Source organism: Amblyomma mixtum, chromosome 4 (genome assembly GCF_055824585.1).
Source record: "Amblyomma mixtum isolate Tamu chromosome 4, ASM5582458v1, whole genome shotgun sequence".
NCBI lineage: Eukaryota > Metazoa > Arthropoda > Arachnida > Ixodida > Ixodidae > Amblyomma > Amblyomma mixtum.
The window spans coordinates 136929874-137001962 of record NC_143015.1 but is presented as its reverse complement, the minus strand read 5'-3'; the positions used below and the strand labels follow the sequence as shown (position 1 = coordinate 137001962).

The window sequence follows — 72089 nt, the reverse complement described above, 5'->3', positions numbered from 1 at the left end:
TCGCTTACCATAGAAGACCTTACCATGCCTCCAGAATACGTGCGTCGCATGCCCCCTAACTTGATCTAAAAGGGAAATGTAGTAGTCACAGACGAAACCTCTAGGAAGAAAATTGGCCGTTGAAAAAAAAACAAAGTACAATGAAGAGTATAATCATTTTTTATCTTGACTGCCAATGCTGGTGACCTGCTGGCAATATAACTTATATTCACTCACGGCTTCTTGCTGCGCACACAAATACAAAGTGAGCTTTTATATCAAATTTTGATCACTCTGGTAAATAAATCAATATATATAGCACACACGGGCACTCGCACAGTGCTGGACTGGAATTCTACACAGTTCTAACACGCCCTACTCCCGCAAGTGCTTTTGTATTGTGTGCCTAATATGCATGCAAACATCCGTGCAGCGATTGCAAGCTAAGCAAGAACCACATGCTACATTGCAATTAAAGGTGGATTTGGAGCAACAGAATCGGTGCGTGGAATCATTACTACGCGTAAGAGCGACGTAGAAAATACCGATCTTGCGAAAACAAGTGGCGCATAGATTTAAAGATGTTTTCTCGTTCGGCATTACTGTGTTCGTTTGCAGTTTATGTAGGACTATAAACTCTTGTGCTGTTTCGCTGCTGCATTGTAGGGTTTTGACGCGACTGACGGAAATAAGTTTTTTTTTTAGCCACAGAAATAGATAGTTGGTTGCACTCGCCGTTTGTTGATATCACAGATGGGCCACAACATTTTTTATTTATTTATTTTTCCCTAAAATACTCCTGGGAAGGGATTTTACATGACAGATGGGCGGCTTCAAAGTGGATGTTCAATTGCTGTTCTTAAAATTGTCGTGCTGGAATGGTGTGAAGCTTCTTCAGGTTGAGCGTTCCAGTCTTTCTCCATATGCAAAAAAAGAAAGTAGTAAAGATGGGACGATCTGGGTGCATGCGGGGGGGGGGGGGGGGGAAATGATTTTGAATTGCTGGGTCAGGGATGACGGTGAGCGGGGCATATGACGTTGTTAGCAATTGGAACATAATAGAGGTGATGATAAAGAATAAGTCTCGCTTTTTTACGTTTTGTTGCAGTTGGGGAAGGTTTGCATTAGATTTTAGGACAGTGACGCCAGTGTAAGAAGAATAGTCGCGAAAAATAAAACGAGCTTCTTGGTTGTGGACAGCAAAAATGGGAACTGCAAAAATGAGATGCCTTCGAAACATTCAGCAAAATCATTTTCTACTAGGATCGCGGAGCATATTCAATTGTTAAATATCGAACAATGTCGCTAGGTTCGGTCTCGCATCTGAGCCATGCGGGGTGCTAGACGCGGACTACCACTGTTGATCGATGATGCTTAAGTGAGCCACTGCGCACACGACTGCTGCGGAATAAATTTCTGGAGCTAAATCCTAAAATAGCACTGAGCAAAAGTGTTCTGCAGATTAAGCCATTGTTTAGTTACATCCTTTACACGCTTCTTCGACACGTTTGAGGTCACACAACCTGAACAGCATGCTGCGAAGGCTGCATGTATTTTTTGCCTTAGAAAGTTAGTCGTAATACCTAGCTGAAGTTTCGAGACAATTAACAATGCACCTGGGTAGATCAGGCTTTACCGGCTGAGGAGAATTTTAACTTGGGATTGTTATATTTATTTTGATTAGAAAAAGCAACAAAGGAAGTCTCAAAATTCAAGTACACAAGGTCAGTTCGAGAAGAGCATGGCTCCGGTAGGCGTCCTGCTTGTCGCCGTGTTCGCAATTTTTTTCTCTAGCGTATGCAGGATGGTGGTCCCCGCAACAATATGGCGCAGCATCAATTTTTTTTTTCTGGGAGCATTACCCACGTTTCTGGCGCAACGGTGGGATAATCGTAACTAATGGCGATAAATTCCCCCTTTCAGGTAACTTTATGAAACAGGTTCAAACGGAGAAACACGGCATTAAAACATTAACGTTCAGCAGAAGAAAATTATAGTCGAGGGGTGGGCGATTAAAATAATGGAATTTCGTAAAACCGCACAAGTGTGAAAAAGTTTGCATGCCAATATAACGTCACATAAAGGAGCTGAAAGGCTCTAATGTCTCGGTTCTTAGGAACCTTAACGTTGCTGCGCACCGAGGAACTATCCTTTTTTATGTAAAGTGGATCTCATCTGCACTATAATCTCGACTGTGAAAAATGATTTCTTGGATGGAAGCTACAGCGTGCATGTAGAGCTTCTTAGTTTTGCGTAAAGTCGGCTTTTCATCCATATTTTCATGCCCACAAAGATTTTTAGACGCATGTAGTACGCTAGATTCGCAATCCGTGAAGTATTTATGCTTTCCCTCATAACTTGCATGCTTGGGCGAGCAATGTGGCGGACCTAAGCGCAACTCTGGAACCTGTATGAAGCCTATAGCGGAATTGTATTAACCTAGTTAGAAGTGGCAGTGTGGAGGAGTTTGATAGTGTCTATTGTATGGATGCGCATCAACCAGGTTTTTCAGGGAAGGTGATCACAAATTTTTAGAAATAAAGTTTCTGACGTATAGAGAAGCTTTTTGCTGCATAGTAATACCAGCGTCGGCGGATGCCAAAGTATCGGTGAAACATGTTAACTAGTAATGTGAATAACTGAATCCTAATAGTCAACGTTTTTAACTATGACCAAGAGGCACCTGATTGCAATTAGAGATTCGTAGGCGGCCGTTAGTAAAAGCTATATCAGTTTTTAGAACTTCGAAAACGCGGTTACCCCAGCCGCTGTGGCACGACAAAATTTGGCTACATCGTGCCAAAATACATTCGCTTTCTAAAAGCATGCACCAGACTTTTTTCTGTGGTGTTACGTCTCAAGCAGTGCACAATAAACAATTATGTTCTTAAAGGCCCCTTTCGGCTGCACTGATGTTGCGGCCGTTATCTGCTGCTCACATCTTGCACATTTCGTCGAGCATCGTGGCTTTGGTAAAATCATTAAGGGCAGCAGTGCTCTGAGGTTTGTTTTATTTTAACAGTATCAAAAGACTGGAGTGAGAAAACGAAAGATGAAACTGGCTTAACGTTTGCTACAGAGTGCAACGCCTCCATGCAGCCAGTGAAGGCAACAGTGATGGCATTGTAGTAAAGAATCCTTCTGACCTTTGCATTTCGTTATTCATGAGTGGACAAAGGTAGGCGCTGGTGTAGGGTTCAAGAAAAGGTGATCAGCGCAGTTACATCTAAATCTGTAAAGCCGCAGTATTTCGCAAAGCTCTTCGTTTGCAAATCAAGCGCGAACGGAGCTGTTTTTTTTTATTTCTTCTCTCCTCTGTTTTGCAAGAGGTCCGCTAGGCGGCGTGCAGGTCATACACTGCAGCAGCGAATCTAATACGCAGCGCCATAGACGCAAGCGTACTCATCAAAATATCCCTAAAAACCTACAGGGGTCCGACGCCTCCGGTCTATTTCTTTGGATCGCAGATGCTCAGGGCAGCCTTCTCCTGCATGAACGAAATTGACTAAATGCTTGAACATCGAATGCGCAGTTATAGCCTGATAGCGAAAACAATGCTATTAACCGTTCCCATACAGCGGACAGGGCGGAACGTGCTCCGGCTACATTGCTTTGTGGATGTCGCTGATCGTCGCGAAGCCTCGTCCGCAAACAAGAAAACTAACATTTCTGAGTGCCCCCCAGAGAATCTATTGATCTAAAGTATTGTGCCATTCTGGAAATTTAAAATACTCACGAGACAAAGTTGTTCAATACAATACCAACTTTAAATTATAGCAATTTCAATTCAGATTCAAAGCTTATTCGTACACCCCAGAAAATAATATACTTATTTATTTATTTATTTATTTATTGTACACCTCAAATGCCCCTGAATAGGGGTATTACATGAGGGGAAACAATACAAAAAATGAATCGGAAATGAATGACATGGGGTTTAAAACAGAACATTTTCACTGGCTTTTTTAAAATGGATGGCGCTGGTGTGGAGTGCGGCGTCGGCAGGCAGGCCATTCCAGTCTACTGCAGTCTGGGAAAAGAAGGAATGAAGGTGCGCAGTGGTGCGTGCGCGGGGGGGATAAACGGCTTTGCTGTGACTGGTGCGAGGAGACACGTGATGAGCTGGTTTTAGATCTGAAAGGGATGAATGATAAAACTTGTGGAAAAGGATTAGTCGGCAGATTTTGCGTCGCAGCTCGAGGTCAGGCAGGTTAGCTCTTGACTTCATGGCAGTCACACTAGAATGATAAGAGTAGTCTGAATGGATGAATCTATCTGCACGGTTTTGCACTGATTCAAGTGCTTTCGTTAGATAAGAAATGTGAGGGTCCCAAACTGCGCATGCATATTCCAGCTTGGGACGAACCAACGTTATGTAGGCGAGAGTTTTAATAGACGAAGAAGCTACTGACAAATTACGTCGTAAGTAAGACAGGACACGATTAGCTTCATTAGTAATGGCAGTGATATGGGTGGACCAAGAAAGATCATGCGATATGTCAATTCCCAGGTACTTACATGTTGATGTCGGAGAAATAACGGAACGGCAAAGTACGTAGCAAGGAGTTGGGTAAGTGCGTCGCCGATGAAAAGAAATTAACGAAGTTTTTTTTTTCACATTCAAGGACATTAACCATGTTTTGCACCAAGTTTCTATGTGTGAAAGGTCAGTTTGGAGGGCATGAGCATCGGCTTGATGGTTAATAGGACGGTAAATAATGCAATCGTCGACAAATAGGCGAATGGAAGATGAGATGTTTGAAGCAATGTCATTTATATATATTAGAAAGAGTAGAGGACCAAGGACAGTACCCTGAGGCACACCTGAAAGTACGGGAGACCTGGAAGAGGCGGTATTGTTAACATACGCAAACTGCTGGCGGTTACTTAAGAAATCACATATCCATTCATATATGTGCATATCAAGGTTAAGACACGAAAGTTTTAAAAATAGCCGTTTGTGAGGAACCTTGTCAAAAGCCTTTTCAAAGTCTAAAAATATGGCCTCAAAGGGAATGCTATTATCGAGGCTAGAACTAAGATCATCAATGAATAATGCTAGCTGAGTGTCACAAGAGCGACCCTTACGAAACCCATGTTGGTTGGGATGAAAGAAATTATTAGATAATAGAAAGTTTACGACATGCGAGAGAATTACGTGTTCCATTAGTTTAGAACAAACGCAAGTGAGAGATATAGGACGATAATTACTGGGTGACGTGAAGGGCCTTTTTTTGGGACTGGAATGACCTTGCCTACCTTCCAATCCTGTGGAACAGTGCTTGAAGAAAGGGACTGTTGGAAGATATCAGCTAGAATGATACTTGAGATGTGCTTGGTATTAACTAATATACCTGGCATCGTGTCACGCAGCACTACAATACGGTTACGGATTGAACTGACATTTATTCTGTTATTCTTACCCACCACTGGTTGCAAGCCATGGTTGGATATTGCTAACGTACTCATTTATATCTACGATCGATATAATGATTACACTCAGCCAAAACAAAAGCTGTGGATGGGACACATTTTTTTTTAGCTGAGCTCAGCTTATTTTCCTTAAATGCCCCTTCCTAAGGCATCACACGGGGGGGGGGGGGGGGGGGGGGTTGTATTCTGTATAGTATATGCTTTATCCTCAAGTGAGTTATTTTAGTGGCTCATAAAATCTTGATGGGCAGCTGATGTTTCTGACAGTGTACTGATTCATTCAGTAATTTTAGTTGATTGTATAATAAGGAGCAGCACAAAAGCACCACTAGGAGCCATCGATGGTAAAAGTAGGTTACGTTATGGGAAGACAACACCGCTAATTACAACTTTTATGTACCGCAGCACTATTGTGAAAAGACTTAGCTGCTCTACGGAAGGGCAAAAGTCAGTTACAGCTTTGAACATGAAAAAAGTTGAGCGGACAGTGGAAGGTGAACACAATAGCTGTCTGTAAAGAACACAGGTATCAAATGACGCAGAACGCGCCTGATACCAAAGAAAAATCAGGAAAAGTTGTCGCACGGTGCTGAGGCGCTTTCCGAGTCATAAATCTCGGTTTTGTATTGTTTTCACCAGCCAACTGTTGCAGGACATTCGGACATACGTCATCTTCTAGGAACTTCTGTGAGAAAGTCTTCGCACCTACGTAAAATAGTCGTTGCAGCAGGCAACTGTTCCCGTATTGTAAAATGACTACAGTGAGAGCACGGGCAGCGAACGTTAAAAGCTAAAAAATAAACGTATTCCAATTGATCGGGAAGCCTCGGATGCCAATGGGCACAATTGTATGGAAATAAAGTAAGCATGGTGTCGCTGTCAAGAATGTTTTCCACGGGTTTGCGACAAGAGCAATTCCGATCACTGCAGTTCGCTGACCTAGAAAGCACTTTTGCGCAGCTTATGCCTATTGTCATTCACAAATATGTTTCTCCTTATACACGTAGTCCAACCCCCTCCTACCTACTACTGCGAAATAAGATCTTTCTTCTGGTTTTCGCAAACGAATTATGCCTGTATTTTTTTCCTTCACCTTTTGCTTATGTTTTTAAATGTAATTTTTCAGCCAATTTTTTATAATCTATTTCTGGCAGTGTTCTTCAATGTACTGTTGTTCGAAATCCGCTCATGTGTAGGCTGTACGTTACCTGAAGAAGGCTACTAGTCGGCGAGTCAAAAACTTCCCTATATTTTTCAAAAACCCTTTTCTAGTCGACATCACAATGAGCTGAAAAGCAGAAATCATAATTGCATATTAGCGTTATAATTTCCGGGTCGACTTCCTGTATTCTTTTGGATACCACACTGCAGAAAAACACGAACCTATCAATAGCTGCCGAAAACGTTGTCCCAAGTTGACGTAACAAAAAAAAAATCTGCAATGAACGGAAAATTACCAATACAGAAACATGAGATGCAACTCTGACAGGTTCACTGCGAGCAGGAACTTACCTGCTTTTGGTAATAAATAAATGATTTATAATGTGAACATTCAGAAAGCCAATACGAATACGCTGATACATATATACTATTAGTGCGTACCAAAATGTTCCCATTGAGGCTATAGCGCCCGGCGACGCTATAAAGCGCCGGCGCTGAAATGGCGTTAGAGCGTGCGCTAGAAAAAAATAAAGATGAACAGCGCGTGGGGCAGTTCGGAACTAGAAGCCTGCCACGCTGGTCGTCTCTCTCTGGTGCTCCGCTGCGACCCCGCAAAATCCTCAACAGTGGTGACCTGGCGAACCGTGCCTTCTATCTCAGCGGCGTTCCAGCATCGCGTACTGGCAGCACCCAAGTTTCGACCCGCCGCTCCCGGCGTTCCGGCCTGCAGGCGTCGGCGGGTGGTTCGCCCAACTGGAGGCTGCGATGTACCTGAACGGCATCACCATCCAGCCGTTCAAACAAGCAGTCCTTTGCGACATCCTCCCGCCCGACCTCCTGCGTCGGCTCACCTACTCTGCTTTCGGCGGCCGGCCATACGATGAGCTGCGTGCGGCCGTCTTGGCGGAATTCGGCGCCTAGTACGTTCCGCCGCCGCTCTACGACGCAGCGGGCCCATTTTCGCCGCCGCCAGCCTCTGGCCCTGCACCGGCCTCGCTAGCGCCTACGCAGCCTTCATCAGAACACGGCCCGCCTCACCAGCCACTCGCCGCATCGCCGCCACTCCCGTCCAGCGTCTCCAGCCCGGCTGTCTCTCTCGACGCCACACCAGCACTGTAAAAAAAAATCCGTCAAAATGACGGTAAATATCTTGGCAGCTCTATTTCCAAGCATCTAACCGTCAAAATGACAGCCGGCCGTCATTTCCAAATGACGGTGTTTTTGATCATTTTGACGTTCTGCTTGTCAACTAGGAATACAACTGAGCCGTCAAAATGACGGCCTCATGTCTTTTCATATTACAGTATGGCGTCATTTAAACGGTTCGCTGTCAATGACGGCATGGCGTCTATTCATTATAGTGTTTTTGTCAACCTGAAATGCATTTATGTCGTCAGTATGACAGCCGGAGGTCTTTTCATGTAAAGTGTGGAATCAATTCGGAATAACAGACACCAAATTTAAGTTTCGAATCTTGTTGCAAACGATGTGTTACACATTAGAATGCATAGATCAACGCATGGCGATCCGTGCATAACCACAATTTACAAGTTAATTTCTTGATGTCTTTCGGTTTCACCAGCCAAGCAATACATGCGACATGTATTTGGATTATTCCACGTGAGGCATGAATCAAACTACACTATAATGGCTGACACATAGTGTTTATTCACGAAGATATGAGAACAAATGACGTATCAGCAATTATATTTTTTTTCATGCCTCACGCGACCTAAACAACTTCTACACATCACAGCAACCAATTGGCTCATGCAACCAAAATAGTACCAAGAAACTGGATTATCTGTAGCGGTTGCAGCTAAATACCATGTGGTGATCCATTTGTTCTAATGTGTTACGCATTATTTTAAAGATGAAAACACACAAGCAGAAATTTGTCTATACTTCAAATTTTTCTTTGTCAATCTCGAGCACACACAGATTAATACGACAGCCTGGTGTGTTTTCTGCACAGTCAACCTATAATTCTGTACAGTTACGGTCCATATTTGTGTGTATTGCTACAGGCCTAAGCAAGGTCGAGCTGATGGTCATCATTCTTGACACGATCTCAACTGTTGTTTCTGTCCGTTGTTTGAACTTTCTCTTAAGGGTACCCAGAATACTGGAAGTCTACAAGATCGCTTGTATCTTTTGTTAGTTCCTGAAGCTAAAGTTGTTTGAATTATGCAATATCTTATGAAAGATGCTGCAAAAATTGATATCCTTTGAAGGTATTTATTGCTCATAAGTGCTTTGTTACTTGCCGCAATACAAAAATAGGCGTCAAAACTTGCAGCTCCTGTATCACATTAGGTGCTTCCCCCAATAACATCCATGGACCATGGCATCTGAAAAACAGAAAATAACATATATCCAGGTTAGATACAATGATGATACACAAAGAATATGTACAAAATTGTACAATATGAGGCAATGAGAAAAGGGCCACACCAAGACAAAAAATGACAAGGAACAAATTTGTTGCCATCATTGAATACTTGTAAATGAAATCAAAACATAATTCTCTTTTCTATAAAAGGGAGATAACACATCTGTCCAACTTCCATTTATGAACTGTGTTGTGTTTCAACTGGCATGCACAACAATGAATTTTAACCTGACTCTTTAACCTGGCGTGCAAGGCATGGGCTTTGTCAAGTTGCGACGACAGCCCACCACTGTAATATATCGCACCTGGTGGAAAATTTTTACTGTAGTTCGAAAGGTGCACTGTCTTGTTCCCTTATTGCATCACCCTTTTGTAAATGTAACCATTCAGGCTATATACACGACGTTACCTTTACATTTACCACTTGAAAGCAACATAGTTATTGTACTTTAATTTGTCAAAGAGAGGTACACATCACATTTCCTCAAGGCAAAGCTTTGATCAGCAGGCAACGGCACATAAACTAATCTAGGCAGTCTTGGGAAGGCCGGTCTGGAAGTGGAAGGTATCAGAAGCATTCCTTTCAACTGGACAACTCTGGCGGATCAGTGCATCATTCTGGAGGAAAGCACTTGTGACCATCACAAGGTGTACAACACATGTACTGATAGAGTTACGCATTACTTGCTTCAAGCCTGAGTGAGCAGCATAGATGACCCAAGATATTTTGAATTACATAAACAATTATACCAGGTGTTTTCTGCAATGTCCTGAAAACCGTGGCACAGGACTAGAAGAAGCCACACACTTTTGGCGGACTTACAAATGATTCATTTTCGGCTCATCCACATACTTGAAGCCATTTTTTATCGCTCAAGCGCCCATGCAAATGACAAAAATCAAGTTCGATCATCTTTCCATCCCCGGCAAAAAGCGGCACTCTTTCTTTGTGCTAAGGATAAATGGCTCGCTTATGCAGGACCACTCATTCTTTTTGATTAAAAATGCTTCAACCAGTCCTCGCTCGCGCAAGGACTTCCACCTGCTAGTAATGTTCGTGCGGTGAAACAGAGGCAAACATTTGCTACAGTCCCTCACATACAATGCCAGGTTGCTCCCTGTGCTCACATGCAATGTGTTTCCTGAGGCATTCATTCAGGCATTGCCCAGCCTGCTCGATGTATACTTTCCCACAGCACATGGGGTTGAATACACAACTACCACCGCACACTTTGTGAACCTTGTTTGGTGGTTGGTGTTGCATGCTCGTTCTCTGCACAGCCAGAGATGCGGGTGAAAAGACCAGATAGCTCATGAGGGGCTGAAAACACCATGTTGACACCAAATTTTTCGGATGCTCTTTTCAGCCCATGGGAAATTTTATCGAAGAACAGGATCACCTGAGTGTTTCTTGTCCCACACTTCCATAAAATTTCCCATGGGTTGAAAGAGTGTCCGATAATTTTGGTATCAAGTTTGTGTTTTCAGCCTGCAAGACCAACCACCAATTGGAGTTCATAATGTGTGTAATGAGGGTTGTGTATTAAATCCATATGTCCAGTGGGAAAGTATACATCAGGCAGACTCGGCAATGCCCGAATGAACGTCGCAGAGAACACGGCACGAAGTTGGAAGCAGGCACCGGCAGCAACCTTGCTTTGCATGTGAAGGACTGTAGCAAATGCTCGCCTGTTTCACAGCACGAACATTATTAGCAGGGGTAAGTCCAGGCATTAGCAAGAACAGCTTGAAACACTTCTAACAAATTATAAAAAAGAATAAGTGGTTCTCTGTCCTTGTCACAGAAAAAGAGTGGCGCTTTTTATCAGGAGTAGAATGACAACTGGGCTTGAGTGTTTCATTTGCATATGCGCTTGCAAAAATAAATCAGCTGTAAGTTTGGCGGTAGTGTGTGTACCTTCTCATCGGCCTGTGTCTCAGTTTTCGCTGTTTTTTTTGTTAGAACACGAAATAACATGTAACAAATTTGATAAACATTGTAAGCGATGATGCACGATATGAATAGTGCCAGCTTGTTGTGCTAAGGGCTGCCAAGTTATAAGATTACTCACAAGTGCATAAACCAGAAATCCCTGAAAGAAAAGATTTCAGTCCCGCACCTTGTATTGCAGCACCCTATATGAGACCACAAAGCCAAGGAAGCTGACCAGAGGTCAGCTAAGCTTCTTCGTTCAAAGAAGTACTCGATTTTAAGTCATGCATATTATTTGAATAAATTTTTTACTGGTCCTGAAATTCCAACCAACCTTTATAGAAAGGGTCTTTCTAATTATTTCACACTCATTTACCTCTGCAAACGTTCCATAGTGAGAGGGCTGCCGGGTGGATACCAGATGTTGAAACCAAGAAAGGCTCCAAGAAGGAGTCCCACTGCCTTGTCCAGACTGGTTTTGGAAATGCACTCCTCCCTGTCAACTGCAAGGGCAAGTAGGTGGATGTCGCCCACACCTGAGCCTGCATGGGAACAAAATTACTAGCACGTAATACTATTAAAAGTTTTGTTGTGTAATTTCAAGACTAACACAAACTACGCATACGGCAAGCTTTAAGCCATAGGAAAGACAGAGATTATACTCGGTTCACCCTTAAGGTTATAGGACAGCGAAGGCTCTTGGTCTGGCCTGATCTTTTGTTTTCGAATATTTATTCCTAGCAAGGTGCTCGTTCTAGAAAATCGGGGTCCGCTTGCACGAAGCTATCACAGCTTGCTGCAGGTGCACCGGACTTCGGAGTTATCACGCCAAACTACGACCAGTGCAGCAGGAACATACAACAACCAGCGGGCCGCCCGCCGCCGCCTCGCAATGGCTGCAGCGTTAGGAGCCGGGGCGAGTACAGCCGACCGAAGAGCTGCAGAACAGTTCCGGACAGATGAAATAGGCGCGGCAGAGCGCGCACGTAAACGATACAGGTGTGCTCGAGATGTCCCGGCAAAAAACGAAGGGAAAGGCGAACGCACCTACTACAGGTAGAACCAATACGGCAGCGAACACGCGGGATCATCGCGATGCGGGTCAAACGAGCCCCTGCGGCTGTTCTAAAAACTGGATGCAGGCCACGTCTTGAGCAAGATGATGAGTGCGTGCTACACTTTTGGAACAGTAAGAGTTTTAAAAACAGTGAGGCCGATTTAATTCGAAAGCCGAATACGCACCGAAGGAGCACTATGGGGTGATAGCTGTCACGCCACATCTTGCCAGCCGCGCGACAGCGTTGTTTAAAACAGTCACAAGCGCGCGATCGGCTCGCATCGCAACGGGCTCGCGTGTTCCCTCCACCTGTGTGTAGAAACATACAAGGCCACCTTTCGCGTTAGGAAGGAGCGGGCTCACAAGGAACGCACAGAAGAAAGTTTGCAGAGATGGTAACGCTTGTGTAGGAAAGCGGGCGAGCACAGCGCGAGACGAATCCACGACGTGCTCACGCACGACGGCCACCGCGGTGTGCACGCCGCGACGGCTCGAACGAGACTCTCCGAGCTTGTGTCATACACGTACCGAAAGGAAAATGTAAGCAAATATAGTAAACATGCAGTACACCTACCGTAATCAGGCGCACTTGGCTTGAGACAGCAGCCGCTTCCATGAATCCAAGCCTCGCCGTCTTCTCACCAACGCGGAAAAACAAAATGGCGCGAGGACACGAAAAAAAACAAGGCCCGCAACATGGCCCGCAAACACCGACCACGCCAAGATCGCACGAGGAGGAGGCCAAAAAAGCTTCGCACGTAGCAGAGTCCGCGCCGCACCAAACCCGACCGCATCGCGATAGGTCATCGGTCGTATGACGTTTGCAAAGAAGAGCTAATCAGAAGGCCGAGAATTTTGTTTATTTTTTGCGCTCCTCATTGCGCTGCCCTCTCCCCCTGATTCACGGCGAAGACACCATCTTTTCCGAATGACGCCGAGGACCCGTCAAAACTGACGAAACGATGACCGTCAAAGTGACGGCTAGTTTTTACAGTGAGGTGGGATCCGCACGAGCTCCGCCTCGCGCCCTGCTCCCACTACTATCCGACCCGCGTCTCTGGCTCTGCCTCCTTGCGCTTCAGTGGCGTTGTCGCCAGAGCCTCCTGCAGCCAAGGACGACTCTGCGGCAGCAGCCGTGCCGAGGCTTCCGGCATCTCCATCTACCTCGTCACTACCGCCAGCAGCTCTGCAGGCCTCTGGTGTGAGGTTGAAGCCGCCACCGCAGCATATGCCACATACCAGCCCCCCTACCCCGGCGGCCACACCACCTGCCCAAGAGGCCCCACCCCAAGCCCTCAGTACGGTCAACCGCTTCTCGGATTCTGACCCTGGCAGCTCGACACCGCAGCAGCCAGCGTCTGCTTTGGTGCCTGACTTGAACCACCTTCGGCACCGAATGGTCGAGCTACCCACACCGAGTAGTGCGGCAGTTGTCCATCCAAAAGCTGTGTCTTTTGCTGCCAGCCAGACATCTGATGTAGCAGTCTCAGCTGCACGGCCTGTCCCTGCAACAACCTTTTTGCAGCCACCTAGAGCCGACCATGCTCACACGCGCATCATCCCTGACCAACCGCTCCGGATTGTCGATCCTGCTTCACCCAAGCACCTGACATTGAGCCCTGCAACTTCCTCCGCCATCGTCACGGCTCTCACTTTTGTGTCGACGGTCACACCTGTGCGAAATACTGTTACAGCTGCTGCTGTCGCAGCACAGCTGCGGTCAGTCCACGGAGCCGTTTCGCCCATTCCAGCGCTTGTGATGACGTACTCGGCGCGCCACATTCCCACCGACACCAGCTCCAACGTCCCAACACCGACGACACTTGTGTCCGCGGGCAGCACCACAGTCGGTGACGGCCCGACCTTGGCCTTCCCTGCCCCCATGTCCTTTGACAACTCGGCACACAGCATCATTCGTCCGTTGCGCAGCAGCCAGGCTCGTCCACCTGAGCCCGCGCACTCCACCCGACGGGTCTTCCCGGCACCTGATATGAACTTACCTGGACTCTCCATCTCTGGCCACTCCATCTCTGCCCCGTCGGCGCGCAAATTTCGCCGTTCCGTCTAGGCGGGGGCCCCAAAAGCGCCCGGCGACGCTATAAAGCGCCGGCGCTGAGACGGCGTTAGAGCGCGCGATAGAAAAAAATAAAGATGAACAGCGCGTGCTCGGGGTTGCACACCCGGCACGGGCAGTTCGGAACTAGAAGCCTACCACGCTGGTCGTCACTCTCTGGTGCTCCGCTGCGACCCCGCAAAATCTTCAACAAGGCCTAGAAGTGAAATATGGCCAGTAGTACAATAAGGGCAGAGAAGGCGAAATAATACGTCTCTATTAATCTCTACCTCCGGCTTGGTGACGTGAGGACCACTTAACCTGCCAGCGTAATCCGACTTTAATTCTCGTATGTGTGGAGAAGCCGAGCCGGTAAACTGAGCCAGTTCACCAACGGAAAAGCGTGGTTTTGGGTTAGGATTTTTCACAGAACTGTACTATAGCGGCGAAATTATTTCGACATGCATGTTCTCGGAAACAATTTCATTCCAGCTCTAGCTCGCAACAGAGTCGCGTGGTATTCTTGCCAATTTATAGAGCATGCGTGTGCCTCCAAACATAGACACATTTCAGGCTACTTGATTACTTGGCTGCTCCAAAATAAGGCATTTTCTGCGCTCTTGATAGGGATAATGTGTGCTTTCTTTGAATGAGAGTCGGCACTCTTAGCGGATGGTCCTTCTATGCTGCCATAAGAAAGTTTTGTTGAGCGCCAATAGGGGATGCCACGGTATAGTGTCGCAGGGCGAGACACGAGACAATGATTCCCTGAAGTCGTGGAATGAGCTGGAGACCGTAGGAAAGCGGCACAGTGGTGTGAACCACTTCGGAAGTGCTGTTTGACAGCTCTGTTTAGTTGAGAGAGAAATATTTTGTCGCTTGTCGTTCTGGAGGCCGCCTGGCCTCCGTTTCTATAAGCAAGTGTCAGGATGGGCATGACAAAAGGGGTGCGGATTTTAGTACGGCCCACGGCTCCGCTGCAGTATGTCCGACACCATTGCCTTCTAGGTTTTGAAATACATTTACTCTTACTAGCTAAACATTCGAGCTAGCTTTGTGATCAGAGAACACCGCGCACTGGTTGGTTGGGATGAAAGAAATTATTAGATAATAGAAAGTTTATGACATGCGAGTGAATTACATGTTCCATTAGTTTAGAACAAACGCAAGTGAGAGATATAGGACGATAATTACTGGGTGACTGTGAAGGGAATTTTTTGGGGACTGTAATGACCTTGCCTACCTTCCAATCCAGTGGAACAGTGCTTGAAGAATGGGACTGTTGGAAGATATGAGCTAGAATGATACTTGAGATGTGCTTGCTATTAATTAATATACCTGGCAATGTGTCACGCAGCACTACAATACGGTTACGGATTGAACTGACATTTATTCTGTTATTCTTACGCACCATTGGTTGCAAGCCATGGTTGGATATTGCAAACGTACTCATTTATATCTACGATCGATATAATGATTACACTCAGCCGAAACAAAAGCTCTGGATGGGACACATTTTTTTTTAGCCGAGCTCAGCTTATTTTCCTTAAATGCCCCTTCCTAAGCCATCACACGGGGGGGGGGGGGGGGTTGCATTCAGTATAGTATATGCTTTATCCTCAAGTGAGTTATTTTAGTGGCTCATAAAATCTTGATGGGCAGCTGATGTTTCTGACAGTGTACTGATTCATTCAGTAATTTTAGTTAATTGTATAATAAGGAGCAGCACAAAAGCACCACTAGGAGCCATCGATGGTAAAAGTAGGTTACGTTATGGGAAGACAACACCGCTAATACAACTTTTACGTACTGCAGCACTATTGTGAAAAGACTTAGCTGCTCTACGGAAGGGCAAAAGTCAGTTACAGCTTTGAACATGAAAAAAGTAGAGCGGACAGTGGAAGGTGAACACAATAGCTGTCTGTAAAGAACACAGGTATCAACTGACGCAGAACGAGCCTGATACCAAAAAAAAAAATCAGGAAAAGTTGTCGCACGGTGCTGAGGCGCTTTCTGAGTCATAAATCTCGGTTTTGTATTGTTTTCACCAGCCAACTGTTGCAGGACATTCGGACATACGTCATCTTCTAGGAACTTCTGTGAGAAAGTCTTCGCACCTACGTAAGATAGTCGTTGCAGCAAGCAACTCTTCCCGTATTGTAAAATGATTACAGTGACAGCACGGGCAGCGAACGTTAAAAGCTAAAAAATAAACGTATTCCAATTGATCGCGAAGCCTCGCATGCCAATGGGCACAATTGAATCGAAATAAAGTAAGCATGGTGTCGCTGTCAAGAATGTTTTCCACGGGTTTGCGACAATAGCAATTCCGATCACCGCAGTTCGCTGACCTAGAAAGCACTTTTGCACAGCTTACGCCTATTGTCATTCACAAATATCTTTCTCCTTTTACACATAGTCCAACCCCCTCATACCTACTACTGCGAAATAAGATCTTTCTTCTGGTTTTCGCAAACGAATTATGCCTGTATTTTTTTCCTGCACCTTTTGCTTAAGTTTTTAAATGTAATTTTTCAGCCAATTTTTTATAATCTACTTCTGGCACTGTTCTTCAATGTACTGTTCTTCGAAATCCGCTCATGTGTAGGCTGTACGTTGCCTGAAGAAGGCTACTAGTCGGCGAGTCAACAACTTCCCTATATTTTTCAAAAACACTTTTCTAGTCGACATCACAATGAGCTGAAAAGCAGAAATCATAATTGCATATTAGCGTTATAATTTCCGGGTCGACTTCCTGTATTCTATTGGATACCACACTGCAGAAAAACACGAACCTATCGATAGCTGCAGAAAACGTTGTCCCAAGTTGACGTAACAAAAAAGAAATCTGCAATGAACGGAAAATTACCAATACAGAAACATGAGATGCAACTCTGACAGGTTCACTGCGAGCAGGAACTTACCTACTTTTAGTAATGAATAAATGATTTACAATGTGAACATTCAGAAAGCCAATACGAATACGCTGATACATATATACTATTAGTGCGTACCAAAATGTTCCCATTGAGGCTATAGCGCCCGGCGACGCTATAAAGCGCCGGCGCTGAGATGGCGTTAGAGCGCGCGCTAGAAAAAAATAAAGATCAACAGCGCGTGCTCGGGGCGCGCACCCGGCACGGGCAGTTCGGAACTAGAAGCCTGCCACGCTGGTCGTATCTCTCTGGTGCTCCGCTGCGACCCCGCAAAATCCTCAACAGTGGTGACCTGGCGAACCGTGCCTTCTATCTCAGCGGCATTCCAGCATGGCGTACTGGCAGGACCCAAGTTTCGACCCGCCGCTCCCGGCGTTCCGGCCTGCAGGCGTCGGCGGGTGGTTCGCCCAACTGGAGGCTGCGATGTACCTGAACGGCATCACCATCCAGCCGTTCAAACACGCAGTCCTTTGCGACATCCTCCCGCCCGACCTCCTGCGTCGGCTCACCTACTCTGCTTTCGGCGGCCGGCCATACGATGAGCTGCGTGCGGCCGTCTTGGCGGACTTCGGCGCCTACTACATTCCGCCGCCTCTCTACGACGCAGCGGACCCGTTTTCGCCGCCGCCAGCCTCTGGCCCTGCACCGGCCTCGCTAGCGCCCACGCAGCTTTCATCAGAACGCGGCCCGCCTCAGCAGCCACTTGCCGAATCGCCGCCACTCCCGTCCAGCGTCTCCAGCCCGGCTGTCTCTCTCGACGCCACAACAGGTGGGATCCGCACGAGCTCCGCCTCGCGCCCTGCTCCCACTACTATCCGACCCGCGTCTCTGTCTCTGCCTCCTTGCGCTTCAGTGGCGTTGTCGCCAGAGCCTCCTGCAACAAGGACGACTCTGCGGCAGCAGCCGTGCCGAGGCGTCCGGCATCTACATCTACCTCGTCACTACCGCCAACAGCTCTGCAGGCCTCTGCTGTGAGGTTGAAGCCGCCACGGCAGCATATGCCACATACCAGCCCCACTACCCCGGCGGCCCAAGAGGCCCCACCCCGAGCCCTCAGTACGGTCAACCGCTTCTCGGATTCTGACCCTGGCAGCTCGACACCGCCGCAGCAAGCATCTGCTTTGGTGCCTGACTTGAACCACCTTCGGCACCGAATGGTCGAGCTACCCACACCGAGTAGTGCGGTAGTTGTCCATCCAAAAGCTGTGTCTTTTGCTGCCAGCCAGCCATCTGATGTAGCAGTCTCAGCTGCACGGCCTGTCCCTGCAACAACCTTTTTGCAGCCACCTACAGCCGACCACGCTCACACGCGCATCATCCCTGACCAACCGCTCCGGATTGTCGATCCCGCTTCACCCAAGCACCTGACATTGAGCCCTGCAACTTCCTCCGGCATCGTCACGGCTCTCACCTTTGTGTCGACGGTCACACCTGTGCCAAATACTGTTACAGCTGCTGCTGTCGCAGCACAGCTGCTGTCAGTCCACGGATCCGTTTCGCCCATTCCAGCGCTTGTGACGACGTACTCGGCGCACCACATTCCCACCGACACCAGCTCCAACGTCCCAACACCGATGACACTTGTGTCCGCGGGCAGCACCACAGTCGGTGACGGCCCGACCTTGGCCTTCCCTGCCCCCATGTCCTTTGACAACTCGGCACACAGCATCATTCGCCCGTTGCGCAGCAGCCAGGCTCGTCCACCTGAGCCCGCGCACTCCATCCGACGGCTCTTCCCGGCACCTGACATGAATTTACCGGACTCTCCATCTCTGGCCACTCCATCTCTGCCCCGTCCGCGCGCAAATTTCGCCGTTCCGTCTAGGCGGGGGACCCTATAGCGCCCGGCGACGCTATAAAGCGCCGGCGCTGAGATGGCGTTAGAGCGCGCGCTAGAAAAAAATAAAGATGAACAGCGCGTGCTCGGGGCGCACACCCGGCACGGGCAGTTCGGAACTAGAAGCCTGCCACGCTGGTCGTCTCTCTCTGGTGCTCCGCTGCGACCCCGCAAAATCTTCAACAAGACCTAGAAGTGAAATATGGCCAGTAGTACAATAAGGGCAGAGAAGGCGAAATAATATGTCTCTATTAATCTCTACCTCCGGCTAAGTGACGTGAGGACCACTTAACCTGCCAGCGTAATCCGACCTTAATTCTTGTATGTGTGGAGAAGCCGAGCCTGTAAACTGAGCCAGTTCACCAAAGGAAAAGCGTGGTTTTGGGTTAGGATTTTTCACAGAACTGTACTACAGCGGCGAAATTATTTCGTCATGCATGTTCTCGGAAACAATTTCATTCCAGCTCTAGCTCGCAACAGAGTAGCGTGGTATTCTTGCAAATTTATAGAGCATGCGTGTGCCTCCAAACAGACACATTTCAGGCTACTTGATTACTTGGCTGCTCCAAAATAAGGCATTTTCTGCGCTCTTGATAGGGATAATGTGTGCTTTCTTTGAATGAGAGTCGGCACTCTTAGCGGATGGTCCTTCTATGCTGCCATAAGAAAGTTTTGTTGAGCGCCAATAGGGGATGCCACGGTATAGTGTCGCAGGGCGAGACACGTGACAATGATTCCCTGAAGTCGTAGAATGAGCTGGAGACCATAGGAAATCGGCACAGTGGTGTGAACCACTTCGGAAGTGCTGTTTGACAGCTGTGTTTAGTTGAGAGAGAAATATTTTGTCGCTTGTCGTTCTGGAGGCCGCCTGGCCTCCGTTTCTATAAGCAAGTGTCAGGATGGGCATGACAAAAGGCGTGCGGATTTTAGTACGGCCCACGGCTCCGCTGCAGTATGTCCGACACCATTGCCTTCTAGGTTTTGAAATACATTTACTCTTCCTAGCTAAACATTCGAGCTAGCTTTGTGATCAGAGAACGCCGCGCACTGGTTGGTTGGGATTAAAGAAATTATTAGATAATATAAAGTTTACGACATGCGAGTGAATTACTTGTTCCATTAGTTTAGAACAAACGCAAGTGAGAGATATAGGACGATAATTACTGGATGACTGTGAAGGGCCTTTTTTCGGGACTGGAATGACCTTGCCTACCTTCCAATCCTGTGGAACAGTGCTTGAAGAAAGGGACTGTTGGAAGATATGAGCTAGAATGATACTTGAGATGTGCTTGGTATTAACTAATATACCTGGCATCGTGTCACGCAGCACTGCAATACGGTTACGGATTGAACTGACATTTATTCTGTTATTTTTACGCACCACTGGTTGCAAGCCATGGTTGGATATTGCATACGTACTCATTTATATCCACAAGCGATATAATGATTACACTCAGCCGAAACAAAAGCTGTGGATGGGACACATTTTTTTTTAGCTGAGCTGAGCTTATTTTCCTTAAATGCCCCTTCCTAAGGCATCACACGGGGGGGGGGGGGGGGGGTTGTATTCAGTATAGTATATGCTTTATCCTCAAGTGAGTTATTTTAGTGGCTCATAAAATCTTGATGGGCAGCTGATGTTTTTGACAGTGTACCGATTAATTAAGAAATTTTAGTTAATTGTATAATAAGGAGCAGCACAAATGCACCACTAGGAGCCATCGATGGTAAAATTAGGTTACGTTATGGGAAGACAACACTGCTAATTACAACTTTTATGTACAGCAGCGCTATTGTGAAAAGACTTAGCTGCTCTACGGAAGGGCAAAAGTCAGTTACAGCTTTGAACATGAAAAAAGTAGAGCGGACAGTGGAAGGTGAACACAATAGCTGTCTGTAAAGAACACAGGTATCCAATGGCGCAGAACGAGCCTGATACCAAAGAAAAATCAGGAAAAGTTGTCGCACGGTGCTGAGGCGCTTTCTCAGTCATAAATCTCGGTTTTGTATTGTTTTTACCAGCCAACTGTTGCAGGACATTCGGACATACGTCATCTTCTAGGAACTTCTGTGAGAAAGTCTTCGCACCTACGTAAGATAGTCTTTGCAGCAAGCAACTGTTCCTGTATTGTAAAATGACTACAGTGAGAGCACGGGCAGCGAACGTTAAAAGCTAAAAAATAAACGTATTCCAATTCATCGGGAAGCCTCGGATGCCAATGGTCTCAATTGTATCGAAATAAAGTGAGCATGGTGTGGCTGTAAAGAATGTTTTCCACGGGTTTGCGACAACAGCAGTTCCGATCACCGCACTTCGCTGACCTAGAAAGCAATTTGCGCAGTTACGCCTATTGTCATTCACAAATATGTTTCTCCTTATACACATCGTCCAACCCCCTCCTACCTACTACAGCGAAATAAGATCTTTCTTCTGGTTTTCACAAACGATTTATGCCTGTATATTTTTTCCTTCACCTTTTGCTTATGTTTTTAAACTGAATTTTTCAGCCAATTTTTTATAATCTATTTCTGGCAATGTTCTTCAATGTACTGTTGTTCGAAATCCGCTCATGTGTAGGCTGTACGTTACCTGAAGAAGGCTGCTAGTCGGCGAGTCAACAACTTCCCTATATTTTTCAAAAACACTTTTCTAGTCGACATCACGATGAGCTGAAAAGCAGAAATCATAATTGCATATTAGCGTTATAATTTCGGGGTCGACTTCCTGTATTCTATTGGATACCACACTGCAGAAAAACACAAACCTATCAATAGCTGCAGAAAACGTTGTCCCAAGTTGACGTAACAAAAAAAAATCTGCAATGAACGGAAAATTACCAATACAGAAACATGAGATGCAACTCTGACAGGTTCACTGCGAGCAGGAACTTACCTGCTTTTGGTAATAGATAAATTATTTATAATGTGAACATTCAGAAAGCCAATACGAATACGCTGATACATGTATACTATTAGTGCGTACCAAAATGTTCCCATTGAGGCCTAGAAGTGAAATATGGCCAGTAGTACAATAAGGGCAGAGAGGGCGAAATAATACGTCTCTATTGATCTCTACCTCCGGCTTGGTGACGTCAGGACCACTTAACCTGCCAGCGTGATCCGACCTTAATTCTCGTATGTGTGGAGAAGCCGAGCCGGTAAACTGACCCAGTTCACCAACGGAAAAGCGTGGTTTTGGGTTAGGATTTTTCACAGAACTGTACTATAGCGGCGAAATTATTTCGACATGCATGTTCTCCGAAACTATTTCATTCCAGCTCTAGCTCGCAACAGAGTCGCGTGGTATTCTTGCCAATTTATAGAGCATGCGTGTGCCTCCAGACATTGACACATGTCAGGCTACTTGATTACATGCCTGCGCCAAAATAAGGCATTTTCGTCGCTCTTGATAGGGATAATGCGTGCTTTCTTTGAATGAGAGTCGCCACTTTTAGCGGATGGTCCTTCTATGCTGCCATAAGAAAGCTTTGTTGAGCGCCAATAGGGGATGCCACGGCATAGTGTCGCAGGGCGAGACACGTGACAATGATTCCCTGAAGTCGTGGAATGAGCTGGAGACCATAGGAAAGCGGCACAGTGGTGTGAACCACTTCGGAAGTGCTGTTTGACAGCTCTGTTTAGTTGACAGAGAAATATTTTGTCGCTTGTCGTTCTGGAGGCCGCCTGGCCTCCGTTTCTATAAGCAAGTGTCAGGATGGGCATGACAAAAGAGGTGCTGATTTTAGTACGGCCCACGGCTCCGCTGCAGTATGTCCGACACCATTGCCTTCTAGGTTTTGAAATACATTTACTCTTCCTAGCTAAACATTCGAGCTCGCTTTGTGATCAGAGAACGCCGCGCACTGGTTGGTTGGGATGAAAGAAATTATTAGACAATAGAAAGTTTACGACATGCGAGTGAATTACATGTTCCATTAGTTTAGAACAAACGCAAGTGAGAGATATAGGACGATAATTACTGGGTGACTGTGAAGGGCCTTTTTTGGGACTGGAATGACCTTGCCTACCTTCCAATACTGTGGAACAGTGCTTGAAGAAAGGGACTGTTGGAAGATATGAGCTAGAATGATACTTGAGATGTGTTTGGTATTAACTAATATACCTGGCATCGTGTCACGCAGCACTACAATACGGTTACGGATTGAACTGACATTTAGTCTGTTATTCTTACGCACCACTGGTTGCAAGCCATGGTTGGATATTGCATACGTACTCATTTACAACCACGATCGATATAATGATTACACTCAGCCGAAACAAAAGCTGTGGATGGGGCCCATTATTTTTTTAGCTGAGCTCAGATTATTTTTCTTAAATGCCCCTTCCTAAGGCATCACACGGGGGAGGGGGGGGGGGGGTTGCATTCAGTATAGTATATATTTTATCCTCAAGTGAGTTATTTTAGTGGCTCATAAAATCTTGATGGGCCGCTGATATTTCTGACAGTGTACTGATTCATTCAGTAATTTTAGTTAATTGTATAATAAGGGGCAGCACAAAAGCACCACTAGGAGCCATCGATGGTAAAAGTAGGTTACGTTATGGGAAGACAACACCGCTAATTACAACTCTTATATACAGCAGCACTATTGTGAAAAGACTTAGCTGCTCTACGGAAGGGCAAAAGTCAGTTACAGCTTTGAACATGAAAAAAGTAGAGCGGACAGTAGAAGGTGAACACAATAGCTGTCTGTAAAGAACACAGGTATCAAGTGACGCAGAACGAGCCTGATACCAAAGAAAAAATCAGGAAAAGTTGTCGCACGGTGCTGAGGCGCTTTCTGAGTCATAAATCTCGGTTTTGTATTGTTTTCCCCAGCCAACTGTTGCAGGACATTCGGACATACGTCATCTTCTAGGAACTTCTGTGAGAAAGTCTTCGCACCTACGTAAGATAGTCGTTGCAGCAAGCAACTGTTCCCGTATTGTAAAATGACTACAGTGAGAGCACGGGCAGCGAACGTTAAAAGCTAAAAAGTAAACGTATTCCAATTGATCGGGAAGCCTCGGATGCCAATGGGCACAATTGTATCGAAATAAAGTAAGCATGGTGTCGCTGTCAAGAATGTTTTCCACGGGTATGCGACAAGAGCAATTCCGATCACCGCAGTTCGCTGACCTAGAAAGCACTTTTGCACAGCTTACGCCTATTGTCATTCACAAATATGTTTCTCCTTATACACATAGTCCAACCCCCTCCTACCTACTACTGCGAAATAAGATCTTTCTTCTGGTTTTCGCAAACGAATTATGCCTGTATTTTTTTTCCTTCACCTTTTGCTTATGTTTTTAAATGTAATTTTTCAGCCAATTTTTTATAATCTATTTCTGGCAATGTTCTTCAATGTACTGTTGTTCGAAATCCGCTCATGTGTAGGCTGTACGTTACCTAAAGAAGGCTACTAGTCGGCGAGTCAACAACTTCCCTATATTTTTCAAAACACTTTTCTAGTCGACAGCACAATGAGCTGAAAAGCAGAAATCATAATTGCATATTAGCGTTATACTTTCCGGGTCGACTTATTGTATTCTATTGGATACCACACTGCAGAAAAACACGAACCTATCAATAGCTGCAGAAAACGTTGTCCCAAGTTGACGTAACAAAAAAAAATCTGCAATGAACGGAAAATTACCAATACAGAAACATGAGATGCAACTCTGACAGGTTCACTGCGAGCAGGAACTTACCTGCTTTTGGTAATAAATAAATGATTTATAATGTGAACATTCAGAAAGCCAATACGAATACGCTGATACATATATACTATTAGTGCGTACCAAAATGTTCCCATTGAGGCTATGGCGCCCGGCGACGCTATAAAGCGCCGGCGCTGAGATTTCGTTAGAGCGCGCGCTAGAAAAAAATAAAGATGAACAGCGCCTGTTCGGGGCGCGCACCCGGCACGGGCAGTTCGGAACTAGAAGCCTGCCACGCTGGTCGTCTCTCTCTGGTGCTCCGCTGCGACCCCGCAAAATCCTCAACAGTGGTGACCTGGTCAACCGTGCCTTCTATCTCAGCGGCGTTCCAGCGTGGCGTACTGGCAGGACCCAAGTTTCGACCCGCCGCTCCCGGCGTTCCGGCCTGCAGGCGTCGGCGGGTGGTTCGCCCAACTGGAGGCTGCGATGTACCTGAACGGCATCACCATCCAGCCGTTCAAACACGCAGTCCTTTGCGACATCCTTCCGCCCGACCTCCTGCGTCGGCTCACCTACTCTGCTTTCGGCGGCCGGCCATACGATGAGCTGCGTGCGGCCGTCTTGGCGGACTTCAGCGCCTACTACGTTCCGCCGCCGCTCTACGACGCAGCGGACCCGTTTTCGCCGCCGCCAGCCTCTGGCCCTGCACCGGCCTCGCTAGCGCCCACGCAGCTTTCATCAGAACCCGGCCCGCCTCAGCAGCCACTCGCCGCATCGCCGCCCCTCCCGTCCAGCGTCTCCAGCCCGGCTGTCTCTCTCGACGCCACACCAGGTGGGATCCGCACGAGCTCCGCCTCGCGCCCTGCTCCCACTACTATCCGACCCGCGTCTCTGGCCCTGCCTCCTTGCGCTTCAGTGGCGTTGTCGCCAGAGCCTCCTGCAGCCAAGGACGACTCTGCGGCAGAAGCCGTGCCGAGGCTTCCGGCATCTCCATCTACCTCGTCACTACCGCCAACAGCTCTGCAGGCCTCTGCTGTGAGGTTGAAGCCGCCACCGCAGCATATGGCACATACCAGCCCCAGTACCCCGGCGGCCACACCGCCTGCCCAAGAGGCCCCACCCCAAGACCTCAGTACGGTCAACCGCTTCTCGGATTCTGACCCTGGCAGCTCGACACCGCCGCAGCAAGCGTCTGCTTTGGTGCCTGACTTGAACCACCTTCGGCACCGAATGGCCGAGCTACCCACACCGAGTAGTGCGGCAGTTGTCCATCGAAAAGCTGTGTCTTTTGCTGCCAGCCAGCCATTTGATGTAGCAGTCTCAGCTGCACGGACTGTCCCTGCAACAACCTTTTTGCAGCCACCTACAGCCGACCATGCCCAAACGCGCATCATCCCTGACCAACCGCTCCGGATTGTCGATCCCGCTTCACCCAAGCACCTGACATTGAGCCCTGCAACTTCCTCCGCTATCGTCACGGCTCTCACCTTTGTGTCGACGGTCACACCTGTGCCAAATACTGTTACAGCTGCTGCTGTCGCAGCACAGCTGCTGTCAGTCCACGGAGCCGTTTAACCCATTCCAGCGCTTGTGACGACGTACTCGGCGCTCCACATTCCCACCGACACCAGCTCCAACGTCCCAACACCGACGACACTTGTGTCCGCGGGCAGCACCACAGTCGGTGACGGCCCGACCTTGGCCTTCCCTGCCCCCATGTCCTTTGACAACTCGGCACACAGCATCATTCGCCCGTTGCGCAGCAGCCAGGCTCGTCCACCTGAGCCCGCGCACTCCACTCGACGGCTCTTCCCGGCACCTGACATGAACTTTGCGGACTCTCCATCTCTGGCAACTCCATCTCTGCCCCGTCGGCGCGCAAATTTCGCCGTTCCGTCTAGGCGGGAGCCCTATAGCGCCCGGTGACGCTATAAAGTGCCGGAGCTGAGATGGCTTTAGAGCGCGCGCTAGAAAAAAATAAAGATGAACAGCGCGTGCTCGGGACAAACACCCGGCACGGGCAGTTCGGAACTAGAAGCCTGCCACGCTGGTCGTCTCTCTCTGGTGCTCCTCTGCGACCCCGCAAAATCTTCAACAAGGCCTAGAAGTGAAATATGGCCAGTAGTACAATAAGGGCAGAGAAGGCGAAATAATACGTCTCTATTAATCTCTACCTCCGGCTTGGTGACGTGAGGACCACTTAACCTGCCAGCGTAATCCGACCTTCATTCTCGTATGTGTGGAGAAGCCGAGCCGGTAAACTGAGCCAGTTCACCAACGGAAAAGCGTGGTTTTAGGTTAGGATTTTTCACAGAACTGTACTATAGCGCCGAAATTATTTTGACATGCATGTTCTCGGAAACAATTTCATTCCAGCTCTAGCTCCCAACAGAGTCGTGTGGTATTCTTGCCAATTTATAGAGCATGCGTGTGCCTCCAAACATAGACACATTTCAGGCTACTTGATCACTTGGCTGCGCCAAAATAAGGCACTTTCTGCGCTCTTGATAGGGATAATGTGTGCTTTCTTTGAATGAGAGTCGCCACTCTTAGCGGATTATCCTTCTATGCTGCCATAAGAAAGTTTTGTTGAGCACCAATAGGGGATGCCACGGTATAGTGTCGCAGGGCGAGACACGTGACAATGATTCCCTGAAGTCGTCGAATGAGCTGGCGACCATAGGAAAGCGGCACAGTGGTGTGAACCACTTCGGAAGTGCTGTTTGACAGCTCTGTTTAGTTGAGAGAGAAATATTTTGTCGCTTGTCGTTCTGGAGACCGCCTGGCCTCCGTTTCTATAAGCAAGTGTCAGGATGGGCATGACAAAAGGGGTGCGGATATTAGTACGGCCCACGGCTCCGCTGCAGTATGTCCGACACCATTGCCTTCTAGGTTTTGAAATACATTTACTCTTCCTAGCTAAACATTCGAGCTAGATTTGTGATCAGAGAACGCCGTGCACTGGTTGGTTGGGATTAAAGAAATTATTAGATAATATAAAGTTTACGACATGCGAGTGAATTACATGTTCCATTAGTTTAGAACAAACGCAAGTGAGAGATATAGGACGATAATTACTGGGTGACTGTGAAGGGCCTTTTTTTCGGACTGGAATGACCTTGCCTACCTTCCAATCCTGTGGAACAGTGCTTGAAGAAAGGGACTGTTGGAAGATATGAGCTAGAATGATACTTGAGATGTGCTTGGTATTAACTAATATACCTGGCATCGTGTCACGCAGCACTACAATACGGTTACGGTTTCAACTGACATTTATTCTGTTATTCTTACGCACCACTGGTTGCAAGCCATGGTTGGATATTACATACGTACTCATTTATATCCACGAGCGATATAATGATTACACTCAGCCGAAACAAAAGCTGTGGAGGGGACACATGTTTTTTAGCTGAGCTCAGCTTATTTTACTTAAATGCCCCTTCCTAAGGCATCAGACGGGGGGGGGGGGGGGGGGGTTGCATTCAGCATAGTATATGCTTTATCCTCAAGTGAGTTATTTTAGTGGCTCATAAAATCTTGATGGGCAGCTGATGTTTCTGACAGTGTACTGATTCATTCAGTAATTTTAGTTAATTGTATAATAAGGAGCAGCACAAAAGCACCACTAGGAGCCATCGATGGTAAAAGTAGGTTACGTTATGGGAAGACAACACTGCTAATTACAACTCTTATGTACAGCAGCACTATTGTGAAAAGACTTAGCTGCTCTACGGAAGGGCAAAAGTCAGTTACAGCTTTGAACATGAAAAAAGTTGAGCGGACAGTAGAAGGTGAACACAATAGCTGTCTGTAGAGAACACAGGTATCAAGTGACGCAGAACGAGGCTGATACCAAAGAAAAATCAGGAAAAGTTGTCGCACGGTGCTGAGGCGCTTTCTGAGTCGTAAATCTCGGTTTTGTATTGTTTTCACCAGCCAACTGTTGCAGGACATTCGGACATACGTCATCTTCTAGGAACTTCTGTGAGAAAGTCTTCGCACCTACGTAAGATAGTCGTTGCAGCAAGCAACTGTTCCCGTATTGTAAAATGACTACAGTGAGAGCACGGGCAGCGAACGTTAAAAGCTAAAAAATAAACGTATTCCAATTGATCGGGAAGCCTCGGATGCCAATGGGCACAATTGTATCGAAATAAAGTAAGCATGGTGTCGCTGTCAAGAATGTTTTCCACGGGTTTGCGACAAGAGCAATTCCGATCACCGCAGTTCGCTGACCTAGAAAGCACTTTTGCGCAGCTTACGCCTATTGTCATTCACAAATATGTTTCTCCTTATACACATAGTCCAACCCCCTCCTACCCACTACTGCGAAATAAGATCTTTCTTCTGGTTTTCGCAAACGAATTGTGCCTGTTTTTTTTTTGCCTTCACCTTTTGCTTATGATTTTAAATGTAATTTTTCAGCCAATTTTTTATAATCTATTTCTGGCAATGCTCTTCAATGTACTGTTGTTCGAAATCCGCTCATGTGTAGGCTGTACGTTACCTGAAGAAGGCTACTAGTCGGCGAGTCAACAACTTCCCTATATTTTTCAAAAACACTTTTCTAGTCGACATCACAATGAGCTGAAAAGCAAAAAATCATAATTGCATATTAGCGTTATAATTTCCGGGTCGACTTCCTGTATTCTATTGGATACCACACTGCAGAAAAACACGAACCTATCAATAGCTGCAGAAAACGTTGTCCCAAGTTGACGTAACAAAAAAAAAATCTGCAATGAACGGAAAATTACCAATACAGAAACATGAGATGCAACTCTGACAGGTTCACTGTGAGCAGGAACTTACCTGCTTTTGGTAATAAATAAATGATTTATAATGTGAACATTCAGAAAGCCAATACGAATACGCTGATACATATATACTATTAGTGCGTACCAAAATGTTCCCATTGAGGCTATAGCGCCCGGCGACGCTATAAAGCGCCGGCGCTTAGATGGCGTTAGAGCGCGCGCTAGAAAAAAATAAAGATGAACAGCGCGTGCTCGGGGCGCGCACCCGGCACAGGCAGTTCGGAACTAGAAGCCTGCCACGCTGGTCCTCTCTCTGGTGCTCCGCTGCGACCCCGCAAAATCCTCAACAGTGGTGACCTGGCGAACCGTGCCTTCTATCTCAGCGGCGTTCCAGCATGGCGTACTGGCAGGACCCAAGTTTCGACCCGCCGCTCCCGGCGTTCCGGCCTGCAGGCGTCGGCGGGTGGTTCGCCCAACTGGAGGCTGCGATGTACCTGAACGGCATCACCATCCAGCCATTCAAACACGCAGTCCTTTGCGACATCCTCCCGCCCGACCTCCTGCGTCGGCTCACCTACTCTGCTTTCGGCGGCCGGCCATACGATGAGCTGCGTGCGGCCGTCTTGGCGGACTTCGGCGCCTACTACGTTCCGCCGCCGCTCTACGACGCAGCGGACTCGTTTTCGCCGCCGCCAGCCTGTGGCCCTGCACAGGCCTCGCTAGCGCCCACGCAGCCTTCATCAGAACCCGGCCAGCCTCAGCAGCCACTCGCCGCATCGCCGCCACTCATCATCATCATTTATTTACCCTTAAGGGCCCTTGGCTTAGATCATTACATAATGGGGGGGGGGGGGGGGGGAAAGGTCGTTTCATAAACAGTGGTCAGTAAAATCAACAAGAAATACAAAGTACAGGATACATGGTCAACATTAACATTATCAAAATATTAACTTGAGAAAGACACAGCAGCTCAAGAACAACTTGAGATAAGAAAAAAAAAAAACACATGCACACACTCAAAAACACGACAAAATAACTCAGCCCTTGAAATGTGATGATAATAACTGTCTGAATTTAATGGGTTCTGTTTCATTAGCTATGAAATCGGGTAAGTCATTCCACAGTGTAATGGAGCTAGGTAAAAAAGATTTATTAAATGAGTTTGTGGAGCCGTGTATGCGCTGCAGACTTAAAGAGTTAAAAAGTCGTCGTGAGGTGCGAAGCGGCGGGTGCAATACAGAGTTTCTTAGCTGTGGGAAGGTGTAGTACAATTTGTGAAACAAACAGAGCTGTGAAATTTTACGCCGGTGTGCCAGGGGTTGCAGATCAAGGGATGCCTTGATAAGAGTTACACTGTGTTGTCTGCCGTACTGCGATGTGATAAAACGGGCCGCGCGATTTTGGATGGCTTCAAGCTGATCGATTAGATTTTTTTGATGGGGATTCCAGATCGCTGAGGCATATTCGAGTTTGGAACGGATGAATGTTACGTAGGCGAGTTGTCGGACAGAATGGGGTGAAAAAGCAAGGGATCGTCTGATAATCCCAAGCATTTTGGAATCGTCTGTACAAATTTTTGCAATGTGCTCTGACCAGGTTAGTTTGTTGTTTATGATGATTCCAAGATACCTGTATAGTTCTGTTTCGGAGAGTGGTGTGGAACTTAATGAATACTGATAGCTGAGGTTATTTCGCTTTCTCGATACATGCATGAACTTGCATTTCGAAGTGTTCAGTTGCATGAGCCATGATGTACACCAGGTTTCTATGAGGTTTAAGTCGCGTTGAAGCAGAGTCTGATCATCGGGAGTAGATATGCGGCGGTAGAGGACACAATCGTCTGCGAAGAGACGGATACGAGATGATACGGCATTGGGAAGATCATTTATAAATATTAGAAAAAGGAGTGGTCCTAGCACCGATCCCTGAGGGACACCAGAGAGGACTGTGGTATTTGACGATCTATGGTTGCCTATTACTGTATATTGTGAGCGGTCGCGGAGAAAGCAGTCGATCCATGACAGGATTAAAGGGTCGATGTGGAGGCAGGAGCGTTTTGTCATTAAACGCCGGTGTGGAACGCGATCGAAGGCTTTGGAGAAATCCAGGTAAATGACGTCGGTTTGAAAAGAAGAATCTAAGTTTAAGTGAAGGTCTGTAGTGAATTCGAAGAGCTGGGACTCGCAAGAATGGCCTGACCTAAAACCGTGCTGTTTTTCATAAAAGAAAGTGTTATTGTCGAGGTGTGATGCGATCTGCGAATATAATATGTGCTCCAGTAGCTTGCATGGAATGGATGTTAATGAAATTGGGCGGTAATTAGAAGGGTCGGATCGGTTGCCTGCCTTAAATACTGGAGTTACTTTACTAGTTTTCCAGTCATTTGGTATTTCACCATTTGAAACCGACTGCTGAAAAATAATTTGCAAAATACGGCTAGAAATGCTCACAGTTCCCTTTAAAATTTTTGCAGTTATGTTGTCTGGCCCAGGGGCGCTTGACACTTTAAGGTTGTCGATGAGTTTAGTGATGCCCTCATGGGTTATAAAAGCTGGTGGCATTTGGGAAAAACTAGTGGCAGGTATTGAGGGAATATGGAGAGCAGGTTCATGCGTGAATACGGAGGAAAAATATGAATTCATGACATCTGCGCGCTCATTCTCAGGGACATGTAAGCCGTCTTGGTTAATCAACGAAATGTTTTGAGTACGGTTCTTGCAAAGAGTGACCAGATTCCAGAATTTTTTCGGGTTGACGCGCATTATGTTTCCAAGATCTTCGTGAAAAAATTTCTTTTTAGAACGCCGTAGTAAGGTAATGTATTCATGTAGGCACCTGCCGTACATTTCCCATTTTTCAACTGAATTCGTATGCTTGGCCGCACGATAGAGGCGCTTCTTATTGTTTGCTAACTGTCGTAAGGCGTTGCTATACCAGGGCTTGTTACAATCACCACCTTTGCAGATAAGAGGGACATGTGTTTCGACAAGGGATAAGATTTTGTTCTTGTAGAGCAACCAGTTTTGTTCTACTGATCTAGAGGGTGCGGCTTGGTGGAAAAGGTGGAAAAAAGTTTCTAACTCGAAGTTAATAGCGCGAAAATCTGCTTTACTGTAGTCGCGAATGTACTTTAAGGAGCGTTCCTTGGTGTGGATGGGAACGGCAAAATTGAATACAAGCATCTCGTGATCGCTTAGGCCGGTGATGCTTGTTAATGACTCAATTAACTCAGGTTTAGAAGCGAAAACAAGATCGAGAATGTTGTCACCACGAGTAGGCACTTTAACTGTCTGGGTAAAGTTAAACGTGAGCACTAAGTCAATAAAATTGTTCGACGGACCGGAGGGTGCTGACAAGGTTTCCCAGTCAATATCGGGAAAGTTAAAGTCTCCACAAAGTAGGAAGTTGGCATGAACAAAGCGGGAGTGCAGATCAAGTAGGACGGAGTGAAGGTCGGTAAGAAAGGAGGAGTCGCAATTAGGAGCCCGATAACATGCAACAATAATATTTGTGCAGGTAGGTAGGGATAGTTTAACGCAAAGTATCTCGTGGGAGGAACTAACATGGACGGGAGATGTATGCTATTCAGGTTTCGTGAGTACAAGGACACCACCACCCCTCCTTCCCTCTCTGTCGCGCCTGTAAGCAATAAAAGATTTCGTTTCGGAAAGAAGCTCTGTGTCCTCGATATCTGAAGTCAGCCAAGATTCGGTAAAAATAGCAATATCCGCAGTGCTATCTTCAAGAAGGGATCCTACTGCTTCTTTCTTTGGGAGGTAACTGCGGATATTTGTCAATAATAGGGTCATTTTCTTAGAAGCCCGTGCATCTCTGTTTGCTAATGACTATTGATGAGGACTGGCACGTAGACGGCGGAAAGGAGGTGGTGATGATGGCTATGACGACGACAGCTGTGTTACAGAATCGGTTGTGTCATTGTACACGTACTGCTTGCTACCAATAACAAGCTTGTTAAAACGGATCTTGAACGAAGCGTTAGTTTGCTGAGCATACTCAAAAAGTTTTTTCCGGGCCAACCTAACACGGGCTGAATAATCTTCGCGAACATTAAACTCCGAGTTTTTAAGCTGCGATGTAGCTGAAAGAATTAATGATTTGGTTTTGAAACGCGCAAATTTTACAATAATGGGGCGATTCTTTGCTTCCATGTAACGTCCCATTCGGTGCGCACGCTCAATGTCAGCAGGATCAATTGACACACCCAGTTTCTCGCTGCAGAAGGAAACGACATGCTCTTCAGATCGCGCCCACGTTTCATCTTTTACATCCGAAATTCCAAAAAAGATAAGGTTCGACCTACGAAGGCGGTTCTCCGCGTCATCACATTTTTCGGCGAGCTATTTGATTTCAAACGAAAGTTTAGTACTGTTCTGGTTTGTGTTATTGTGTGGGCAGGGGCTACTCGAGTGATCGTTCTTAACATTTCTTTCCAAATCATCGACACGCAGACACAGATGATTCACAGATTCTAGTATGTTAGACTGGGCACCGCGAATAGCTGACAATTCAGCAATTATTGTGGCGTGAGTTTGTTCGAGGCGAGCGAATGCTTCAGAAATAGACTCTAATGATACAGAGGGCCCAGGATTAAGTTCAATATCACCTGACTGGACGAGCATCAAAAAGACAAGGAATGCATTAAAGTAGTGGAAACATGAAAGGCGCAGTATCCGGCGAACACAAGCATTTCAGGGGACACGACACCGCCAGTAAGAACGGGTCATTTGAACGAAAGGATGCCGAGGACGGCAGGTAACTAACCTGCGTAAGAAGGGGCGAAATCATGACCGAGTTCCGAGCGGTGAAGTGCCCCAAGTGGCTCCAGAGCAGATGCGTCTTTCCTAGTCGATGCGTATCTCCCGCGCTGATAGTTCCACCCGGTTGCCAGGCGTTATACTTGACAGGGGGCGGGAACGGCGGTGGAAGGCAGGTTTCAAGTTCTTCGTAGTCGGTGACGGAAGGGTACCAAGGTAAGTCGATGAAGTCGAAGAATCCGGGGGATTGGTTGAAGCAGGAAGGCGGTGCAGTGATGCAGAGTAGAATAAAAGCCTCCGTAAGAAGGGGCGAAATCATGACCGAGTTCCGAGCGGTGAAGTGCCCCCAAGTGCTCCCGTCCAGCGTCTCCAGCCCGGCTGTCTCTCTCGACGCCACACCAGGTGGGATCCGCACGAGCTCCGCCTCGCGCCCTGCACACACTACTATCCGACCCGCGTCTCTCGCTCTGCCTCCTTGCGCTGCAGTGGCGTTGTCGCTGGAGCCTCCTGCAGCCAAGGACGACTCTGCGGCAGCAGCCGTGCCGAGGCTTCCGGCATCTCCATCTACCTCGTCACTACCGCCAACAGCTCTGCAGGCCTCTGCTGTGAGGTTGAAGCCGCCACCGCAGCATATGCCACATACCAGCCCCACTACCCCGCCGGCCACACCGCCTGCCCAAGAGGCCCCACCCCAAGCCCTCAGTACGGTCAACCGCTTCTCGGATTCTGACCCTGGCAGCTCGACACCGCCGCAGCAAGCCTCTGCTTTGGTGCCTGACTTGAACCACCTTCGGCACCGAATGGTCGAGCTACCCACACCCAGTAGTGCGGCAGTTGTCCATCCAAAAGGTGTGTCTTTTGCTGCCAGCCAGCCATCTGATGTAGCAGTCTCAGCTGCACGGCCTGTCCCTGCAACAACCTTTTTGCAGCCACCTACAGCCGACCATGCTCACACGCGCATCATCCCTGACCAACCGCTCCGGATTGTCGATCCCGCTTCACCCAAGCACCTGACATTGAGCCCTGCAACTTCCTCCGCCATCGTCACGGCTCTCACCTTTGTGTCGACGGTCACACCTGTGCCAAATACTGTTACGGCTGCTGCTGTCGCAGCACAGCTGCTGTCAGTCCACGGAGCCGTTTCGCCCATTCCAGCGCTTGTGACGACGTACTCGGCGCGCCACATTCCCACCGACACCAGCTCCAACGTCCCAACACCGACGACACTTGTGCCCGCGGGCAGCACCACAGTCGGTGACGGCCCGACCTTGGCCTTCCCTGCCCCCATGTCCTTTGACAACTCGGCACACAGCATCATTCCCCGTTGCGCAACAGCCAGGCTCGTCCACCTGATCCCGCGCACTCCACCCGACGGCTCTTCCCGGCACCTGACATGAACATACCGGACTCTCCATGTCTGGCCACTCCATTTCTGCCCCGTCGGCGCGCAAATGTCGCCGTTCCGTCTAGGCGGGGGGCCCTATAGCGCCCGGCGACGCTATAAAGCGCCGGCGCTGAGATGGCGTTAGAGCGCGCGCTAGAAAAAAATAAAGATGAACAGCGCGTGCTCGGGGCGCACACCCGGCACGGGCAGTTCGGAACTAGAAGCCTGCCACGCTGGTGGTCTCTCTCTGGTGCTCCGCTGCGACCCCGCAAAATCTTCAACAAGGCCTAGAAGTGAAATACGGCCAGTAGTACAATAAGGGCAGAGAAGGCGAAATAATACGTCTCTATTAATCTCTACCTCCGGCTTGGTGACATGAGGACCACTTAACCTGCCAGCGTAATCCGACCTTAATTCTCGTATGTGTGGAGAAGCCAAGCCAGTAAACTGAGCCAGTTCACCAACGGAAAAGCGTGGTTTTGGGTTAGGATTTTTCACAGAACTGTACTATAGCGGCGAAATTATTTCGACATGCATGTTCTCGGAAACAATTTCATTCCAGCTCTAGCTCGCAACAGAGTCGCGTGGTATTCTTGCCAATTTATAGAGCATGCGTGTGCCTCCAAACATAGACACATTTCAGGCTACTTGATAACTTGGCTGCGCCAAAATAAGACATTTTCTGCGCTCTTGATAGGGATAATGCGTGCTTTCTTTGAATGAGAGTCGCCACTCTTAGCGGATGGGCCTTCTATGCTGCGATAAGAAAGTTTTGTTGAGCGCCAATAGGGGATGCCACGGTATAGTGTCGCAGGGCGAGACACGTGACAATGATTCCCTGAAGTCGTGGAATGAGCTGGAGACCATAGGAAAGCGGCACAGTGGTGTGAACCACTTCGGAAGTGCTGCTTGACAGCTCTGTTTAGTTCAGAGAGAAATATTTTGTCGCTTGTCGTTCTGGAGGCCGCCTGGCCTCCGTTTCTATAAGCAAGTGTCAGGATGGGCATGACAAAAGGGGTGCGGATTTTAGTACGGCCCACGGCTCCGCTGCAGTATGTCCGACACCATTGCCTTCTAGGTTTTGAAATACATTTACTCTTCCTAGCTAAACATTCGAGCTAGCTTTGTGATCAGAGAACGCCGCGCACTGGTTGGTTGGGATGAAAGAAATTATTAGACAACAGAAAGTTTACGACATGCGAGTGAATTACATGTTCCATTAGTTTAGAACAAACGCAAGTGAGAGATATAGGACGATAATTACTGAGTGACTGTGAAGGGCCTTTTTTTGGGACTGGAATGACCTTGCCTACCTTCCAATCCTGTGGAACAGTGCTTGAAGAAAGGGACTGTTGGAAGATATGAGCTAGAATGATACTTGAGATGTGCTTGGTATTAACTAATATACCTGGCATCGTGTCACGCAGCACTGCAATACGGTTACGGAGTGAACTGAAATTTATTCTGTTATTCTTACGCACCACTGGTTGCAAGCCATGGTTGGATATTGCATACGTACTCATTTATATTGTCAGTGGTTAACGAAGAAGACAGTGCTGGGCTCGTGCACGGAGCGCGAAGAGGACGAAGTGTGATCTGTGCGCCGTTGGCCGGCAGTGGTTCGATTGAGCTGCTGTGAGCTGCTGTCAGCATCCCTCAGTGACTACTTCTTGTGTGCCTACATTTACGTAACATCTCTTGGTGGAGGTGCGGGGTACGAGCCGCCATGCCGCTGACCCGACGAGCCGACGAGCCGACGAGCCGATCCGTCGAGATAGCTACCGACGCGCCTGCCACGCCAACTGTCGTCCTAGCCCACCCTCGAGGCCCGGGCACATTCTGCGGTACCGATGGCGTGGACGTCGAAGGCTGGCTCTCGCTGTACGAGCGTGTGAGCACACACAACCGGTGGGACCCCACGATGAAGTTGGCCAACGTCATTTTTTACTTGACGGGCACTGCAAGGGTCTGGTTCGAGACACACGAGGAAGAACTGACCAGTTGGGACCTGTGCAAGCAGAAGCTTACCGAATTGTTCGGTAAGCCATTCGGACGTCAGCTGGCTGCGAAGAAGGAGCTTGCATGCCGCGCACAATCCTCAACAGAGTCATATGTGTCTTATATTCAGGACATTTTAGCCCTCTGCATGAAAGTTGATTCGGCCATGTCAGAGAGTGACAAAGTAGGTCACGTTCTCAAAGGAATTGCAGACGACGCCTTTAACTTGCTGGTGTACAAGGACTGTGGAACGGTTGACGCCATCTTAAAAGAATGCCGCCGCTTTGAACAAGCGAAAAGCCGCCGTATTTCCCCTCAGTTCACGCGGTTGCCGAACACGGCGGCAACGTCGTCCTGCGTAGACTCATCCCAACCGTGCTCCCTGCCAACATCCGACAGCCTGACACGACTTGTACGCCGAGAACTAGAGGCAGTGTCTCCCACAATTTCCCAATTATCGGTACCGGGCAGTGCCCCTGCAGTATCCCTTATACAGGCTGTTGTCCGACAAGAATTCGCCAATCTCGGGATCCGACCTGTATGCTCCATTAGTTGCCCAGATGCTCGCAATGTGTCTCCCGTGCTTGGTGGCCGACATCCGTACCACACTCGCCGCAGCCGCAACCCGGATGAGTGGAGAACACCTGACGACAGGCCCATCTGTTTTAACTGCTCCCGAGTTAGTCACATCTCCCGACACTGCCGAAGCCGTCCGTCATCGACCTACCGCCGCTATCCTGATTCTTTCTATCCCCGCCGCTCGTCGTCGCCCCATTAACCACAGCTCGCAAGCTCCGACGCTCAGGCCCCTCCAACTAACCGCTCGTCGTCTCCTTACCGTCGTCGATCTCCATCGCCCCAAACTCGACGCCCATCATCTCCTGGCCCGTATGCTCGATCCCGTTCGGAAAACTGATGGCTGCAGCGTCTGGAGGTGATGCTGGTCCGACGACCGACCTTGGAAATCCTCCTTTGACTCTACAAGCCCGACGGAATATACTTAGCGCAGACGTGGACGGGATCCCTGTTACCGCTCTCATCGACACGGGAGCGCACGTCTCCGTTATGAATGCCTCTCTACGCCGTCGCCTAAGGAAAGTGCTCACTCCTGCCCACTCCGCTGTTGTTCGTCTCGCCGATGGCGGTACTTCCGCTGTCGTTGGAATGTGCACAGCCCGTGTGTCAATCGCCGGCCGCCATACTTCGGTTCTCTTCACTGTTCTCGAACACTGCCCTCATGACCTCATCCTTGGCCTTGACTTTCTTTCCGAACATTCTGCCCTCACTGATTGCGCCACAAGTGTCGTTCAGCTCGCCCTACCTTTTAACGAGGAGCCACCGGCTCCAGTTGTCCATCGCCTATGTACCGTGGATTTTGTCCGCCTGAACCCCGTAGCCGTTACTTACGTATCATTGTCTTCCGTCCCACCAGTTCCCGATGGCCAATACATCGTTACTCCAACCCTTGATGTGCCTCTCACACGGAGTGTTGCCCTTGCACATACAGTGGTCACTATGCTTGCCAAACGAGCGTCCCTTCCGATCCTCAACTTTTCATCGCACGTTCAGCCGCTTCCCCAAGGCATGTCGCTGGCCACGCTGTGCCCTGCTTCCGACTGCGTTGTATCAGCTGTCACCGGCTGTGTACCTCCCTCGCCGAAATGCACTGAGTCCGATGTCCTACCATCTGACCAATACGCAAAAATGATTGCCCCTGACCTCTTACCAGCACAAACTCACGACCTCAGGTGTCTTCTTTCCTCATTTCACGACATCTTTGACTTCGACAACCGCCCATTGGCTCGGACCTCTGTGGTTACGCATCGCATTAACACCGGTGACGCCGCTCCTATCCACAGACGTCCGTATAGGGTCTCCAGTACAGAACGGAACATCATTCAGCAGGAGGTGGACAAAATGCTTACCAAAGACATTATAGAGCCCTCGTCGAGTCCTTGGGCCTCACCAGTTGTCCTAGTTAAAAAGAAAGACGGGAGCTGGCGCTTTTGCGTTGATTACCGGCACCTTAACCGCATCACGAAAAAGGACGTGTATCCTCTCCCCAGAATTGACGACGCTTTGGATTGCCTTCACGGAGCCAAATTTTTCTCTTCCATCGACCTTCGATCCGGCTATTGGCAAATTGCTGTGGATGACCAAGACCGTGAAAAGACTGCATTCGTCACACCAGACGGCTTATATCAGTTCAAAGTTATGCCGTTCGGTCTCTGCAATGCGCCAGCTACCTTCGAGGGAATGATGGACTCCTTGCTTCGAGGATTTAAATGGGTTACATGCTTGTGTTACCTAGACGACGTCGTGGTTTTTTCGCCCTCATTTTCCACGCACCTCGAACGACTGACGAGCATTCTTTCTGTCTTCCGTAAAGCCGGGCTGCAGCTCAACTCGTCGAAATGCCAATTCGCTCGTCGCCAACTGACCATCCTTGGACATCTGGTCGATGCCTCGGGTGTCCGCCCGGACCCTGCTAAAGTTCAAGCTGTCGAAGACTTCCCTCTTCCCCAATCGTCCAGGGACGTACGCAGCTTTGTAAGCCTGTGCTCTTATTTCCGACGTTTCATCAAAAATTTTGCTGGCATCGCACGTCCCCTCACCGACCTCCTTAAGAAAGACAGCCCTTTTACCTGGGGCCCTGCCCAAGGAGAGGCCTTTTCTTCCTTAATCCAATTGCTCACTTCCCCTCCTATATTGGCCCATTTCGACCCGTCGGCCCACTGACCCACTGAAGTTCGCACAGACGCCAGCGGATATGGTATCGGCGCTGTGCTCGCCCAACGTCACCAAGGTAAAGACCGTGTCATTGCGTACGCCAGCCGTCTTCTTTCCACCGCCGAGCGCAATTACTCCTTAACGGAGCGCGAGTGCCTCGCCCTTGTTTGGGCGGTCGCTAAATTTCGACCCTACCTGTTTGGCCGCCTTTTCTCAGTTGTGACGGACCACCACGCTCTTTGCTGGCTTTCTTCGCTGAAGGACCCCACAGGCCGGCTTGGTCGTTGAGCATTGCGCCTGCAAGAGTACTCTTACACCGTTGTTTACAAGTCCGGGCGCCTACATCAAGACGCTGACTGCCTGTCTCGTCACCCTGTGGAGCCGCCAGATCCTGGAGACAATGACCTCGGCCCGTGCTTATTCGCTATCTCTGATCTGGTTAACATCGCGGCCGAGCAACGGCAAGATTCCTCCTTGCGTCCCCTTATTGACCGCCTCACCTGTGCCAACCCCGATCCTTCGCTCCAACTCCTTGTCCTTCAGGATGACATCCTCTACCGCCGCAACCTTCGCCCTGACGGCCCTCCGCTCCTGCTCGTCGTTCCTCAGCGTCTCCGCTCGTCTGTCCTCGCGGAACTACACGACCTGCCCACCGCGGGACACCTTGGTGTCTCCCGCACGTACGATCGGGTCCGACGCCGCTTCTTTTGGCCCGGCCTTTACCGTAGTGTTCGCCGTTACGTTGCCAGCTGTGACCTCTGTCAACGAAGGAAGCGGCCCTCCACTTTGCCTGCCGGCCTTCTGCAGCCTATCGACGTACCTCTGGAACCCTTTCATAGTGTCGGACTAGACCTCCTCGGACCTTTTCCTACGTCCAGTTCCGGCAACCGTTGGATCGCCGTCGCGACTGACTACGCCACTCGGTACGCTATCACACGTGCCTTACCAACCAGTTGCGCCACCGATGTCGCCGATTTCCTGTTGCAAAATGTCATCCTTCATCACAGTGCCCCACGCCAATTGCTGACGGACCGCGGTCGCTACTTTTTGTCCCGGGTAGTTGACGACATACTCCGGTCCTGTTCCACGCAGCATAAACTCACTACAGCGTACCACCCTCAAACGAACGGGCTTACCGAGCGCCTGAATAGGACCCTCACTGACATGCTATCCATGTACGTCGCAGCCGACCATCGTGATTGGGACATTGCCTTGCCCTATGTAACATTTGCTTACAATTCATCGCGGCATGACACCACGGGCTATTCGCCTTTCTATCTTTTGTATGGCCGGCATCCTGCGTTGCCACTGGATACACTCCTGCCGCTTTCTTCGGCCTCGACCACGGAGTACGCATGTGACGCCATCGCTCAAGCAACCTCGGCCCGCGAAATCGCCCGCGACCGTCTCACCGCCTCCCAGGCCTACCAGAAGTCAGTTTACGACCGCCGACATCGCCCAGTCCACTACACGCCAGGATCACTCGTCCTCGTTTGGTATCCCTCTCGCCGTGTCGGCCTTTCAGAAAAACTCCTACATCAGTATAAGGGCCCTTATCGCGTGCTCCGTCAGGTGACCGACGTGACTTATGAGATTGCCCCCCTCGACCCTCCGTCGTCATCCACCCCCCCCCCCTACCACTGACGTTGTTCACGTGGTTCGCCTCAAGCCATACCGTGCACCTGCTCCGTCTTCCACTTAGCATCGAGACGATGCTTTCGCCGCCGGGAGTTGTGTCAGTGGACAACGAAGAAGACAGTGCTGGGCTCGTGCACGGAGCGCGAAGAGGACGAAGTGTGATCTGTGCGCCGTTGGCCGGCAGTGGTTCGATTGAGCTGCTGTGAGCTGCTGTCAGCATCCCTCAGTGACTACTTCTTGTGTGCCTACATTTACGTAACAATATCCACGATCGATATAATGGTTACACTCAGCCGAAACAAAAGCTGTGGATGGGACACATTTTTTTTAGCTGAGCTCAGCTTATTTTCCTTAAATGCCCCTTCCTAAGGCATCACACGGGGGGGGGGGGGGGGGGGTTGCATTCAGTATAGTATATGCTTTATCCTCAAGTGAGTTATTTTAGTGGCTCATAAAATCTTGATGGGCAGCTGATGTTTCTGACAGTGTACTGATTCATTCAGTAATTTTAGTTAATTGTATAATAAGGAGCAGCGCAAAAGCACCACTAGGAGCCATCGATGGTAAAAGTAGGTTACGTTATGGGAAGACAACACCGCTAATTACAACTTTTATGTACAGCAGCACTATTGTGAAAAGACTTAGCTGCTCTACGGAAGGGCAAAAGTCAGTTACAGCTTTGAACATGAAAAAAGTTGAGCGGACAGTGGAAGGTGAACACAATAGCTGTCTGTAGAGAACACAGGTATCAAAGGACGCAGAACGAGGCTGATACCAAGGAAAAATCAGAAAAACTTGTCGCACGGTGCTGAGGCGCTTTCTGAGTCATAAATCTCGGTTTTGTATTGTTTTCACCAGCCAACTGTTGCAGGACATTCGGACATACGTCATCTTCTAGGAACTTCTGTGAGAAAGTCTTCGCACCTACGTAAGATAGTTGTTGCAGCAAGCAACTGTTCCCGTATTGTAAAATGACTACTGTGAGAGCACGGGCAGCGAACGTTAAAAGCTAAGAAATAAACGTATTCCAATTGATCGGGAAGCCTCGGATGCCAATGGGCACAATTGTATCGAAATAAAGTAAGCATGGTGTCGCTGTCAAGAATGTTTTCCACGGGTTCGCGACAAGAGCAATTCCGATCACCGCAGTTCGCTGACCTAGAAAGCACTTTTGCGCAGCTTACGCCTATTGTCATTCACAAATATGTTTCTCCTTATACACATAGTCCAACCCCCTCCTACCTACTACTGCGAAATAAGATCTTTCTTCTGGTTTTCGCAAACAAATTATGCCTGTATTTTTTTCCTTCACCTTTTGCTTATATTTTTAAATGTAATTTTTCAGCCAATTTTTTATAATCTATTTCTGGCAATGTTCTTCAATGTACTGTTGTTCGAAATCCGCTCATGTGTAGGCTGTACGTTATCTGAAGAAGGCTACTAGTCGGCGAGTCAACAACTTCCCTATATTTTTCAAAAACACTTTTCTAGTCGACATCACAATGAGCTGAAAAGCAAAAAATCATAATTGCATATTAGCGTTCTAATTTCCGGGTCGATTTCCTGTATTCTATTGGATACCACACTGCAGAAAAACACGAACCTATCAATAGCTGCAGAAAACGTTGTCCCAAGTTGACGTAACAAAAAAAAAATCTGCAATGAACGGAAAATTACCAATACAGAAACATGAGATGCAACTCTGACAGGTTCACTGTGAGCAGGAACTTACCTGCTTTTGGTAATAAATAAATGATTTATAATGTGAACATTCAGAAAGCCAATACGAATACGCTGATACATATATACTATTAGTGCGTACCAAAATGTTCCCATTGAGGCCTAGAAGTTAAATATGGCCAGTAGTACAATAAGGGCAGAGAAGGCGAAATAATACGTCTCTATTTATCTCTACCTCCGGCATGATGACGTGAGGACGACTTAACCTGCCAGCGTAATCCGACCTTAATTCTCGTATGTGTGGAGAAGCCGAGCCGGTAAACTGAGCCAGTTCACCAACGGAAAAGCGTGGTTTTGGGTTAGGATTTTTCACAGAAATGTACTATAGCGGCGAAATTATTTCAACATGCATGTTCTCGGAAACAATTTCATTCCAGCTCTAGCTCGCAACACAGTCGCGTGGTATTGCCAATTTATGGACCATGCGTGTGCCTCCATACTTTGACACATTTCAGGTGACTTGATTACTTGGCTGCACCAAAATAAGGCATTTTCTGCGCTCTTGATAGGGATAATGCGTGCTTTCTTTGAATGAGAGTCGCCACTCTTTCCGGATTGTCCTTCTATGCTGCCCTAAGAAATTTTCGTTGTGCGCCAATAGGGGATGCCACGGTATAGTTTCGCAGGGTGAGACACGTGACAATGATTCCCTGAAGTCGTGGAATGAGCTGGAGACCATAGGAAAGCGTCATTGTGGTGTGAATCACTTCAGAAGTGCTGTTTGACAGCTCTGTTTAGCTCACAGAGAAATATTGTGTCACTTATCGCTTCGATGAGCATCCGATGCGCCCGATTAGTTTCGATGACCCTGCGTTTTGATATGCAGGTGTGAGGATGTGTATGACAAAAGCAATGCGGTTTAGAAGATGGCCAGGAGCTCCGCTGCATTATGTCGGAAACTATTGCCTTCTAGGTTCTGAAATACATTTACCCTTCCTTGCTAAACATTCGTGCTAGCTTTGTGATCAGAGAACGCCGCGCACAGGTGTTAGGCAGTAGCTTGGTTTTACCGAGGGGATCACGAGAACAGGGCCGTGCTCTTTGGAGGGCCACTGCATCCGACACGTCCGCGCATCGAAGCGGAGTGGCAGGTGACGCGAAGCACAACGTCCAGGTTCATCTTCTGTGCAGCTTTGCTGTAATGGGCGGCCCTGTCGCACGCAGTAGCCCTCTAAAGCGTGCGGCCACGCGCTTACGTGTTCCCACTAAGAGTGGACGACCTTGTCGATGTGTTACCGTCGTGGAAGTGTTTGGATGTGGTCCTATTTAATAGGTGAACTGCTTCCGCACCAGATAATGATATCCGCGCGGATGGTATGTTTTTGGTGGCATAATGATAAAATATAGCGGGCTAGATCCTTCTTGACAACAAGCCTTCTTTATGTGTTCATATCGCTCGGCTAGAAACTTGCGTGTCGGTATACCTCACATCTAATCTTCTTGTCCCTCAGATTCTTCTAGATGGCAGCAACGGAGGCGCTGTCAGAGGTTGCTTTGTTGTGTAGTCATAGTATGGTTCTCAGTTGTGCCGTGCTTAAGTGTTCGTAACCATCTCGGTGGATGCGTAGCATAGTGCCTTGTACTCTGAAATCTGCTCTGCATTGTACAGTCTAGTGTTATAATGTTTGCTGATCCATCCGGTGTTGATTTATGAGGCTGTCAGGATACGCAGAGCCGCAGAGATATTTACTTGAGGAACAGCTTGCAGAAGATTTATAGAAAGGACACTGGGCCTTTGATCGGAGTGTCACGGTGGACCCAAGCTGTATTTTCAAATGTTGCAGATGAAAGCTTGCACGCCCTGCTAAACCAATATTGAAGCAGTGTTTCGACACTAGCAAGGGGCAAACAGGGCAATTTATAGTATTGTGCTAGCGAGGGATTATTTTTATATGTCTGGCGAAAAGATTTGATGATTAAGTTTCTTGGGTGCACTAGAGAGAGACCTAAAATCTATTTTATTTTGTAAACAGCCCAATATTCCGCGAGCCTGTTGTTTAAAAAGTATTCAAGCCTCCACTGAAGGTTCAAGTAGTGAACACGCTGTTTATTGCGCCAATGTTGACCTTAAGAGAGATACTATGTGCCAGGAAGGTGACAAATAATTTTGGATTGTATAAATAAAAATTAAGCCGTCAGACGGCTTATCACTCTCTCTGCATGACAACAAAACTCTAGTCATACCCATAAAAACACTGATGTCCACGGCCGTACTAGACCTGTGCAAGTTTGCGCAGAAAGGTGCTTGGTTTAGCTTTGGCTGAACACGATAACTAGGCGTTTCTTTGGGGCCGTCACCTCCGCCCCGAAAAAAACGTTACACCAACGTATTGCTCAACTAAGGGGTTAACGGTAGTCATGTATCTTCTTTACCCTCACGGGAACTAAACCGCCCTAGGCAGGATATTTGCGTTTGAGTTGGTGAAGCCTCTGTGATCATGTGAAAATAACACACAAGGTCTTGAATGGGAAGCAAAAAGCAACGTATCTTTGAACCCAGCGTTCCAGTGGGGAACCATGATTTGTTCTTTTGAAAGTTGGGCACTATTTTTGGCATTCAAACTAAACCCTTTTGCTACTATCTGCTTCAACAACTCCCAGAAAGAGAAGTAATTTTCCGTGCCACTTGAGCGCACGTCACGTAGAACTCGCAAAATGAAGATGCCACGTGGTCGTGCCAGAGTGGACAAAAAAAAAGCTAAAATAAAAAAACAAGCCATTGTTCTATCTCACTGGAAGAAAAAAGAATTGCGAAAGGACTCTTCGAACGATTTCAATAGTTCAATACCAAACAATAACACTACTTTCGACCTACGACCAAATGGCATGGAAGGCGCCTGAATTGCACTACCCGCTTGATCTTCGGCAACGTCGATAATTGGGCCCACGCACTCAGGAACATGCATGCGATTGTAGTACTGCGTCGAATACTATTGCACAGAGCTGTTGTGCTGATCTCATGCATTGTTATGTCAGAAGAGTGGACACTGTTGCGATGGTTCTGAGGTCACAAACACACAAACACCCACAATAAGAGTGCTTGGATGGTGTACATTGAAGAGCAAGTTTTTGTTACAAAACCTGGCTACATTGTCCCAGCAATGCACTGCGCACCAATTATAGCAACACTACAATGGCAAAAAACATTTGTAGCCGGGGCTTATTGTCATTATTTAGAATATAAGCACCGCAAAAAGTTGCTCGGACGCAGCCACGATCGCACGCCACTTCACGATGGGGAACATGGCCCCAGTTTGCGCCCTCCTGTTTGCCACCGCATGTGCTTTCTTCATGCAGGCGGAGGGAGCACAGAAACCTTCAACACTTCCTCAAATTACCGGAAATCTACCTGGAGACCACGTATCTGGTATATGGCCGACTCCTTGGTACCCCCATAACCGTAAGTAACGGTAACTTTTTTTTTATTTTAATACTTTAACTGAACTAAGGGAATTGACATTACTAAACTTTGCGAGGAAAAACGTGTTTTTATTTCCTGTGGTGAACTGAGATGTTGGGCAGCAGACAAGCATACATCCTCTGGCTTTGTATGAGGTGAGGTTTTAGTACGTAATTTCGTATCTGGCTTGCGCAGCCTTTTTTTGCGCGCGAAGAATTTGCAGCTCGGTCCGAATTCGCCTTTTTTATTAGCCAAAAGTAAAATGTCTGAAGTCATAACGGATGTGAAGAAGTTTAACAAATTGAACTGAGTTAGCTACAGGGTTCAAATGATGTCGAACGCAGTTTCGAAGGTTGGTGGAAGGATCGCAGGAGTAAGTTTATTTGGTTTGGCCATTGCAGATAAAGAATTGCGCTACGCTTGTACTTGAAAAAAAAAAAGCTTTTCGGCTTGCCATCACTTCTTCAAAGACTAGGGAAGAAAGTTTGAATTCTAAGGCAATTTGTGCAGTGCAGAGAAGCATGCAGTGGAGATCATCAGTAACACGGCGAGTTGAGCGAGTTGGTGCATACTGCTGAGAAACAGCGCAGGAACAGGGACAAGAGAAAAGAAGACGACGGGACAGGCGCTGGAATGGAGAGCAAAGCAGCATCAGCAAATGTACCTAACGTACTATAATGACTGATGCCGCTTTACTTTCCATATGTGCCATAATAACTGAGAATATCAGCTATGAAATCGGTTCAAACCTGAGCTAATGCTTGTATTAAAAACCAGAATAGATACATCCACTGAAACATCTTCCTCCCAGGAAGAGTTGAGTCACAGTGCGTTTACAAAATTTCTTTGTCACCCAGTGTAAAGGTGGCCAAATTCTCACTTTGTTTTGAGCTTTTTGCACAATGGCGAAGCTTTGCTTAGTCTCCTAAAGGTTAACTGAAAAGACGCCTCTTTCAGACAACCTGCAACGACCTTCGAACGTTCGCTGCAGTTGAAATGAACGTTGTGAAAGCACAGGCATTTTAAATCCTGAGAAGCGATGGTGCTACCGCGGAATTTAAATGGTCATGACCTTAGTTGTCAATAGAACGATGTCCCTTGATGGGAATTTACCTGAGCTGTCAGCCGCCCCTGCCCTCAGCAAGAAATTATTCCTCAAAAAGCAAAAAAAAAGACAATTTTTTTCGGGGAGAAAAGGTACCGCCATCTGCATTATTATGGATCAAACGACTCATTGAGGTTAACGGGGAACAAAAACCCAGCAGAGCCATAGAAACGCAGAAAATGCCTCTCAATGTTGACGGCGCTCAAATTACATTTAATGGCACACCAATTCGGCGTCGCTTTCTATGACCATTGCAGCAACACGAGGGACACAGAGTCGACGTAGACAGGATAAGGAGGGCTATACAAACACTCGTCCCTGGGCGGTGTCCGTTCCACTAGAGTGTTTTGTTGTGATCATTACAATCTTATGAAAAAGCAGTGTAGTTTCAAGAATCGAGCGTCCACGGACGTGGTGTAAAATAGAAACGAACAGGGTGCGAAAAACTGGCTCAGTAAGATTATTTTGAGAGTGTGAAGTTTGTGTTAAGAATAGTGCTAAGAGCGCAAACTAATCATCTGCTGTGTGAATCCGCTGGAAACTCTCCATAGTCATTCTTCCAACGTGAACCGCTTTTCACCCCACGCTTGCAACGCTGATGCTATTGTCTGAGGGCTTAATTTTGTTTCGTTAAGAACTAAGCAAAAAAGAGCCTCAAGAATGTCGTAGCTGAGAACTGCAGTTTAAAACAAGAAGGAAGTTTGCCGTCTTATTTTTCCGTTTTTCCGTTATTTCGTTCACTTGTTAAACATTTTCTCTACTTGACAAAAATTGTCACCGCGCAGCAGATGGTTAAGAATTGGCTTGGTCCGCTATGTCGACTAGTGTTACAATGAGTGTACCCCACCAATTGCGTTAGCAGCCTACTATCCAACGGCCGTCTGTTAAGCGCTGCAAATTTTCTCCAAATGCTGAGACACGAAAACCGGAAGGGTGTCTATAAGCGTAGAGGGCTGGGCTAGTTGGTTCTGGGGTGTAACTATGAGGCATTATTCCAGCGCACAAAAAACACAGAGACGGAGAGAGTATAGACACGACGGACGCCGGTGGTGTCTACTCTAGGTGATCTATTTCCTTAGACGGACTCTCCGCGAAGACATTAGCGTATATGCCTCGCAAGAGTCTTGATCTCTGCTATGAATTTCCATTTTTCTCCGGCAGGTTGCTGGAAGCCACATGAAGTGTACAAGGATGGCGTGGGCAGCAGTTGCGCAGAAAAGAATTGCCGGAACCCGTTCCCTGGTCGCGGTTGCTCCTACGACAGGGTTAGCGGCTGTTTCTGCCGAAAGGGTTATTACCGGAACCAATGGGGAAATTGTGTTCGCCTGGACCAATGCTTCGGGCGGCCTTGGCCACGACCGAGACCACTCCCCGATCCCTGGTGGTGGAGTAGACTTGGACAGAACCAACTGCCACAATTCGGTATTACACCTTACGGGGCCTAAAGTTATCAGTTAATGAAAAAGCAAAATAAAGCTTTTGACTTTAGTCGACGCCGAAAAGTCCATAAACGCCTTGGCATGCACACTTGACACCAAGTGGGCGACCACAAGAGCACTGCTGTTTCATCTTGAAAAACGCTCAAACACGAACAAACTAGTTCGGGAGCACTAAACTATTAAGGCGACAGCCTGTAATGCCTCATCGTTGTCGACAGAAGGTTGTCAGCAGAGGTGTCACGCTTTTCCTACTCAGACCAAAAAAAAAAATATTTGTGCAGGAACGGATTTGGACCACCATCCTTCCGTTCCGCAGCCTAGAGTGCTGATAGCTACGCTACGTATTTTTCTTTCATGATATTTATTCTACATTGTTATGTACCAAAAGGATATATATATATTGTAGTGAATTACAATTAACGCGCCTGAACTATTATGAATGCGCCTCAGGTTGCCTCGATGGCAGACGAAGAAGTTGACGACGAAGTGTGCCGGCGCGCGCGGCTCCAGCTCTCTGGCTGTGTAGACTGACTGTGATTTTGCTGCCGTCCGCTCAGCTGCTTGGCGAACTGTATAGCTGAGGTCACTAGTACGCGAACCCCCTTTCAATATATATATATTTACATATGTGGGTGTGTGTATGCACAAGGAAAGAAAACTATTTACAGAGCACCTAGGTAGGCACTATGTGGCACAAATTTGATAGAAACATAACAGAATATAAAGGTCGGCAAAGAAATACACCGCATCAGGATGCGAAAACAATCGGTTAAAACGTCCAATTATTTGTAAATGTCCGTTACCGGCAGCAACATTTTGCGAAAATGAATTCTGAGCGACACAACGGGTTCAACGTTGGGGTCTTGCATGCGAGTTTTCCAAAGGCTATGAAGTCCAATCAGAAGAACCATATCATGGGGTTTCGCCTCGAAATGGCTCTGCTACTTCCTGCCAATGCGCATGTAGCTCTCCTTGTCTAGGACGCTGGACAGTGTTTGCACGAAGGCGTCAGATTAGACGGATGCCTGCCAAACGCCCTCCAGTGTATACAGCACTTAAGCATCAAAAACAATTGTGTACTTAATTAACATATTCACCACACATCAGTGACACAAGCAGCAACACATCGCTAAAGGCTTTCGCGTCACCGCACTTTAGGTCAACAATGTGCCCCCTGAATTTTTACTTGACCATGCTTTTAATAAGAAGCTTGGTTTCGCGCTGATAGTGAAGAACTTAGAGAATTTCCGCGCCATGATTTATGCGGAAAGACGTAAAAAATATTAGGGTACTCCAATTTCACCATTGAAGTAGGGGACACGTAGGAATCACGTATTTCGTTGAGCTTACCGGATCAGAAAAATCGATTAATCATGTAGCTTCAACTTTTTATCATGGAGTTTGCTTCAAAACTAAAATTTGGGAACCTTGGAAGTCTCCAATACGTCGGATGCCCTAATTATGCTGAGTGCTTGCACGGATGTTCTTTCACAAACAGGATGAGAAGTATCATACTAATGGCAGAACAAGAAAATTCCTATTCAGCTGTATATATTTGCTTGGCCATTCGCCTGGCAGTTAAGCATCCTCACGCACCAAGGTTTTGGAAATGATGTAGGAGGAGTAACTGTCTCATATAAAAATTACATGGACTGAAAAAAAGAAACCAAAAATGTTGAAGAACAATAGTCCACTGGTGGTCTTTACAGAACAAATGCATTCGTCACTCCACAGCGACGCAGTGAGAGTATCTCGTCGTGTCGTTCTTGTACTTGTGTCTATTTCGAACTAAACCTCAGTCTAACACTCAACCCGCAAGATATTTCGAAATCGTCTTGCATAAAGCGCTTCGTAAAGTGGGCACTGACATAGGCAGTACAGGATTGTTCTCGTACAACACGACGGATAACTTCATTGATCGTTTCGAGCGTTGCCTCGTGTTACTCGGTGGTTCCGTGGCTGCGCAGTTGTTGGGCCGCTTTCTGCACTTCTTTTAGCCGCCGTTGCTTCTCAGGCGTTTGACCTGCTGCGGCGAACGCGGGGCTGCACAATTACTGGCCGCGCGCCCGGCAAGTGAGCGCCGTTACGAGGACAGATACGTCGCGAAATCTGGGTGATGTTACTGATGAATTCTTCGCACAAAAAAGGGTAAGTAATGCGTTTAAGGCCGCGACGAAAATAAACAGATGCCCGCCAGAAACGACTCTGTGGAATATACAAGTAGTAGAACAAGAAAATAATTGTCTAGCTTGATATTGCAAGATCCGTTCAAGTGATAAAGTGATCTCACAGGACATTCAAGAAATCTTTTAGTGGCGCTTTGTTACGTACTTAAAACCGTCACTCAAATAGAAGTACAGTCGAATGCCTCTACAACGAACACCTCTGCAAAAAAAAAAAAACGACTCGTAATACAAGAGATTTTGTCTGTCGCTGTCGAATTGTTATCTTTCATTTGTATTGTGAACGCCTCTACCAGCAGAAATCTCTGCAGCGAATTTGCCTGTAGAACAAAGGAACTTAGGCCTTCCCGACCCTGATTTGTTGCTTTACAACGAATGAACGTAGCGGTAAAGCCATTACTCTTGTAGCTGCCACTGAACTGCGCTGCGCTTACTTAGAAGAGTTTGCCACCGCACCAAAGACCACGCGGAAGAATGAGACCTCTACAGTAGCCATTGTAGCCGCTACACCAACACAAAGAAAAGAGTGCACAGCGAGCCGAACGACCGAACATTTTGTCGAGCGGCTTAGCTTTGCCTGTTGGCAAAATGTAACACAAGGAAAGGCGATCTCCGCGAGCGTGCCATTGACAGCAACTGTTCTAGTCCTACTGCAGAGCTCCGGAAACCGTACACCTCGAGCGTCGCTTCTCGTAAACAGCAGCGGGTATGACGGCGGTCGAATACGTCGCGGTTGACGACGACGTGATCATCTGCTCAGAAGTGAATGAGATCGTCGAACCCATCAAGGACGGGAAGGCGGCGACGGCCGACGAAAACAGCAGTGACGCAGAGCCTGCAGGCGAAACAAGCATTTTGACAAGAGAGGCAATAGCGCCATTCGACGCTCTGCAGCTGTACTTTGAATCATTTATGGCCTTCGCCGCGGATCATGCGATGAACCTGGATGTCGTACTGTCGGCTGCAGCTGTACAGTCGCGAGCAAAAAATATTAGCACAGATCACTGGCGATCAGAATTGGGATATCTCACCACGCGGCGCTGCGGTTCGCAGACCTGCCTATCGGGCCGTTTTCATGTTTGCAGCTTAGGGGGGGAGGGGTAGGGGGGACGGCAGGAATAAGCTTTATCCAGCGTGCACCGCCCGAGCGTTGAAGTGCCGGGAACTCGCGGGAACAATAGATGATAGCGCGTCTTTTAGCCAGTAATTTTGCTGGTCCTTGACAGTCCGCTGAACTCTCCTAATACTGCAGAATCGGAACGGCCCGGCACTATCGTTATCAGGCTCTTCGCCACCCGCAGCGCCACGCGTTGTCATTCCGGCGCTCCGGTGTTCCGTCACGTGTGCTTATCTTTTTTACTCGTGACTGTACATTCCATCGTATGAAGTGTCCAGGAATTTAGGGCCTTCTTTCATCAAGTTTGTCGTCAATTCATAATATAAAAAGGTTTTATTTTGCTGAACGTGCTTAGCTTGCCCTATTTCGTGCGATACGGGGTGGGATCTTAACAACCAAGTGACTTGTACAACGAAGGGTTGGAGAGTCCTGAGTGCTTCGTTATAAAGGCGTTCGATTGTAAACAGACTATCGACTGAAAAACAAATGCTCAGTGGCAAGGCGACAAGAAGACTTCGAACTGATATATACACAATTTTTAAACAGGGACGTTAAGGTGCACATGGCTAAAAGGGAGCTCGCAAATGAATTGCATGATTAAGCCTGGCAACAAGATGGTTTTAAGAGTTCGAATCTTAGGCACCACTTCCTGCGTTGAGTGACGTGCCTCGGCGTAACCGAGCGCACGAGCGCACCCATCCTACCCTTCTTATCCTGATGAGATCTGGCCGCAGTATCCGTCGAGCCAAGAACCCAGGTTTCGACAGCAAGCTGTCTCTCACCGTGGCTTTTAAGTCATAGCATTTCCTTCCGAAGTCCCGAGGATAAGAAATAAACCTTGCTCTCTCCTGAATCCAGCGTAAAATTCTTGCAGCTTAATTCGTCCGCGTCAACTATGCTAAAAAAAAACATCCAGTTTCTTCTTCTGAGCTTCTACAACAAAAGCTCCTGGCTACTAAATACTAAGCTTCTGATAAAAAAAAAAACAATCGTTCTTAATGCGGCGCGGCTTTAGAATTTACATCGTGCCAAAAGTTTGCAGGAGAGGGGTAGGGTAAAGGTACACATTACACATGCAAAGTGATAATCCATATCAAATCTTCATAGTATTCTAGGAATATATGTCAGTGGTTTAGTAGACCGTGCTTACAAACCCGTCAGAAAACATTACTTATTATGGAACATAAGATTTATCCCGATGACGTTTCTTCCGCACTTACAGAAGCGAATCTTCAAAGCGGCGCTAACTGAGGCTGAAATATTGCCTATTTCACCCGGTGTATTGAATGCTTTCAAGCATTCTGGCTTAAGTTCAGACCGCATTCGATTTTAGCTATGATGAAAAAATAAATAGCACCGACCAAAAGAAATCTGAAATGACATTTCGGCTCCCACACAGGAGCTTTTTTCACAATACTACAAGGCCTACGTCATTTCATTTTTCTTTTGGCTGGCGCCTTTCACTTTTTCGTCAGGCTCCATCCCTACCAGACGGGCTTCCGTCAAACTTTTGGCTTCAGTTTCAGCTATGCGGATCAGAAAAACAGTGTGAATTCCCTGGATTTGAAAAAAAAAAAACATTATATTGCTATTATCTATAATGAATTAAAAGCAACAGAATTTTACCTGCCGTTCACACATATGACGATCTTCGCTTTTTTTTTTAATCTTTCCATCCTTCTATTCGCTCACACACACTGACAGACGTTAGCGTCCTAAGACAGAAGTTAGATATGTTTCTTTCCTGGAAAGGCTACTGACTTTGCCTTAAGGATGGTACCCAGGTGAAATATTCTTTTCTTTCATTCTACATATGTATATTACAAGTAGAAAAAGCTTAGCTCAACGAGCGTTGTTCATAACCGCACAATTTTAGGGTCACCGCGCCCAAGCAGCATAGGATTTTGCGCTGCCAGGTCAGAGGCTCCTTGCTCACTTGGGCCGCATTCTGGTTGGTTTGGTTTGTTTTGTTTTATGGCGTTCAACGTCCCAAAACGACTCAGGCTATGAGAGACGCCGTAGTGGAGGGCTCCGGAAATTTCGACCACCTGGGGTTCTTTAACGTGCACTGACATCGCACAGTACACGGGCCTCTAGAATTTCTCCCGCAAAGAAATTCTCCTCCAAGAAATGCACTGGTTGTTACCAGTGCAAGTCACGCCCGTAGCAGGTGGTGAATGCCAGCTTCGTCTCCTCGGGTATGTCACGTGGGTCATATGGAGCGGGAGAATAAACCTTGGCAGTGAACGAATATCGACAGACTCTCGGATTTCGGGCAACCCAAACTCGGTTCCTCCAAAGCGCAGCCTTCACTGCATAATTAAGACTGTGGGGGAAATTTACTGCGCACGAGGAGACTAGAGAAAGCGAGGGTGGTGCTGGAGGTCCTCCTTTTGCGCTATACTATATGGTGGGTTGCATAAACCAGGCTGAAAAGTTAAAACGTTGAACGTGCTGCTAGACAAGCCCCTGAATCTCCTTGGCTTGCTCTGAACAGGCCACGGGATACCCACAAGAATCCGTGAAGGGATCTCAAGTTTAAGTCATCGACTGTGCTGAGACTGTACTTGTCTGCGGCTCACACACCGTCGAAATAACGAAATGAGCGTACTTTGAACGGTGCCAGTGTGGACTGCAAGCTTTGGTGCCATAGGAAACAAGGGAATGGTGGTTACACAAGTTAGTGCCTCCTGGACAGGAACCAGTTCCGCAGAAAAGGGTTAGGATCATTGTTTGACCTTAAAGCCAGAGGTATTAATAATTCCAGGCTGGCAAGGAAAGTAAATCCTGATAGTCATTTCACAGCTTTAGATGCCGCAAATTTCAATAAAGATGATGAAACAATATAATGGTGTGCATCTTCATTGGAAGTAGGCTGATTAAAAGAAGACGTATCTGTCATTTCAATGCGGATGAGAAGCGGACGGCAATACATAATATATGTCAGCGAGGTGAAAGAAGATCATTGTCATCGTTGCAGGGAATGGTGATTGACAGAAGAAGGTTTTTTTTTTTGATCTTCATGATGGCGAACTGGAATTCTAATAGATTCTTACACTAATGGCTTCCGTGAGAACCGGTGGGATTAGATGGATTACCACATTATTCCTATCTAAGCAAACAGGTGCACTGTCAGCGAACGCAAACGAAGCAGACGCCACTTATTTTGATTTTTCTCAGGCCGGGATTAATGCGCTGTTCTGGCTATGGCAGTCACAAATAATACATGAGGTAGGGTCAAGGGGATAGCATGATAATGCAAGAGCTAACGGTTTCTGCAAGAAGAATACGTTAATATCAATATGAACACAGAGATGCTCAGATTATTCACGCTTCACCAGTGTCACAGCATTAAAGCAACGTGCCGAGTTGGAACCGCTATCATGTCGACGCCATTTCGCTCGCCTAACCTTACTTCACAAACTGTATCACCATCCCACCCTCCACGAGGACTTCTTTTTGCCACATTCTGCAGTCTTTCCTCGCCGCGACCACGATAACAAAATAAAACGCATCACATGCCGTTCATTGCTCTACGCGAAATCATTCATTCCTCGCACTATAATAGATTGGAATAACTTGCCATCTCACATAGCTACTGAGGTTAACCTACAATCGTTTCAGCAATCGTTAAAGCAAACCATGGACTAACTGATTTGGTATTTTTGTTGTATTATGTGCATTTACTGAGTATTTCATTCTGCGTTGTTTGTTGTGTTATTTGTGTACATTACTAGCTTTAATTCATTATTACGTGTATTTTGTTTCAAATGCCTGTGCCATATTTTTATGCTTGTATCGCCCCCCCCCCCCATGTAATACCCTCGCACGAGGGCCCTTAGGGGTATTGTAAATAAATAAATAAAATAAATAAAAAGTTCCCGCTTTTCATGCGGAAAGAAAAGACAAATCGTTCTAGTTGGTATTGTGAGGTGAGCTTGGCGAATTTTTGTGGGGCATTGCTATGCGGCTTCGAACTTATTTACAGGTTTAAAAATTTTTCCTCTAGCCGCCGTATTGCCGATTCTCACTCGCGTTCTTGGAAAGAAGCGAACACAATAAAATCTGCTAAAAAGGTTTTTTTTTTTTACATTGCCATCGAGGTAGAAACCTCCGAGGCAATGGAAGAAAACCACATTACAATAGAGTGTTTTTGAACTTTTAGGAAATGAAGCTTTCAGTGAACGCCTAGGGAGGTTCGTTTTGTTAAGTTTGCGCTTTCGCTGGCCGCGTGGTGCGGCTGCGACAGTCTTGAAGTAACAAGCCGCACAGTACGATGTAGTACGCGACACAATGGCCAGCCACTGCTAAGCAAGGATGACCAATGCACCGTCATCAGACAGGCTGCACCGGCAAAATAAAGATCGGACTTGGTCTTATTGTCTTTATTTAGATATAAACAGCACCGGGAGGAAGTCGAGGCATTCATGAGCGGAGGGCAGCTCACCACGGTGAACATGGCCGGCATGAGCTTCGTGATTCTTGCGGCCCTGTGTGCTTTCGCTGTGGAAGCGAACCCAGAGCCTCGTTCTCCACAAGCACCCGTCAGCCGTCCTGCGCAAGCTACTGGCCACAGACTGTGGCCAAACTATGGGCACAGGCGTAAGTATCGACATTGTACTGGAGTATTGAGACATGAGTGAAGGCTAACTGCGGCTTAAGTACTCAAATTTGCATTGGTTTCTGCCGAAAGTAGCCGGTAAGGATGTGTACCAGGTTCTTCACAGCGCGCGACGTCAAATCTTAGTGTACTGCGACCCGGACTTTTACCGGTACCCGCGTCCGCAAATGCACTCACAGGATCGGAAGGATTCACCGCTCTGCATGCACGGCGCGGTGAAAAAAGGTTTCCTTGTCAAAAGATATACCAAAAAGAAATAATGCGCACGAGCTACGGTTCAAAGAAACTAACCAACCAAATTGCAGATTTCTTAAATCACCATCCCATAATTATATCTATCATAAATGAAAGCAAGTCTTTAGGTAAATTCAAAAAGAGTATTGCCACGTATCATTGCAGTGTGTGACTCGTTCACGCTCAAGGCAGCAGGAAAGGGTCGTTATCACTTTTGTTCGTGGCGCGAGAAGCGACCAGACTAATCTCGATTGTTCGCAGCCATGAAGGGCTGCATCTAGGTTTTTCCAGATTACCGTAGATGATCTTGACCTGTTATCTGGAAAAACCTAGATGCAGCCTTTCATGGCTGCGAACAATCGAGATTAGTCTGGTCGCTTCTCGCGCCACGAACAAAAGTGATAACGACCCTTTCCTGCTGCCTTGAGCGTGAACGAACACACACTGCAATGATACGTGGCATTACCCCTGAAAGGGCTTAGTTGCAGGTGGTATGGGGTTGAGGAGTCCGGCTGGTCTAGTCGGAGGCGTTTTGCGTCGCTGACACTCACGGCACGTTTTCACGTAATGGGAAACGTCGGTAGCTAGCCGCGGCCAATAGTACTTCTCCTGGATGCGGTGCAACGTGCGAGCAATCCCGAGATGTCCTGCAGTCGGCTCATCATGACATGCCTGCCTAATTTCTTGCCTAAGATTCTTGGGCACGACAAGAAGATGTACTGTCCTGTTGGGCGCGAAGTTCTTCTTCAGGAGGACATTATTGTGAAGGACGAAGGACGACAGTTGGCGCTTGAACTCCCGGGGAGGCGATGCGGTCTGGCCTTTCAAATAATCAACTAGGCTTTGCAACTCAGGATCCGAGCGCTGCTGCTGCGCGAAACTGCCGGCGCTTACCGGTCCTAGGAAAGCATCGTCGTCTTCTTCTTCCGGTGCTGCGTCTACGGGGGCTCGCGATAGGCAGTCTGCATCGGAATGTTTGCGGCCAGATTTGTAGACTACAGTTATGTCGAATTCTTGAAGACGCAGGCTCCATCGAGCAAGGCGGCCGGAGGGATCTTTCAAATTGGCCAGCCAGCAGAGAGCATGGTGATCGCTCACAACCTTGAATGGTCGTCCGTATAGGTAGGGGCGAAATTTCGACGTGGCCCAAATAATGGCGAGACATTCTTTCTCGGTCGTCGAATAGTTGGCTTCGGCTCTCGACAGTGAACGGCTAGCGTACGCGATAACTTTCTCCTCTCTGCCATTTTTCTGAACGAGGACCGCTCCTAAGCCCACACTGCTTGCATCGGTATGAACTTCGGTTTCGGCGTTTTCATCAAAGTGCCCGAGCACAGGAGGGGACTGTAAGCGGCGCTTCAGCTCGTTGAAAGCTTCCCCTTGCGGCCTTTCCCATTTAAAAGGCACGTCAGCCTTGGTAAGTTAGGTCAAAGGTTCAGCGATGCGCGAAAAGTTCTTGACGAATCGCCGGTATTAAGCGCACAATCAAAGGAATCTGCGTATAGCTTTCTTGTCATTAGGCTGTGGAAACTCTGCGATCGCAGCCGTCTTGTGGGGGTCTGGGCGAACTCCATCCTTGCTTACGACGTGGCCAAGGAACAGCAGCTCCTCGTAGGCGAAGTGGCACTTCTCTGGTTTCAGTGTCAGGCCTGAAGACTTGATCGTTTCCAGCACTATCCGAAGCCTTCTGAGGTGGTCTTCAAAGTTTGAGGAGAAGACAACAACGTCATCTAAGTAGACGAGGCAAATCTGCCACTTCAAGCCTGCGAGCACCGTATCCATTACTCGCTGGAACGTCGCTGGTGCAGAGCAGAGGCCGAATGGCATCACCTTGAACTCGAAGAGTCCGTCTGGCGTGATGAACGCAGTCTTCTCGCGATCTCTTTCGTCGACTTCAATTTGCCAGTAGCTGCTCTTCAGGTCCATCGATGAGAAGTACTTAGCGTTGCATAGCCGATCCAGTGTGTCGTCGATGCGGGGGAGGGGGTAGACATCCTTCTTCGTAATGCTGTTCAGGCGGCGGTAATCGACGCAGAAGCGAAGGGTGCCGTCTTTCTTTTTCACTAGGACAACTGGTGCTGCCCAGGGGCTCCTTGATGGCTGGATGACGTCATCACGTAGCATTTCCTCAACTTGCTTGCGAATAGCTTGGCGTTCTAGCGGCGATACGCGGTAGGGGCTCTGTCGCAGTGGTCGGGCGTGTCTGTGACAATGCGGTGCTTGGCAAGCTGGGTTCTTCGCACATTCGATGCTGATGAGAAGCAATCGCTGTACTTTTGAAGAAGACTGCGTATTTGTTCTTGTCTGTTCCGTGGTAATGCCGGGTTGATATCAAACGTTGGTTGATGGCCTTGGTTAGATGGTTCTAGGGGTTGGTCGGGTAGGGCACATATGTCTCTGATGTCTGCCAGCTCGTCGAGGAAAGCGATCGTCGTACCTTTGTTTAGATGCCGGTATTCTTCGGTGAAGTTGGTTAGCAGCACCTGGGCTTGGCCATTTCGGATTTGGGCGACTCCCCTTGCGACGCCCAGTCCTCGATCAAGGAGTAACTGGGTGTTCCCCTCGACGACGCCTTCAGCAGTTTCGACGTCTCCAGTACCTATGCAGGCGAAGACACTTGATCGGGGCGGCACGCTCAGTACTTCGTCAAGGACGTTTAAGGCAACGCGATGAGTCGCTGTCGTCGCTGCAGATATTGGCTTTGTCCGTGGAAAGCTTGATCGACTTGGATCGAAGGTCGATGATCGTCCGATGTTCATTCAGGAAGTCCATTCCTAAAATCACGTCTCGCGAGCATTGCTGTAGGATCAGGAAGGTTGTCGCGTAGGTTCTCCCATTTACAGTAACTCTCGCGGTGCAGCGTCCTGACGGCGTAATCAGGTTACCACCTGCGGTGCGGATCAGCGGGCTATCCCAAGTTGTTGTTACCTTCCTGAGTCGGACAGCGAGTGGCCCACTCATGACGGAGTAGTCAGCTCCGGTGTCCACTAAGGCAGTAACCGCGTGATCGTCGATCATAACTTCAAGGTCACTTGTTCGCGTTTTTGCATTGCACGTGGTCTTCGGTGTACGATCTCGGCTTCGTCGAGTAGTGAGGCTGCGGTGGGCGTACTGCGACGTTACTTCACTGGGCAACGGTAAAAGCTTCAAGTCTGGCCGCGTCGTCGTCGTCGGTGTCGTCGTCGTCGGTGTTGTCGTCGTAGTTGAGGCATGGTCTTGAGTACTCGTCGATGGAGGATCTTTGTCATTGCGCTTAGAAGCAACCTCACCTCCAGAGGCTGCTTTATTTAGTTTAACCTTCGGGGGCTGGGGGAGCGTCCACGCACGGCGTAACCTCGGCTAGGAGAAACAAAGCGCGGGGACGATGGCGACGGGGAACGTGTAGGCGGCTCGGCGATGAGTATTCTTCCCGACGTAAAAACTCCTCGATTTCGGCTGGTCGTTGGCCGGGTCGGGGTCGTGGAGCGTCGTAAGAGAACCCTCGGATGCCCAGTCTTCTGTATGGGCAGTGCCGGAGGACGTGACCGGCTTCGCCACAGTGGAAGCATAGTGGGCGGCGCTGGTCGGGAGTTCTCCACTCGTCGCATTTCCTCGGCTGCGCGCGTAGCTCGTAGGACGGGCGGGTTGGGGCGAGTGGGCGGCGGTCCAACGCAGCTGGCTGAGGGCGATAGGGGCTTGGGTCCCGTCGTCGAGGGGCAGGACGGCGCACAGCTGCGGCGTAAGTCATGGCTGGGGGCTGCAGAAGCTGCGTGGGTGTCGGCGTCACACCCAAGGCCTGTTGAACCTCGTCCCTGATGACGTCCGTGAGCGATGAAATTTGCGGCTGCGTTCCCGTTGGCAGCAATCGTCGGAGCTCCTCTCGCACAACTTGACGTATAACCTCCCGCAGGTTATCGTTTTTAGCGGTGTCCATGCAGCTTGCTGACAAAAAGCGCTGCTGGCGGTCATACTGGCGGGCTCGGGCGTCAAGAGTTTTCTCCATTGTGGATGCCTCTTCTACGAATTCCGGGACGGTTATCGGTGGGTTGCGAACAAGGCCGGCAAATAGTTGCTCTTTAACTCCTCGCATAAGCAACTTCACCTTCTCTTCTTCCTTCATGCTCGCGTCGGCACGCCGGAAGAGACGCTTCATTTCCTCAGTGTACACAGCAACGGTCTCGTTTGGGCGTTGTATGCGAGACTGTAGCAGCTGCTGGGCTCTCTCCTTTCGCACGACGTTCGTGAAGGTCTTTAGAAGCTGCTCCTTGAAGGTTTCCCAGTTCGTGAGGTTAGCTTCCTCATTCTCAAACCAGACTTTTGCTGGTCCCTCCAAGGCGAAGAAGACGTACCTAAGTTTCGTGGCATCGTCCCAGTTGTTGAAGATAGCCACACGGTCGAACTGCTCCAGCCATTCTTCGGGGTCGGCGCCAGGCGAAGCGTCGAAGGTTGGTGGCACCCGGGGCTGGTGAAGAATGATTGGAGTCGTCGTCTGGGGCAAGCTCATGGTAGACGTTTCGGCTGGCTTCCGCTTCCGGGTAGGGTCCGGCAGATTCCCGAACTCTGCTGCGTCCCCTTGCAGGCGTCGGCTAGCGCGGTGGACTGGACTCAGGTCCTGCGGTTGATGACTCAGAGGGCTGGCGTCACGGCTTGTAGGGGGTGTCCGGTACATGGAAGGCTACCCAGCACCTCCACCAGATGTCACGTTGTAGTGACGGCAGTGAAGTGGTCAGGAAGACACCAGCCAGTCTTGGAAACGAAGCTCTTTATTTGAGCTGACTTGCGCCCTCAAAAAAGAACTGAATCACTCGGCGGCGGCGTAAGCAACAAGCGTGCTCGTCAGTCGTCGAACTACGAAAGTCCGCCGCTCGCGGCATCGCTCAATTTAAAGCCGGCAAGGAAACTTCCAGATAACAGGTCAAGATCATCTACGGTAATCTGGAAAAACCTAGATGCAGCCCTTCATGGCTGCGAACAATCGAGATTAGTCTGGTCGCTTCTCGCGCCACGAACAAAAGTGATAACGACCCTTTCCTGCTGCCTTGAGCGTGAACGAACACACACTGCAATGATACGTGGCAGTATTCACAAGTATGTATTGTCTCTACATGAAACGTCTTGCAACGGCCCAAGTGCTTGTATTTAAAAGTTTTGTCTGCAGTTCATATGTTTACGGTAACTTGAAATGTACGTCCTTTATGTAGCGAATATGTATTCTACATTGTATTCTTTGTATTGAAACCTTCCTTCTTGCCATGCTGTGTATGATGTGTCAAACTTTGCAGGAGGCTGACACCTAGTCAGGCACGCTGTCGCGTTTTTATCAACCTCCTTGACAACTGTATCGTTGTCAAAATAAACTTCAACCTTCAACCTTCAATTTTGAATCTCTTTCGGCAACTGCAGTCGGGGAAATGAGCCTTGACAAAGACAAACTTCAAAGCTTCCTCAGACGCGGCCGTCGAGCAGGGGGCATTCTTCTTAACTAACCGGAAAGGACGAGACGTTTTTGCACGTTACGACGCTGTGTCGACACGCCAGCGGAACGCAGGCGTCGCTCGAATCGTACTGCGCATACGTAGTCCAACGCCTTTTCCGCCCAGTGGCGTAGCCGACAGTAGAACCAGTCCGATAAAAGTGGCTACTATATAGGTGCAATATGCTACTAGTTACGCCTGAATGAAGACAAATTGAAGTACGAGGATGCAACTCTTCAATCATGTCATTGTTACAATTTCTTTTCGGTATTATAATTGTTTCATGTAGTTAACGCGGAAATACCATGACCTGTATAGACTCCACAACTTCGAAAGCAAAATTAAGAGCGTGTTTAACATCCCTGCATGACAGCTCGCGCTGTATTTCTGCACGAGCATTGCCAATCTATGCAAGAAATAAGCGAAGCTTATATTACACATGCATGTTTATTACTTAGCAATATTAAGTAAGAAGCATGTCATTATACGAAACAATCGACCTGGCGATATCAAAAGTGTTGCTAAGTGGCGCTAAGCTGTGGGCGAACGTTCCCATAGGCTAGTTCTGAAGATTTATTTCGAAATATTTGAAAGGCTTGAAGGGAAAAAGAGCACACTGGCTTTCACAAGCGATAGCAGTCTGTTATGATCGCCTTTATTAATTCACGTTAAATTGTTAGGTCAACTGATTAAATTGTTAGGTCAGTTGCAACCTCCATCATTACCAGATGTGAAGGTGGGTAAACGACAAAGCGCCGTGCTCAAAGCGGTACTGTTAAATGTTTCGGGAAAGTTAACTAAAGAGAGACTTCGGTAATTTGCAAGGCACGAATGTGTTGGAGCGTTCGAATAAACACCACGGCATACACCAGCTGTGAATAGCACCGCTTTGCCGATAGCATCCGCGCAACAAGGCTCTTTTCTTAACCGTTTAGAGGAAAGCTTTTGCCAAACCTTAAGCTCTAAATATGTGCAAAATAGGGAAAACCCTCGGCCTCAGCATTCGAGACATTTTAAGGGCGCCATTATACGGCTGAGAAACAATACTCGTTGCCTCTAGACTTTCGGCAAACACGGTCCATAAGACGTGCCGTGGAGGGCCATTGATAACTGTGTGTTTTTTCACTTCCCTGCCTAGGATGCACCAGACGAAATGAAGTGTACAAGGAATGCGTAAGCAGCAGCTGCGCGGAGGCGAAGTGCTGGAAGCCGGTGGTTGGACCCGCCTGCACCTTGGACTGCCGTAGCGGATGCTTCTGCGTGGACGGGTTTTACAGGAACCGATGGGGCAATTGTGTGCTTTGGCACAGGTGCCGGGAACAAGGCTGGCAACGGCCTCCGCGCAACCCTTCTTATACTGGAGGGTTTTAGCCGCAATATCAGTGGAACCAAGAACCCTGGTTAAGATAGCAAGCCGGCCCTTACCATGGCTTTTAAGTCACTGAATTTTCTTCTGAAATCACGAAGAAAAGAAATAAAAGTTGTTTTCTGAATCCAACGTAAATTCTTGCAGCGTGATTCGTCCACTAAAATTGTGTTAAAGAAACGACCAGTTTCTTCTTCTGAGCATCCAAAAAAATAAAAGCTCCTGGCTACTCAATACTTAGCTCCTGATGAGAAACATCGAAGAATTTTCAGGAGGCCGGTAAAGGCGCCCTGTACAATTTAAAATGAACAGTTTACAGATGCACAGCGGTAATTCATATCGATAATCCATTGTATTCTAGGCATACACGCTAGTGTTTTTTTAGACCGTGCTTATGATCTCGTCAGAAAATATTGCTCATTAAAACATAGATTTATCCTGATGAGGTTTCTACGGTACTTACAAAAGCGAGTCTTCAACACGGCACGAAGTCAAGCTGAATATAATGCCTATTTTCCACGGGGGATTGAAAGATTTCAAACTTTCCACTTTTAGTTCGGATTTTAGTTGTGCGTGTGCGAATAGCAGTGTGAATACCTTGAATAGTCTAAAAACATTAAAATTGTTATTATTCCGTAATCATAACAAAGCTACAGAATTTTACTTGCCACTCGCACCTAAAAATATGTGTTTTTTATCTTCCCTTCGTTCTCTTTGCTTACAGACACTAACAAAGGTAAGCGTCGACTTACAGAAGGTACCAGAAGTTCTAACACAGTTTAGATGCTGGAAAGGCAAGAAATTTGGTCTAACGACGCTACCCGTGTCCAATATATTTTCATTTCATTGCAGTCTCCGCATTATAACAAAAATGAAGTAGAAACCAGGTTAAACAATCAAAATGCAGCAGATGGCCCCCATTCCACAACAGCACAAACAGCAGCAACGCTTGACTCAGCGTATTAAGCTTCGCCGCATATTTCAATTGCCTCTTGAATGCTCCTGGAGTTCCAGTATAAAGCTTGGAAGTGAACCCCCTGGGCTCAAAACTTTTGACAAAGACTGTACGTTGGTGGTTTAGTAGTCCATGCTTATGATCCCGTAAGAAAATATTACTTGTTATAAAAATGAATTTATTCTGATAAGGTTTCTTCGGTACTTACAAATGCGAGCCTTCAAAGCGGCACGAAGTCACGCTGAATATAATGCCTATATCTCAAGGGGGATTGAAAGATTTGAAACTTTCCACTTTCAATTTTGACCACTATCTGTTTTAGCTATGAACATTGTTATTGTTTTGTAATAAAAAAACTGCCCAATTTTACCTGCTGTTCGCACCTAAAAATAGTCGTCGTTTTTTTTAATCTTTTCTTCCTTCTCTTCGTTAACATACACCAATAAGGGTAAGCGTCGGCTGAGAGAAGTTACCAGGAGTTCAACACAGTTTAGATTAGCTTCTTTTCTGGAAAGGTTTAACGATGGTACCCGTGTTCAATATACTTTCATTCCTTTGCAGTATCCGCATTTTAACAAAAATGCAGTAGAAACCAGGGCTAACAATCAGGATGCCGCAGTCAGCCCCCATGCCACTACAACACAAACGGCACCAACGCCAGACACGGCGTATAGAGCTTCGCCGCGTTTTTCAATTGCCTCTTGGAAAAAAAAAATTCTCCACTCGCAAGACCACCTCATCACGCGGTGGTTAATGCACGCTGAGAATCACACGTAGTCTTTGTGTGTTGCAGTACAGATAATGGCAAGTATAAAGTCCATCAAGAGCTACACTGGAGTTTCTTTCATTCACAGCTCATATTTATTTATTATTTATTTATTTATTAGTACCTCAGAGGCCCCGAAGAGCATTGGGTGAGGGGGGCAAATCGAAAAAAAGGTATATACAGATGGAAAAAACCGTAATATCGGTACAAGAACGCGGTACAAGTCAAAATACAAGAAAGGAACACGAAATTTATACAAAACGGAGAAAATAACATCAGACACGAAAACAGAGGGGAAAAAAAAGCGAAACACGAACATGAGAAAAAGAAAGCAACCAGGGGTAACAGAAGTGGTAAATGGGAAAACAACGTTAAGAACAAATGAAAATGTTGTACATTTCGAACATCACTATGGCAATAAATGTATGCATAGATGTTTTTTAAACTCACCAGGATCAATGAAAGAGATTATGTTGTCAGGAAGATCATTCCAGAGTTTTATTGCTCTAGGTAATGCAGAGGAATTAAACGACAGGGTCTTCCCATATATCCGGTTGAAGCTGAGTTGATTGTGTAAGCGTTGTGAAGAGCGGAAAGGTGATGCCAGAGGTAACAACGAAGGACGGGTGTGAACATATTTATGGAACAAACACAGAAGTGAAACGGAGGGACGAATTTCAAGTATCTGTATGTCATTAAGGTTTTTAAGCTGGGATACACTTGCGAGGGGACTATAATTGCTAAAAATGTACCGGGCAGCTCTGCTTTGAATGGACTCGAGCATATCTATGAGATATTTTTGACGGGGAGACCATATAGGTGAGATAAATTCCAGCTGTGGGCGAACAAATGTAAGATATGCAAGTTTTCGAACGGAGCTAGGTGAGTTCCGAAGGTTCCGGCGTATGAAACCTAATGTCCTCGATGCTTTGTTGCAGACTGCAGAAATATGAGAAGACCATGAAAGATTTGGTGTGAACTGAATTCCAAGGTATTTCCAAGGTATATAATGAGTTTACTTTTGTCGCTGATAATGGTCCCAAGGCGAAGTAGACATGCATATTATGAGTTCAAAAAGCTTTGCCCAAGGAAAGTTGTCCATGACAACAGAATGAAAGGGACATCGCACCCAAGTAGAACAGGATCTTGATTTTCCCGGCAGAGACGTCTTCATCACATGTGTCGGATTCTGGTTGATATCCATGGAATTCACGCCAATAACAGACGCTGTATGTTGGAATACAGGACAACCGGAGAGGAAGAGTAAGCCTCGGCAGTGAAGACAATATCGAGAGACTGTCGGATTGCAGGAAAACCCGACACGGATATTTTGAAGCATAGTCTTCACTGCCCAATTGAAACTTCGCGGGAGGTATATAGCTCGCCATGAGACCAGAGAACGCGTGCAGTGCTGGGAGACCTAGTTTTGCGCCAAACTATAATGTGGGTTGCGTAAGTCTTGCTGGAAAGTTGAAACGCTGAACGTACGGCTATACGAGCCCCTGAATCTCCTTGGCTTGCTCCGAACAGGCTACGTGATATCCATTAAATAAGAACCTGTGAAGGAATCTCAGCTGCAAGTCATTGACTGTCCCGATACTTCACTTTTCTGCTACTCACACGTCTTCCAAATAAAGAAGTGTATTTTGAAGGGCAGTGGGGAACAAGGAAATGGTGGCTACAGAAGTAAGAGTGTCATGGAGAAAGACCAGTTCCGCAGAAAGGGTTTGGTATCATTGTTTTACACTAATGCCAGAGGTCCTATTAAAAGGAGGCTGAAGGAAAGTAAATAGTTATAGTTATTTTAAGCTTACGATGCCGCAAATTAGAATAAAGACCATGAAACAGTAGAATGTTCTGCAACTTCTTATGCAGTAGGCTGATTAAAAGAGGAGATATGTATGATTTCAATGCAGAAGAAACTCCGACGGTTATATAGTATATCTCAGCGTGGTATCAAACAGCATTGTAATCGAAGCAGGGAATGTGTCTGACTGAAGAACGTTTCTTTAATTCTTCCTGACGGCGAACTAGAACTCTACAGATCCTTACACTTGCGGCTTCTCTAAGAACTATTGGCATTGGGTCGATTACTACTTCATTCCTATTTAAGCAAACAGGCGCACTGTCAGCCAACCCAAACGAAGCAGAGGCCACTTTTGATTCTGCTCATACCGGCATCTACGCTTTTCTCTCTATGGCAACCAGAAATGGATTAAAAGGTAGCGAAAAGCGGATAGCATGATAATGCAAGAGCTAGCCGTTCCTGCAAGAAGAATACCCTAATGCGAATATGTGCACCGAGATGCTAGCCAATTGCTTTTCATGCAAAAACAATGGGCTAATCGTACTTGTTGACCGAGAGTAGTTGAGCTTGGCGCATTTTTTTGGAGCATTGTTATCTCGCTTAGTACTGATGCATGCGTTTAAAATTTAATCTCTAGCCACCGTACTGTGGAATCTCAGTCGAGTCCTTGGAAAGAAGCGAAGGATGTAAAATCTGCAAAATGCATCTTTTGTTTCGTGACATTTCCACCAAGGTGGAAACCTGCTAGGCAACAGGAGAAAAAAAACATGAACAATGGAGTGTTTGTCAACTTCAAGGAAAAAAAGGTTTTCCGTTAAGGCATAAGGAGGTTCCTTTTGTTAACTTCACATTTCCATCAGTTCGATAAGCAGCGCGGCAACATAGAAGGTGTTTATACTGGGCAACAGTACTTCGTAGTTAAGAACAATTTCTTGTTGGGCGAGTTGGTGTCCGCAATTTGTACCTACAACAGTACTTCATCTTGAGCACTGTCCCCACCACGGTGTAAGCTCGCCAGTGAGCTGCGTAATATGATAGCCGAGCAGGTATTATTGTTAAGAGGTATTATTGTTTCCTTGTGGGGATCTAAGACATGGTTTCTTTTTCGGAATATGTGTCGTGGCGTTGGTAATCTTGAAGATACAAGTAGGAAAATGCGACGGAGTATGCTAAACAATGGCCAGCTACTGGAAAGCAAGAATTACCTATGCATCATTATCAAAGAGGACGCACCGGCAAAATAAAGATTGTACTCGGGCTTATTGTCTTTATTCAGATATAAATAGAGCGGGGGGAAGTATAGGCTTTCATGAGGGGAGGCCAACTCACCACAGCGAACATCGCCACTCTGGGCTTCTTGGTACTTGCGGCCGTGTTTGCTTTCTCTGTGGAAGCGAACCCAGAGCCTCGTTCTTCTCAAGCACCGGCCAGGCGTCCTGGGCAAGTTGCAGGCGGCTTGTGGCCACAGCCTTGGGACAGGCGTAAGTGTCGACAATTTACTTGAGTATTAAGAAAGGAGTGCAGGCTGCAACTTGCTTTCTAAAATTCGCTTTGCTTTCTTCCGAAAGTAGCCTGTAAGGATGTCTACGAGGTACTTCACAGTGCGCGACGTTCAATCGCGCTTAACTGAGACCACGACTTTTACTGGCACCCGCGTCCACATATGCACTCACGGCCTCGGGAGGATTCAACGCTCTGGAACCAGGTCGCGGCGAAAAACAGGAATCTTTGTGTATTTTGAGTCGCTTTCGTCGAATGTAGTCGGGGAAACGAGCCTTGACAAAGACAAACTCGAGTCGGAGGCATTCCTCGTTAACTAACCGGAAACGCAGAGACGTTTTCGCACGTTGCAGCATTCCTTAAAGGTGCACTGAAGAGGAATCTGAACTTGTCTTTTTGCCGCGGGAACTCGATCTACACGTTCCTAGCATTCTTCGAAACTGCGACTTATTGCCCTGTATGGCCGATTTCCCAAATTAAATCGAATTAACGGCCGGCTCCCGCCCTTTTTTTTTTGAATTCTGCCTCGTACGGTGGGCGGAGTCGACCAACGCGTGGAGTGCCTTTCACCCAGTCCCGTGGCGGCTTGCCGCTCTGCCATCGGCGGAGTAATACGTAGTAGTCCGTGGTAGCAAATAGTCCGCGCGTATTTTTATTTCTGCGGGCTTATTTTGCGGCTATATTATCTGCGAATGAAACTATTTAATCATGGAAACCTAAAAAACAAAATAAAGCGAAAGCAAAGCCTCCACGGAGCTGGCTGAAAGGAACTTCACGCGTTGGTCGACTCCGCCCATCGTACGAGGCAGAATTCAAAAAAAAGGGCGGGAGCCGGACGTTAATTCGATTTAATTAGGGAAATCGGCCATACAGGGCAATAAGTTGCAGTTTCTAAGAATGCTAGGAACGTGTAGATCGAGTTCCCGCGGCAAAAAGACAAGTTCAGAATCCTCTTCAGTGCACCTTTAATGTTGACGCGCCAGCGTAACAAACTGCGCATGCGCAGTTCTACGCCTTCTCCGCTCAACCACGCAGCGGACAGTAAAACCGGTCAGATAAAATTCTCTATTACATAGGTGCAATATGCCGCTAGTTACTCCAGAATGAAAGAAAATTTTAGTACGAGGATATAGCTCTCCAATTATGTAGTTAGTGCAAAAGTTTTTCTGATATTATAATTGCTTCATGTCGTTAAGGCAGAAATACCACGGCCTGTATAGACTCCACAACATCAAATGCAAAGTAAAGAACTTTCTGAACATCCCTGCATGAGACCTCACGCTGTATTTCTGCACGAGTAACGGCAATCTATGCAGGAAATAAGCGAAGCAAAATTACACATACCTTTTTATTACTTAACAATAGTACATAAGAAACGTGCCATTATACGAAAGAAGCGTCATGACAATATTAAAAGTTTTGCAATATGGCACTATGCTGTAGCATGACCGTTCCCATGTCCGAGAAGGCTAGTTTTGAAGCGTTATTTTTAAATGTCTTAAATGCAGGGAGGGGGAAAGAGCACACTGGCTTACTGAAGCGAAAGCTATCTCATTTCAAGATCTGAAGGTTAGTAAGTGCAAAGCGCTGTGAAAAGAAATGCTCGCAGCCGAGCTGTGAAATGTTTCGGGAAAGTTATCTCAAGAAAGACTACGGTAATGTGGAAGGCGCGAGTGAGTTCGGTACAGACCATGGCATGCACCAGCTGTGCATAGCACCGCTTTCCCAACAGCACCCACGCAACAAGGCTCCTTTCTTAACCGTTCAGAGGAAAGCTTAAAGCAAACCTCAACCTCTAATTATGTGCACAGTAGGGAGAACCCTCGGCCTCAGCTTTCGAGACATATTAAGGGCGCCATTATACGGCTGAGAAATAATCCTCGTTTCCCCCTAGACTTTCGGCAAACACGGTCCATGAGACGTGCCGTGGAGGGCCACTGATACCGACAATTATTGTAGGCCCCTTGATAACTCTCCGTTTTTTCACTTCACTGCCTAGGATGCCAAAAACGAAACGAAGTGTTCAAGGAATGCGTAAGCAGCAGCTGCTCGGAGGCGAAGTGCTGGAAGCCGGTGGTTGGACCTGCCTGCACCTATGACTGCCGTAGCGGATGTTTCTGCGGGGACGGGTTTTACAGGAACCGGCGGGGAAACTGTGTGCCTTGGCACAGGTGCCGGCGGCAAGGCGGGCAATGGCCTCCTCTCTATCCTCCGTATCCTGGAGGGTTTTACCCGCAGTATCAGTGGAACCAAGAACCCTGGTTAAGATAGCAAGCTGGCCCTTACCATGGCTTCTAAATCACGGAATTTTCTTCTGAAATCACGAAGAAAAGAAATAAAACTTGCTTTCTACTGAATCCAGCATAAATTCTTGCAGCGTGATTCGTGCACTAAAACTGTGTTAAATAAACAACCAGTTCCTTCTTCTGAGCATCCAAAAAAATAAATGCTCCTGGCTACTAAATGGTTACCTTCTGATGAGAAACATCGAAGAATGTTCAGGAGACCGGTAAAGGCGCCCGGTGCTATTTAAAATGAATAGTTTACAGATGCACAACTGTAATTCATATCGATGATCTATTGTATGTTAGGCATACACGTTAGTGGTTTAGTAGACCATGCTTATGATCCCGTCAGAAAATATTAGTTATTATAAACATAGATTTATCCTGATGAGGT

The 72089-nt window shown here is 47.4% G+C and overlaps 1 protein-coding gene and 1 long non-coding RNA gene across 2 annotated transcripts; one reads left to right on the top strand and one right to left on the bottom strand.

The window, feature by feature from the left end:
- Positions 1–8817: 8817 nt before the first annotated feature.
- On the bottom strand, positions 8818–12664 carry LOC149348375 (uncharacterized). The gene is made up of 3 exons (XR_016292250.1): positions 12530–12664; positions 11275–11440; positions 8818–8924 (listed from the first exon to the last, which is right to left on the bottom strand). It is a non-coding gene; the product is annotated as an uncharacterized LOC149348375 (long non-coding RNA).
- A 21292-nt stretch (positions 12665–33956) lies between these two features.
- Positions 33957–62839, top strand: LOC149348374 (uncharacterized). The gene is made up of 3 exons (XM_089541734.1): positions 33957–33972; positions 37173–37816; positions 62825–62839. Exons 1-3 carry the CDS (start codon positions 33957–33959, stop codon positions 62837–62839), a joined length of 675 nt encoding a protein of 224 aa, XP_089397860.1.
- Positions 62840–72089: the final 9250 nt, after the last annotated feature.